General features: G+C 44.6%; 1 protein-coding gene across 1 annotated transcript; it reads left to right on the top strand.

The window, feature by feature from the left end:
• The first annotated feature begins 19,113 nt into the window (after positions 1 to 19,113).
• SMAP2 (small ArfGAP2) lies at positions 19,114 to 71,584 on the top strand. Its single transcript, XM_068268932.1, has 10 exons — positions 19,114 to 19,288; positions 44,323 to 44,456; positions 44,548 to 44,633; positions 47,498 to 47,576; positions 49,703 to 49,786; positions 55,967 to 56,048; positions 56,602 to 56,702; positions 58,856 to 59,021; positions 62,766 to 63,082; positions 63,551 to 71,584. The coding sequence occupies exons 1-10, from the start codon at positions 19,186 to 19,188 to the stop codon at positions 63,665 to 63,667; spliced, it is 1,269 nt and encodes a 422-aa protein (XP_068125033.1). The 5' UTR covers positions 19,114 to 19,185; the 3' UTR covers positions 63,668 to 71,584.
• Positions 71,585 to 72,062: the final 478 nt, after the last annotated feature.

The following is a 72,062-nucleotide window of genomic DNA, read 5'->3' as shown; positions in this document are numbered from 1 at the left end:
GAGTGTCAGCCATCCGCCGCAATAGACGAATATCTACGTGCCTGTGCAGGAACTGAAGTTTTGCAGGATGTAGATATACTGTCTAGATCCACATAAGTTGTTAAAGTGTTCCTGAAGTAAAACAAATGGTTAAAATTAGATAGTTCCCTCTGTAGTGGGAAGCCTCTGTGTAGTCTAGAGGTCCACTGTTCCAGCACTGGGTCTCTCTAAACCTATTACATAGTTACATAGTTATTTTGGTTGAAAGAAGACATACCGTACGTCCATCGAGTTCAACCAGTATAAAGTACACCACCAGCCTGCTCCCTCACATATCCCTGTTGATCCAGAGGAAGGCAAAAAAACCCTTACAAGGCATGGTCCAATTAGCCCCTAAAGGGAAAAATTCCTTCCCGACTCCAGATGGCAATCAGATAAAATCCCTGGATCAACATCATTAGGCATTACCTAGTAATTGTAGCCATGGATGTCTTTCAACGCAAGGAAAGCATCTAAGCCCCCTTTAAATGCAGGTATAGAGTTTGCCATAACGACTTCCTGTGGCAATGCATTCCACATCTTAATCACTCTAACTGTAAAGAACCCTTTCCTAAATAAATGGCTAAAACGTTTTTCCTCCATGCGCAGATCATTTCCTCTAGTCCTTTGAGAAGGCCTAGGGACAAAAAGCTCATCCGCCAAGCTATTATATTGCCCTCTGATGTATTTATACATGTTAATTAGATCCCCTCTAAGGCGTCTTTTCTCTAGACTAAATAAACCCAGTTTATCTAACCTTTCTTGGTAAGTGAGACCTTCCATCCCACGTATCAATTTTGTTGCTCGTCTCTGCACCTGCTCTAAAACTGCAATATCTTTTTTGTAATGTGGTGCCCAGAACTGAATTCCATATTCCAGATGTGGCCTTACTAGAGAGTTAAACAGGGGCAATATTATGCTAGCATTTCGAGTTTTTATTTCCCTTTTAATGCATCCCAAAATTTTGTTAGCTTTAGCTGCAGCTGCTTGGCATTGAGTACGATTATTTAACTTGTTGTCAATGAGTACTCCTAAGTCCTTCTCCAAGTTTGATGTCCCCAACTGTATCCCATTTATTTTGTATGGTGCTAGACCATTAGTACGTCCAAAATGCATGACTTTACATTTGTCAACATTGAATTTCATCTGCCATGTATGTGCCCATATAGCCATCCTATCCAGATCCTGTTGCAATATGACTCTATCTTCCTGAGAGTTGATGATTCTGCACAATTAAGTATCATCTGCAAAAATAGCAACATTGCTCACTACTGCATCTACTAGGTCATTAATAAATAAATTAAAGAGCACTGGACCCAGAACAGACCCCTGTGGGACCCCACTGCTAACAGTCTCCCATTTTGAGTACGATCCATTGACCACAACTCTTTGTTTTCTGTCCATTAGCCAGTTCCCTATCTATGAACACAGACTCTTCCCCAGTCCTTGCATCCTCAACTTTTGCACCAGACTTTTGTGGGGAACAGTGTCGAAGGCCTTTGCAAAGTCCAAGTATATCACATCTACAACATTCCCAATATCCATATTAGCATTCACTACCTCATAAAAGCTGAGCATGTTAGTCAAACAGGACCTGTCTTTAGTAAACCCATGTTAATGCTGAGAAATAAGATTATTTTCTACTATGAAGTCATGTATAGTATCTCTAAGTAACCCCTCAAATAGTTTGCATACAACTGATGTTAAGCTTACAGGTCTATAATTTCCTGGATCTGATTTTTTGCCCTTCTTAAAGGGGAACTGAAGAGAGAGGTATATGGAGGCTGTCATGTTTATTTCCTTTTAGACAATACCAGTTGCCTGGCAGCCCTGCTGATCCTCTGCCTCTAATACTATTAGCCATAGCCCCTGAACAAGCATGCAGCAGATCAGGTGTTTCAGTGGTTCAGACTTATAAGTCTGATCTGACAAGACTAGCTGCATGCTTGTTTCTGGTTTTAATCAGATACTACTGCAGAGAAATAGACCAGCGGGGCTGCCAGGCAACTGGTATTGATTAAAAGGAAATAAACAGGACAGCCTCCATATACCTCTCTCTTCAGTTCCCCTTTAAATAATGGGAAAACGTGGGCTGTACGCCAATCAACTGGGACTCTGCCAGTTGCAAGAGAGTGACAAAAGATAAGATAAAGGGGTTTATCTATAACTGAACTTAATTCCCTTAGGACCCGAGGATGCATGCCATCCGGGCCAGGTGCCTTGTCTATTTTTAATTTATTTAGTCTTGCCTTCACTTCTTCCTGTGTTAAGTATTTAATATTACAGTTAGAAGATTGAGACCCTTCCGCCTCTGTAGTTTGCAACAGTGTTGTTTCTTTTGTGAAGACAGAAGCAAAGAAAGCATTTAATAACTCTGCCTTACCTTGGTCATCCACCATTGAGTTCCCACCCTCATCCTTTAGGAGTCCTATATAGTCAACCTTTCTTTTTTAGAGTTCATGTACTTGTAAAACTTTTTTGGGCTAGATTTGATAGCCTTAGCGATTTGTTTTTCAGCTTCAATCTTTGCCTGCCTAATTTCTTTTTTACTATTTTTATTGCACTCCTTATAATTGCTTAGTGCAGCCTCGGTCCCCTCCTGTTTTAAGACCTTATAGGCATTTTTTTTCCTCTTCATTTTATCTTTAACCTTTCTATTCATCCATAGAGGCCTTTTTTTATTCCTAGACATTTTGTTTCCATATGGGATATACATACTACAATATTGTATTCAACTGCCCCCCTCCAAACCCTGCATTTGCGACCCCCTGCCACGTGTCTCCTCCATCATGCTCACATGGCAGAGAGTGTTCTGCACTTGCGAAGCTACTCTGCATGTGCAGAATGCCCCTGGCTATGGGAGCGTTATCGAGGAGGCAGTGCAATGCATGCGCAATAGCCGGTGACTTGCCGAACCATCCAGTTTATGGAGGGAGACATCAGGGGGGACCAGGAGGACTTCAGGGAGCTGGAAGAAGCCCTAGGTAAGTAACTGGCCAATTTAAATTTTGCTTCAGAGTCCATTTAAAGCGGACCTAAACTCAGACCTTCCTCTCTGCTCTAATAGATAAGCAACATCATAATAACCTAAAGGAGAGGCTCACAGTGGTCAGATGCATAATGCACGCATTATAATGAGTGTAAACTAAAATGAAGACTGGACATATATTCTAACACAAAGCCTGCATGCCACGAGTTAGAATAACATGATCAGTTACAATGCAGTACTGTGAACAGGCACATGGAATTGTATGGGCAGTGAGTTGATATGCAGAATTACGGTATTCTGCAACAAAACTGAGCACTGTGAACTAGGCCTTAGAGCCTGTTTCCACCACACGCAGATTGGATGCAGAAAACTGACTCCAACGAATGTCTATGGGAAATCTGCACCAGAAAAATTGTGTTTAGTTGAAACAGGCCCATAGGCATTCACTGGAGTCAGTTTTTCTGCATTCAAACTGCGTGTAGTGGAAACAGGCCCTTAAAGAAAAACATTTCTTTGTTACAACTTTAAGATCTCCTACACCTGCAGCGTTTACTTCCTGGAATTCCTGGGACCACAGAGAAGGATAACCTCCAGTGTTTACATATTAGTACAGAACAATGGCACATCACAGCACAGCTGATAGCTCTGATTTAAGGCGGCCATACATCTGTAGATTAGGCAGCTGATCGACCATCCAATTCGATAATTATTGTTAAATCAGAGGAAAAATCGGTGCCGCCAAAAGCATGTCCAATCGATGATGCAACAAATATCAGGCCGAAATTGGTCACATTTATCAATTGGACATGCTGGAAAATTTCAGGATGACATGCTCTGCCAGGTGTGTGGTGGTTTCTGATTCGCGCCCCATGTGGTTGCCAGCACATTGCAGGCGGGGCGCGTGTGTGACATCAAACACGCGCCCCACATGCAGTATGTTGGCAACCACATGGGGGGGGTGAACACGGAAGAGGAGTCCAGACACAGGTAACGTATAAATGCATGGGCACCGGGGGGTACATGTACATTAGGGGGACATCGACCGGGGGCAGAAAGGAATTGGTCTGTGGTTTATGGCGGCCAACAGATCACTCTCTGATCAGAGAGAGATCTGTCTATTGATCATTTGGCCTCCAGAATCACTGGATGTATGGGTAACTTAATGGTGCCCATACACGATACAATAAAAACGTTCGATTTTCCCGTTTATTCGATCTAAATGATCGAATTGAATGAAAGTTGAAATTTTTTTTTTTTCGATCAAGAAATTCGAACGATTATCCCGTTTTTTCGGGAAAAATGATCGGACATGCTGGAAAAATCTTTATATTCGATCTAACAGAATAATCAAACTAAATTATCTAATTGAAAAATTGTACCATGTATGGCCACCTTTAGACTTGTTGATTTCTTGCAGATAGGGGGAATTAGACAGACTGTTCTCTGTAAACATACAAAAGGTGAATTTCTCTGCAACTATATGTGTTTTCCTTGTCTGCTGTGCAAGAGTTTAGGTCTGCTTTAAGGCGTACATTAACCACTTGCCGACCGCCCACAGCCCATGGGCGGCGGCAAAGTGGATAGCTAAAGGACCGCAATACGCCTTAGGGCGTTGCGTCCTATTTACATGCCGGGGGAGCGATCGCGTCATTGATGACGCGCGCTTCCCCCGGCAACTGGCTCCGCCCACCTGCCGTAACATCCCGCCGGCCATACGGAAGCCACCCTAGTCTGCACCCAAACACAGTGATCTGCCCCCCCCGCCCCCTTATCGCCCACAGCACCCCTCAGACCCCCCCCTGCCCACCCCCCAGACCACTGTTTGCACCCAATCACCCCCCTAATAACCCATCAATCACTCCCTGTCACTATCTGTCAACGCTATTTTTTTTAACCCCCCCCCCCCGCCCCCTGCCCCCTCCTGATCACCCCCCCCACCCCTCAGATTCTCCCCAGACTACCCCCCAGACCCTCCACCCCCTGTGTACTGTATGCATCTGTCCCCCCTGATCACCTGTCAATCACCCATCAATCACCCATCAATCACCCCCTGTCACTGCCACTGCCACCCAACAATCAGCCCCTAACCTGCCCCTTGCGGGCAATCTGATCACCCACCCACACCAATAGATCGCCCGCAGATCCGACATCAGATCACCTCCCAAATCCATTGTTTACATCTATTCTCTCCTCTAAACACCCACTAATTACCCATCAATCACCCCCTTTCACCACCTGTCACTTTTACCTATCAGATCAGACCCTAATCTGCCCCTTGCGGGCACCCAATCACCCGCCAACACGCTCAGATTGCCCTCTGACCCCCCTTATCAATTCACCAGTGCATTAATTACATCTGTTCTTCCCTGTAATAACCCACTGATCACCTGTCAATCACCTGCCAATCACCTATCACCCATCAATCACCCCCTGTCACTGCCACCCATCAATCAGCCCCTAACCTGCCCCTTGCGGGCAATCTGATCACCCACCCACACCAATAGATCGCCCGCAGATCCGACATCAGATCACCTCCCAAATCCATTGTTTACATCTATTCTCTCCTCTAAACACCCACTAATTACCCATCAATCACCCCCTATCACCACCTGTCACTGTTACCTATCAGATCAGACCCTAATCTGCCCCTTGCGGGCACCCAATCACCCGCCCACACGCTCAGATTGCCCTCAGCCCCCCCCCCCCCCCCTTATCAATTCGCCAGTGCATTAATTACATCTGTTCTTCCCTGTAATAACCCACTGATCACCTGTCAATCACTTGCCAATCACCTATCACCCATCAATCACCCCCTGTCACTGCCACCCATCAATCAGCCCCTGTCACTGCCACCCATCAATCACCCCGTCACTGCCACCCATCAATCAGTCCCTAACCTGCCCCTTGCGGGCAATCTGATCACCCACCCACACCATCCGATCGCCTGCAGACCCGCAGTCAGATCACCTCCCAAGTGCATTGCATCTGTTCTCTCCTCTAAACACCCACTAATTACCCATCAATCACCCCCTGTCACTGCTACCCATCAGATTAGACCCCCATCTGCCCCTAGGGCACCCAATCACCCGCCCACACCCTCAGACCCCAGCCCTGATCACCTCGCCAGTGCATTACTTGCATCTATTCCCCCCACTAAACACACCTTGAGACACCCATCAATCACCTCCTGTCACTACCTGTCACCCCCTAGCACACCTACCCATCAGATCAGGCCCTAATTTGCCCCGTGTGGGCTCCTGATCACTCGGCCAAACCCTCAGATCCCCCTCAGACCCCCTTCCGATCACCTCCCCAGTGCATTGAGTGCATCTATTTTCCCCTCTAATCACCCCCTGAGACACCCATCAATCACCTCCTGTCACCCCCCTAGCACTCCTATCCATCAGATCAGGCCCAATACAACCTGTCATCTAAAAGGCCACCCTGCTTATGACCGGTTCCACAAAATTCGGCCCCTCATAGACCACTTGTCATCAAAATTTGCAGATGCTTATACCCCTGAACAGTCATTTTGAGACATTTGGTTTCCAGACTACTCACGGTTTTGGGCCCCTAAAATGCCAGGGCGGTATAGGAACCCCACAAGTGACCCCATTTTAGAAAAAAAGACACCCCAAGGTATTATGTTAGGTGTATGACGAGTTCATAGAAGATTTTATTTTCTGTCAAAAGTTAGCGGAAATTGATTTTTATTGGTTTTTTTTCACAAAGTGTCATTTTTCACTAACTTGTGACAAAAAATAAAATCTTCTATGACCTCGCCATACAATTAACGGAATACCTTGGGGTGTCTTCTTTCTAAAATGGGGTCACTTGTGGGGTTCCTATACTGCCCTGGCATTTTAGGGGCCCTAAACCGTGAAGAGTAGTCTAGAAAACAAATGCCTCAAAATGACCTGTGAATAGGACGTTGGGCCCCTTAGCGCACCTAGGCTGCAAAAAAAGTGTCACACATGTGGTATCGCCGTACTCAGGAGAAGTTGTATAATGTGTTTTGGGGTGTATTTTTACACATACCCATGCTGGGTGGGAGAAATCTCTCTGTAAATGGACAATTGTGTGTAAAAAAAATCAAACAATTGTCATGTACAGAGATATTTCTACCACCCAGCATGGGTATGTGTAAAAATACACCACAAAACACATTATACTACTTCTCCTGAGTACGGCGGTACCACATGTGTGGCACTTTTTTACACCCTAAGTGCGCTAAGGGGCCCAAAGTCCAATGAGTACCTTTAGGATTTCACAGGTCATTTTGCGACATTTGGTTTCAAGACTACTCCTCACGGTTTAGGGCCCCTAAAATGCCAGGGCAGTATAGGAACCCCACAAATGACCCCATTCTAGAAAGAAGACACCCAAAGGTATTCCGTTAGGAGTATGGTGAGTTCATAGAAGATTTTATTTTTTGTCACAAGTTAGCGGAATATGACACTTTGTGAAGAAAAACAATTCAAATCAATTTCCGCTAACTTGTGGCAAAAAATAAAATCTTCTATGAACTCACCATACTCCTAACGGAATACCTTGGGGTGTCTTCTTTGTAAAATGGGGTCATTAGTACGGTTTCTATACTGCCCTGGCATTTTAGGGGCCCTAAACCGTGAGGAGTAGTCTTGAAACAAAAATGACCTGTGAAATCCTAAAGGTACTCATTGGACTTTGGGCCCCTTAGCGCAGTTAGGGTGCAAAAAAGTGCCACACATGTGGTATCGCCGTACTCAGGAGAAGTAGTATAATGTGTTTTGGGGTGTATTTTTACACATACCCATGCTGAGTGGGAGAAATATCTCTGTAAATGGACAATTGTGTGTAAAAAAAATTAAAAAATTGTCATTTACAGAGATATTTCTCCCACCCAGCATGGGTATGTGTAAAAATACACCCTAAAACACATTACACTACTTCTCCTGAGTACGGCAATACCACATGTGTGGCACTTTTTTGCAGCCTAACTGCGCTAAGGGGCCCAAAGTCCAATGAGCACCTTTAGGCTTTACAGGGGTGCTTACAATTTAGCACCCCCCAAAATGCCAGGACAGTAAACACACCCCACAAATGACCCCATTTTGGAAAGTAGACCCTTCAAGGTATTCAGAGAGGGGCATGGTGAGTCCATGGCAGATTTCATTTTTTTTTGTCGCAAGTCAGAAGAAATGGAAACTTTTTTTTTTTTTTGTCACAAAGTGTCATTTTCCGCTAATTTGTGACAAAAAATAAAATCTTCTATGAACTCACCATGCCTCTCAGTGAATACTTTGGGATGTCTTCTTTCCAAAATGGGGTCATTTGGGGGGTATTTATACTATCCTGGAATTTTAACACCTCATGAAACCTGTCAGGTGGGCAGAAAAGTCAGAGATGCTTGAAAATGGGAAAATTCACTTTTGGCACCATAGTTTGTAAACGCTATAACTTTTACCCAATCCAATAAATATACACTGAATGTTTTTTTTTTTTATCAAAGACATGTAGCAGAATAACTTTCGCGCTCAAATGTATAGGAAATTTTACTTTATTTGAAAAATGTCAGCACATTTGACAAAATTCATGTCTTTTTTGATGAATATAATAAAAAGTAAAACTCGCAGCAGCAATCAAATAGCACCAAAAGAAAGCTGTATTAGTGAGAAGAAAAGGAGGTAAAATTCATTTAGGTGGTAGGTTGTATGACCGAGCAATAAACCGTGAAAGCTGCAGTGGTCTGAATGGAGAAAAAGGCTCTGGTCCTTAAGGGGTAGAAAGACTGTGGTCCTCAAGTGGTTAACAGAACAATTTTTATGAATCATTCTAAAATACGATCCATTTGTTGAATTGGAATCAATTGATTAGAAACTATTCTTTGTGGCCAACAACAGGATTTCTTTTTTTTTTCTATTTCTACATGGGAAATATTGTAGTTGTCACAAGAAGAACCAATCATACCTCATGAGCTGTGAATTAGTATATTTATACAAATATTATTTCTTAGAGCCAGGGCAAATAATTACTGATGGCAAATATTCTATATTAATTTGCACTACCTCGGAAGGCAGAGCCACGCCCCCGAAGTGACGATGATTCGTGGTCTTTGGGACAGCTTAGAGGGAGGAGGCAACGCAGGTAACTATAACTTTATTTTACTGGAAGGATGCTGGCTTTTAACTTGTGTGCTGGAGATCCACTATAATGGTTTTGGGCAGATACACATTTTATGTTAATTTTAGGCACTTTGGACTTGCACTTTACTTGTAAGTATAATGAAAAAAATGCCATTTGGCTTTACTTTCCCATATATTGCAATAATCCAGCACATAGTGATTGCTTGAAATACCAAATAAAATATGGCATGAGGTAATAACTTTTGTGAATTGCCACACCGTTGTTTGATCATTTACCATACTATAACCGCATGTGTGAAAATCTTAATGAATAATTTACTGAACAGGTCTTAGTGAACTGAAGTCTATGCAGCAGGGGTGCTCGGATACCCCTGATCGGATATCTGGATCCGAACGTTCTGATATCCGCGTACATGCAGATATCCGAACGCATTATCTGGGCAGATTCGGATATCCGGATAGAAAAACCGGAAGTGGCCTATAAATAGCTTCCAAAACGTTTTTGAGGTAAATGATGCATGTAGCATCATGTTTTTTTAAAGGGAAACACTAATTTATTATGTGGGGAGTTAAAAATAAAAAATGGCTGCAAATTAACATCAGGACTAGGTTCCAGACAGCGGTCGTGCAGCCCACATTGTGTCCAAAGTCCAACCGCACATCTGGGACATGACAGTTTTCAGCTCAGACACCTCCAAAAAAATTACACAGCAATTGTGTTTAGATAGTTCACCAAGGCACCGTCCTAGTGTGTTGGTACCACGGCTCAGTAAAACATTAGGAGAGGTTCCAGGAAGCGGTCGTACTGCCACAGTTGGGGCCTCCCCACAACTCGGACAGCACAGACGCCTCCAACAAAATTACACAGCAATTGTGTTTACATAGCTCACCATGGCATCTAGCAGGGGCGTAACTAGATCCCACCGGGCCCCCCTGCAAAAATTCTGAGTGAGCACCATCCCCCCCCCCCCCCCCCCCGGGCCCGCTGGGGGCCGTTTTGGGGGCCTGGAGGGGTCGCAGCATGAGGGGAAAGCTATGCTGCAGTTTGGCGGGGAGGGGGGACGGTCCCCCCCCTCCCTCACCTCGGGCTCTCCCCTCTGCGCTCCCCTCCAGCTTCAATAACTGTCCGTGAGCAGCAGCGGGCAGAGGCGGCAGATACATACCTTTTGTGCGCTCCAGCGTGGAAGTTTCTCCCTCTAGTCTCTGACACGACCCCTCATGCTGCGACCCCTCCAGCCCCCCAAAACGGCCCCCGCGGGGCAGAGGCCTATTGTTACGCCAGTGGCACCTAGTGTACCACGGCTGTAAAACATTTTTGAACCAGGCTTATGACTCAAGACGGAGCCTGGAGGTTGTGGTGGTAAATGGTGGTAACGCAGGCATAGTGATTTCCAGCCACTTCATTTCCCCCTCTTGCCAACAACAGGGGCCAGGAATTCACCAACCACCCAAGCCCGGTTTATTTTGAGAAACGTCAGTCTGTCCACAGACTGGGTGGACAGACGAGAGCGCTTCTCGGTGACCACGCCACCGGCCGCACTGAAGCACCTTTCGAACAGCACGCTGGACGGGGGGCAAGCAAGGTCGTCCAGGGCGTACTGCGCCAGCTCACTCCAAATATCCAGGTGCTTGACCCAGTAATCCAAGGGGTCCACAGGGGTGTCGCTGTCAAGCCCGCTGTAGGACCCCATGTAGTCTGCCACCATCCGGGTCAGGCGCTGGTTCTGGCTTTGATAGCCACATGCTGCTGCAGGCACCTCCTCAGTCGGCAGCTGTACCGGCGTGGCGTACAGCCCCTTTGTGAGAGACAGCAGGTTTGATGGGAGCCTGCTGCTGATGGACGCAGGCACTTGCTGCTGTGCTGGCTGGACTGTGACAGCAGGGGGGTGGGAAGTCTGGGGGAAGGCTTCCTCCAAGCGCCAAACCAGAAACCGCTGCAAGTCTATCATTCGGCGCACAGGGTCTCCTCCTGCAGGCAGGAACTGATGCAGCTTCCCCTTCAGCCATAGGTCCAGCATCAGGGTGATCCACATGTTCTCCCGAACACGCATCTGCTTGACCCTTGGGTCACTGCGCAGGCACTGCAGCATGTGCGCTGCCATGGGGAAGAGTGCTGCCATCTCTGCTGACACATACTCTGAATCATCACCCCCAGTGCTGTCCTCCTCCTCTGATTCCTGAGCCTCCCCCTGCTCTCTCCACCCCCGCACCACTGCAGCTGCACTCGGCCGTGCCCCCTCATCCTTAAGGTCAGGGACCTCCAACTCCTCCAACTCTAAGTCCTCAACCTCCTCCTCCTGACGCACAGAGGTGGACTGTGAAGGTTGCTGCTGCTGCTCCTGCTGGATCAAGGCTGCCTCTCCCACTTCCAGCAGAGCATCGAGGGCCATGTCCAGCATGCACACCATGGTCACCCACTCACACAGTGACGCACGGTCCCGGCTGACCATGTTGGTGGCCTCCAGGAAGGGTGCCAGAACCAAGCACACCAGCTGCATTTTTTCCCACTCTGCATTCAGGATGATGTCTGGGAGGTGGGTGGTACCGGTCCAGAACACGGTGGCGTCCGCGGTGGCTCTGGCCAGGTATCGGTTGACAGCCTGCCTCTGTTCAACCAGATGCTCTAACATGGCCAGGGTGGAGTTCCATTGTGTTGCAACATCAATAATGAGCTGGTGCCGTGGGAGGTTCAGCTCTAGCTGCACGGCTCCCAGGGCCGTTGAGGCACCGCCCGAGCGGCGGAAATAACCCACCATTTTCCGAGCCGCTTTCAAAAGTGGGTCCATCCCCTGTTAGGTGCTCAGAAATGTCTGCACCACCAGGTTCAGGACATAGGCCAGACAGGGGATGTGGGTAAGGTCTCCCCGGTGGATGGCAGCAACTAGGTTGGCCCCATTGTCGGACACCACCTCTCTGACTCTGAGGCCTCTGGGGGTCAGCCAACTCCTCTCCTGCTCTTGGAGTTTGTCCAGGATGTGGTCTGCCGTCAGTCTGTGCTTCCCCAGGCTGACCATCTCCAGCAGCGCTTGGCAGTGGTGGGTCTTCACACTGCTGCTGAGGCGGGGGCGTTTGGCGGCGGCGGGTTTGCCGGAGGGTGGAACCGGACCAGAGGAACCTGCTGCACTTCCCCTGACCCTGCTGCGGGGTGGCACCACCCACTGGATTGCTGCGGTGTCCGATGCTGCTGTCCCCTCCTCACCCCCTTCCACCAAACTGACCCAGTGCGCGGTGAATGAAAGGTACCGACCTGTCCCGAACCGGCTTGACCATGAGTTTATGGTCACATGGACCCGCTCACCCACTGCATGATCCAGCCCACGCTCCACGTTGGCCATCACGAAGCGGTGCAGTGCTGGGATGGCCGTGCGTGAGAAGTAGTGCTGGCTGGGTATTGGACAATCCGGCGCTGCGCTCTGCAGGAGCGCACGCATGTCACTCCCCTCCTGAACAAAGTAGTACGGGAGGAGCTGGGAGGACATGGCCCATGCAAGCAGGCCATTCAGCTGCCGGCGGATGCGGGAGGCTGAGCCCTGACCACAAAGGACTCGCTCAAAGGGGGTCTGTTGGCGTTTTTTGGTTGCACGGGATGAGGAGGAGGGAGCAGAAAAGACCACTGAGGAGGACTGGCTACCTGAACAGACCTCAGTGTCGGCAGGAGTGGCACAGGGGATTCTGGTGGTGCTTTTGGTCGGAACACTGCCAGCTTCCTTCAGCCTCTTGAACTTGTGAAGATGTTTGTTGGCCAGGTGCTTGATGAAGCTGGAGGTGCTGTAGTTGGAGGGGTTGCAACCTCTGCTCATCTTCACCTGGCACACGTTACATCTGACAAACTTGCTGTCCAATGAGGGCATAGTGAAAAACTGCCAGATTGGGGATAAAAATTTTCCCTTACGCCCTGTATGGGCTGCTACTGCCTTTTTTTCCCCTGCGGTGGTTGGGGCCTTGGGTTAAGTGGTGCGGCTGGTGATAGCGGCAGAAGAAGAAGCAGTAGGCTGTGGGTCCCACATTCGACGCCCACTGCTGCTCCTGCCAATGTCAGCGATGATGATCCTCCGTGCCAGACCCATGGACGCATCCTCCTCCTCAGACTCAAAGCTAACAACATCCCCCTCCTGTGGTTGGTAGTCACGGTCCTTCATCTCGTCATCATAATTATCATCAGCATCATATTCCCCCTCCTCAAGCAATTGCTGGGATGTTGATGACCCCCCCAAACTCCTCTTCTGCTGACACCTCAGGCAAGGAATCCCCCCAACAATCACCATCACCATCTTTGAATCCTCTGCAAACCCCAGTGTGCCCAGAATGTCCTTCTCAAAGTCAATGGTAACAGCCCTGATTGCGCTCGCGGTGTCTGGACTACAGAGTGCGCTGACTGAGGGTAGGCTTCCCGCTGGGGTCATACATGATGACCGACGACTCCCCATGCACTGCTGGGCGGCTGCTGCTGCTCCTGCGAACAGGAGTGGTGGTGGGGGTGGAGGTGTCTGTTGTAGAGCTAGTGGTGGCCTGCTCATCCACCATCAGCTGCGTCACAGGCTCGGCGTCTTTCTCCTCCAATTTGCGGCGCCGATATTGCTGAAAAATGGCCGCTACACGTGACTCCCCCTATCAGCTGGGCGCCCAGTGCATCCACAGCCAGTGGCTAGCGGCGGAATGGACACTGGTGCGGCAGAACTGCTGGCGGTGACGGTGCCAGCAATGTTCCCTCTCTTCTTGCCCTTGATGCCCTTCCCCTGGGTGCCAGTGCCAGCAGACATAGGGCAAGTTTGTGTGATGATGATGTCACCAGATGGATGTGGGGTACTTGCACTTTATTGAAATCGGTGTTGGACTTTTATGAATCAGCACGGGGGGTGACAGACAACTGAGTAGAAGAGGAAAACAGTGTGCACACTAACAGACGGTCTATCTGTCACCCACACTGACAATCAGCAGCGCAGCAGAAATGCAGTGATCTGTACCTAACACAGACACAGTACGAGTCTCTAACAACTAGCACTGCAGTAATAACTACACAATAACACAGTAATCCCTATGCCCTAAACTATACTGTAGTTAAAGAGGAACTCCAGTGAAAATAATGTAATAAAAAAAGTGCTTCATTTTTACAATAATTATGTATACATGATTTAGTCAGTGTTTGCTCATTGTAAAATCTTTCCTCTCCCAGATTCACATTCTGACATGTTTTACATGGTGACATTGTTACTGTGGGCAGATTATGTAGCTGGTCTGGCTTTAACAGACAGCTGTAAGCAGCTATTTCCTGTCTGAACATTGTTACATTGTGGCAGTTTGCCCAGAGTACCGTACGGTACCAGAGCCTCTTGTGGGAGGGGTTTCAGCACAAAATCAGTCATACAGCGCCCCCTGATGGTCTGTTTGTGAAAATCATTATTTTTCTCATGTAAAAGTGGGTATCAGCTACTGATTGGGATAAAGTTCAATTCTTGGTCGGAGTTTCTCTTTAAATATAGCACAGGCCTGGCCTGTGTGCACAAACAGCACAGACACCTAATTAGCATAGCTGCTGCAGGCTGCAGCAGAGACTGTCACAGACACACACACTAACTAAAATCACAATACAACAAACTAGCTAAACAACTATAAAAGAGTGGTAAAGTACAGGTGTTAATGTGCAAAAACGCTGGGTTTAACACAGTAGAAAGCTCTTGCTTTAGCCAAACAGCACTGGAGTGTCTCTCAGTGTGCAGTAACAAAGCAAAGACGAGTTCCCTCAACATGGCCGCCTCTTTATATAGAGGGGGGCTGGCCAGAGTTTCCCTCTGTGATTGGTTGCTAGGGCTTCTGCTGGGAGCCCTCTGATTGGCTCCGGGTATGCCACCAAATATCCGTGGATTGCTATCCGCATTTTCATAGAAATCCGGAATACGGAACCCGATTCGGATAGCTGAAAAAACCCCTAGCTTTATTTGATGATTTTTCATTCTAATAACTTTTATTTCTGGACAATTCTTCATAGAGTTGAAACAGGTGATCTCTCAATTTATATAGTGCAGAAATCAGAGGCTGTTAAAGGGAACCCGAGGTGAGAGTGATATGGAGGCTGCCATATTTATTTCCTTTTAAATAATACCAGTTGCCTGGCAGTCCTCCCGATCCTGTGTCTCTAATACTTTTAGCCATAGACCTTGAGCAAGCCTGATCATGCTCTGACTGGTTTTTCTGCATTAGCCATGTGCTTGTTCCAGGGTTTTAACTCACACTACTTATTCCAGAAGATCAACAGGGCTGCCAGGCAACTGGCATGGTTTACAAGGAAATAAATATAGCAGCCTTCATATCCCTCTCACCTCAGGGGTCCAATTATAAGGAAAATGGCCAAATACGTTCCTCATTTGACCACTGGAGGGCAGTATGTTTTAACATCCATACAAACTTACCCAGAAACTAAATACACCAACTAAATTTGTAACACTTCAATCTCAAGAGTGAGGCAAAGGGCATTTCGTGTATGGAATAGCTCAGAAAATGCTGCATGCTGTGCATTTATGATTTTCCCTGGCGAATACTGAAAAGCATTAAAGACTCCATAAAACGCTCTGGTAGGCCCCAGCCTTAATGCTAATGGCCATGCTGCGTTTTCAAAAAAGATACAACCTACACTACTTTTTCACACAACACATCAGATTCTTCATTGAAAATCCCTGGCTACTGTAAAAAAAACAGCCCGCGTTCAATCTTAAAGGAGTTATCCGGGCTTTCAAAAGAAAATAAAGGCTACTTACCGGGAGCTTCCTCCAGCCCCAAGCTCCCAGGACCTCCCTCGCCGCACCTCTGCGCGCAGCCGTTCGCCGGAGCTCCGTCCCGGTCCCCGGCGATGACGTCAGAGCGACCTCCAGGTCGCTCTGTACTGCGCCTGCGTGAGCGGCGCTGTCAATCACCGCCACGTGGGCCGGAGCGGACTGAGCAGGCGCAGAACTACAGGTCGCTCTGACGTCATCGCCAGGGACCAGGACGGAGCTCCGGAAAACGGCTGCGCGCAGAGGTGCGGCGAGTGAGGTCCTGGGAGCTTGGGGCTGGGGGAAGCTCCCGGTAAGTAGCCTTTATTTTCTTTTGAAAGCCCGGATAACTCCTTTAAGGTGGCCACTAACGATACAATTTGCTGAACGATCGATTATGAACGATTCTTTGTGTGAACAATCGTAAATGATCATTTGGGACCACTAATGGACAAAAATCTCCTAACCAATCCGGTCAGATTTATGGGATCAAACCGAAATTCGGATCTATTTCATTAATCTGATTGGATTAGTTAGGAGATTTGTATCCATTAGTGGTCCTAAACAATCATTTACAATTGTTCATACAAAGAATCGTTCGTAATCAATCGTTCAGCAAATTGTATCATTAGAGGCCACCTATAGATAAACGCATACATTGTGCAAAAAATGAATGGCTTGCAAATGTTCATGAGACATCCCGCAGATTCACTAAATGTCAGTAAAGTTGCCAGGTGACAGGATGACACATTTTCGGCAAGAAAAGCCCGGTGATTTGCTATGTGGTCGGTTTCTCGATAAACGAATGCAGGCATTTCCATCCATTGCTTTTGTGTCACCACCTGTCCGTTAGTCCGCAGTACTGCCCGCTGTTCCTGCTAGTCCCAAAACCGATCGGATACCACAAAAGACATGGATCTCCCTATTGATTGTAAAAAAAATCAATGTGAATCCTACCTAGCAACATGGAGAATTCTCATTGGTCCAATGAGAATTTGCCTGTTGCAGCAGGATTTCCATTGGTCTTTTGCATTGGACAGTTCTGCAGTTCTGAGTGTTCTGCATGCAGCGAGAAGCCTAATGGGAATAGACACCATCCAAGTCTGTGCATGTTGCGTTGCCTTTGACAGTGTGAATGCATCCTATTAATGATATAGGATGCGTTCACTGCCTGATTTTGCAATCTGATTGTGGCACAGTTTTTTCCAGAGAGAATCGTCAATCTGTGCAGGAAAATGGCATAGCAATCGCATCTCTGTGTGATTTTCTTCATAATCTGACAAATCCCATTTTTCCACGGCGTAAATTGCTAAATTCACAGCAATTGTGCCGTACACCCCACGGATGGCAGTGGATCGCACCAGCACAATTACATTTCCTACTGGAAAAGAGCCCATAGAGACTGTGACTATACTGTTAAGCCGCATCTACACGCGTAGATGCGGCCGCGATGTTCCTTATCAATTGAGCCGCTAATGCGGCTCGATTGATAAGATCCGACAGGACGGATCTCCTCACCGCCGATTCCCTGCTGGCTCCCCGCAAGGGGACAATGGCAGGTAATTGAGCGGAAGATAAGTGGCGCCGGCGGGGATGAGCGGGGAATCGAATCCGGCGCACGAGCGGCGACGCGCCGGGTACGCGCGGGGACGCGGAAGAGGCGATCCGGCGGCTAATCGAGCCGCCGGATCGCTACAACATCTCCCCGTGTAGACGGGGCTTAACTGCTGACAGGAAGATACTGCAATCTCACAATTGCTTCTGACAGTAAGAGATTGTGACCTCACTGTTACTGCTGACAGGTAGAGACTGTGACTATACTGTAAATTTAATATTGATTAAAAAGAAGACATCTGAAGACATCGAATTCAACCAAGAATAATACAAATAAAAAAAAATAGTAAATTACTGTCCTAGACCCACACATGTCCCAGTTGATCCAGAGGAAGACAAAAAAAACCCTTAAAGGCTTGTACCAATTAAGGGAAAAAATTCAGAGTATGTTTTGTGGCTCCACTGTGTGAGTTGGGCGCTGGGTGGTGCAGGTAGTACAAACTTACCCGGCACCCATTTTCGCATGACCCCTCCCCTCCTGAAGCTACCCATACACTACGGCAATTTCCTGTCGATATACAACAGATTCGATCACTGTGATCGAATCTGCTGTGAAATTGATAACGCAAATGTTGACTGACAAAATAAACTTTAGATAAAATCATCCAGTAGTAACATACCTCATGATAATTCATCAAGTAATCAAATGCCACTAGATAAAAATTATTAAGTAGACACACACCTCCAGATAAAATAATTAAGAAGCCAGGTGCCTTACAGTACCCAAATAAATAGCCAGGTGCGTCAAAATAATCACTCCTCCTGATTTTGCATGTCGTTACCGCCGTGCACCTGATCAACCATAGTAGCCTAAGATTTTCCATCTTGCTCAAATGACGCATTCGTCATTCGTGCATGCTTCTTGCAGTAAAGATTTTCATCAAAATCAATACAATTATTTATTCAGGTGGTCGATTAGGCCACAAAATCGCTAGACGTATAGTTACTAAGTGTACACACAATGCAATGCAAATGTTCATCTGATCGAGGGTCCATTCGATTATTTCTGACGGGTCGGATCTGATTTCCTATCATTTTTCTGATCAGTGGCGTAGCTAAGGAGTTGTGGGTCCCAATGCAAGTTTTACAATGGGCCCCCCAAGCACTCTATACATAACAATTGATATGGCACACCAACACCTGTCAATGGCAACTACAGTGTCTGAGGTGCAAGAAGGGGATGGGAAACAGTTTGTTAATGAATACCACTATTCAAAGTATCCATAGAAGTGATCATTTTGAGCACAGGACCAATAGAAAGCTAAGTTGAGGGAGGGCCCTTCGGTCGCAACCTCTGCAGACTGCAACCCCTATTGCTACGCCCGTTTCTGATCGATTTTGTATAGAAGTGATCGGAAAATCAATCAGAATAACGATCAGAAATTAGTTTGGACCTGTCGGAAAGAATCGATTCGGCAGCCAATCTGGAGGAAAATTACATGGTAGTATGTACCAGTGCAACATAGAACAGCTCTGCCTCGCTGTTCGCACAGTAGTAGCGCATGATCCAGGTTGCTAAGTGACGTCAGTGTTCCATTCACAAATTTGCGTCGCGCAACGTTTCAGCAGCAGATGGGCGTGGAGAGTGACGTAGCCATCGGCAGGATAGCGGTAGGTGGAGAGTGGAGACCCGGAAACAGGAAGTGAGAGCTGCAGCTCGTAGAAGACATCTTACTGTCTGTCTCCCGGGAAGATGACCGGGAAGTCGGTGCGGGACGTGGAGCGGTATCAGGCCGTGCTGTCTGAGCTGCTGCTGCGGGAGGAGAACAAGTTCTGCGCGGACTGCCAAGCCAAAGGTAATGCGGAGATGTGGCCGCTGCTGCGGCGGGATGTAGGGCGCTTCCTGACGTCCTCCGCAGCCGGGCTGGCTGTCAGTGTGGAGCCTGTGTGATGTGTGCGGGGTGCTCTCTGTGTATCTGAGGGGACGTTCACATCCATTGCTGTGACTGCACAACGCTGATGTTGCCAGCTGACTGTTGGAGACTTGGATAGCTATTATATATAGTCAATTATTAATTGCACTTTCCCTACAAATATTGAATCACTTTAGATTTTGTATTAGCATTTTTATAAGATACATAGTCCCTCCCCTTTACCAGATACAGGGGCTTTTTGAAAAGCAGCTTCACATAACTCTATACATTGATATTTAAGACTTGCATTTTCCCTGGTTGTCAAAAACAAGCCTCATAAGGAAAAGTTGAATATTAATCTGCCTAGAGAAACTAGATTCACTTTTGTTTGACGCTCATTGAACTTTTTATTACAATTTTTAGGGTTATGATTTGAAAGCAGTCATGCTGAGCAGATTGTTCTGCTTTATAGAGAGAGGAGGAGAAGGAAGTGCATTGCTGGGAAAATAACAGTACAGTTTAGGGAAGTTAGATCCAACTTTGTGAATCGCTGAAGGGAAGGCCAGCTATGTTGGGGAAACGTTGTCATGTTATATTTTACCCAAGACTATCAATAACAGTTGTACTGAGAGATGAAATCTTGTATGTAGGGATGAGCTGAGAATTAGGTCATTGTAGGCAGTCCTGGATTTTGTACACACTGATCAGATTTGGAAAGTAGTGATTGACTGAAAATTGATTAATCAGTCAAGCTGATGGGTATTAATGCTGTCTGATTATTCGTATGCAAAGATGTGGTTCGGCCCAAGAAAGTTTACCTGTTAAGTATTTTTCCCCCTAACTGTAAAATGTGTTTTTTTTTTTTTTTCGTTTTTTTTTTTTTTTTTTGGTGGGGGGGGGGGGATAGTTAGTTCATCACTTTATACTGAATGCAGTATTTTTGCACACAAAATGGCAAAGCGGTGTATTCCTCTTTCAAAGGAATCTATTCCGATGACACACTGCAGAAAGATTCCAACAGGGAATCTACTGGAAAATGCGTTAGTTACTGATTGTGCGCACACCATTTTTTTGTTTGTGAATTCAGCTTTCTGCAGAAATACAGCATATTTATTGAACACATAGCAAAAATAATACTGCTGTTGGTAAAACTGATAAGTATTTCTTTGTGAATTCCAAATGACCTTTTCACATTTTTAATATTACTGACCATTTGGTAAGACCATCTGTAACGTTTGGAAGATTGGAACCACTGTAGAGCCCAAAAAAACCTGCTGTGTATAATTTAATTTAGGGCTGGAACCCACTACAGCGATTTTAGTTTGTTTTTTTTTTGAGCGTTTAGGGAGCGTGAGAAATCGCTAGCGATTTCCCTAAACGTTCTGCCAATGTAAATTGATGGTGCAAATTCCGCAGAAGCGATTGCGATTAGCAAAATCGTAAACACAGGACATGCAGTATTTTGTTAGCGTTTGCGCTTCAATGTAAAGTATATATTCGTTGGCGCAATCACTCATCAAAACTTGCACGGAGCGATTTTGCTAGCGTTTTGAAGTTAATGTGCACTGTAATAAAATTAATAGAAAGGACCAATCAGACTTTAAAACGCTAATTGCTACACAACCGCTGGCAAATTGATACACTTTTTAAAAACGCTCCCTAAAACGCTCAATGAATCGCTTACAGACTGCTCATACGAAACGCTAGCTATTGTGGGTTCCAGGCCTCAACCAGTTGCCTAGCGGTTTTGCTGATCTTTGTCAGTTGTGTCTGAACTACACAACTGAAACAGGCATTCAGCTAATATTGGCATAAAAGCTTGATTTGCATGCAGGGGCGTAACTAGACTAAATAGGGCCCCCCTGCAAAAATATCATGGGGCCCCCCTTGGTTCCTGAACCCCATGAGGGTCACATGATTGGGAGCTGGCGAATGGCAGTAGAGTTTTGCTCTGAAGCAGCGTGTAGAAGCAGGAAAAAATTAATAATCCTCCCACTACACACTACTCTGCATGGCAGGAGGAGGTGGCAGGGATGTTTTTTGTGAGTAAACTGGAGTTAAACTGAAAGAACAGACAAACCAAGTAAATTTCTCTTGTATGATAGTAGTAAAAATATTAAGTCTTGTAAAAGTAATACTTTTTTTTTTTAATGGCTAACTGATTAAAAAAAATGACAATGTATGATAAGTCTGGGATTGGTCCGTTATAAGTTGAAGATTAACAGGCTTAGTTACGTCATGCTGTATGTAGAGAAGATCAGTTTTCTGAAGAGAATTTGTCCTGTAGGAGTATTTATGGAAAAGCTTGGTAAGGTGACTGATGTGTACTCTGACTAGCCAACATTTGACCTTGTCTCATTTCTACTTTCTGCTTTAACCTAGAAAGGGAGGAGACCTAATAAGCCAATCAAGCATTTACAAATTGCTTGTATTATCCAATTAGTAATGCAATTCTCTATAAACTATCCTCAAGTTCATTTCTGTACCTGTCTTAGTCTGCCGCTTTCCCCAAAAAATATCTATTTTATCTTTGGATGGCGTACAAAAGGGCTAGAACCACTTTGATGTTAATGTAGTCTGTCATGCTGTGCAGAGGAAGGGGTATAAGTGACAGGTCATACATGAAAGTGCTCATACTTAAAGGGGCACTATGGCAAAAAATTGTAAAATGTAAAATTATGTGCAAACGTATACAGATAAGTAAAAAAAATTTCCCAGAGTGAATGAACCATAAATTACTTTTCTCCTATGTTGCTGTCACTAAGGTAGTAGAAGTCTGACATAAGTAATAGGTTTTGGACTAGCATACAAAAGAGAGAAAAGAGTACCTCCATAAGCAGCACCAGCCTAATAGTAATTCAAACAGTATAAATCTTTATTATTTTCAAAAATTCATAAGATCAATTAAAAAATGTCACGATATGTGACCACCAGGGTCTTTCGACCACATAATATATCATACAATACAATAGTGTAATAATACAACATCTGGCATCTGACTATAAGACTATAAAAGCAACGTGAAAAATCACCTAATTGGTTGTATTGTGTTTAAGATAAATTGATTGGGGAGTGCACACCCATACAAATAATGGATAAGACATGGGCCAACAAATAGTGTGGTCCAGATATAGAAACGATATGAGGATATGTACTATAGATTATATCAGGGCTGTGGAGTCGGAGTCGTGGAGTCGGGCAATTTTGGGTGCCTGGAGTCGGGAAAAAATGCTCCGACTCAGACTCCTAATGAATTTTTAACTGTAATTAAAATAGAAAATATGATAAAATGTTCTATTTCTCAGATAATAGTCATTAAAAATAATGTGTGTATATATACAGTAATAGCTGTGCTTAGTCCACAAAAATGAAATAAACCAGTCAAAATTAGTTACTTGTGCTGCTTCAATAAAGCAGTCCCCGTATTTTTAAGGTCAGATATACATATCTGATTGTGACTGTATATATGATGTGTACACAGGAATCTCTTATATATACTATATAACATCTATGCTGTAAGAATAAAGCCTGATGTGTAGCTATGTCACTAATAGAAATGGTCAACAAGATGGAAATAATTCTGCTTTGATGCTGATTTATGCAAATGTATGCACTCCCTTTGCTGATGAAATAAAATAATTTGATATGTTATTAAAATTTGGTTTGGTGACTACAAATTAAAGGGTAACTGAGACGGATGAAAAGTAAAGTTTTATACATACCTGGGGCTTCCTCCAGCCCCCTTCAGGCTAATCAGTCCCTCACTGTCCTCCACCACCCGGATCTTCTGCTATGAGTCCTGGTAATTCAGCCAGTCAGCGCTGTCCCGCCGCATGCCGCTCCCACAGCCAGGAACATTCTGCACCTGCGCAATAGTGCTGCACAGGTGTAGTATGCTCCTGGCGGCGGAGTGTGTGCATGCGCACTACGCCCGACTGGCTCAAGTACCTGGACTCATAGCAGAAGATCCAGGTGGTGGAGGAGGACATCGAGGGACTGATTATCCTGAAGGCGGCTGGAGGAAGCCCCAGGTATGTATAAAACTTTAATTTCATCTGTCTCAGGTTTACTTTGTTACACAGTAGTACTATACTCTACATATGCACTCCCCACAGAGCTGCAGGGAATCCACTGAGAATGCTGTCCACATTGAACACAGAGGTGTTGTCTGTTTACAGTCTCCTCATTCCCCTGCAGAGTACCTGCACATCATTCTTACATGTACCCACACTTACATTGCCTAGGGCCTGATAGATGTTCTTTGTTTCGGTTTGTACCTTTTACAAGTACTCTTACCAAGGACTAGTTTTAGTCTAAAGGGAATAAATATAGTAGTCTACATATCCTTTTCACTTCAGTTGTCTTGTAAAATTCCTAAGCCTTGGCAGTTAAGAGACGAATTTCATGTTACATACTTTTAATCAACAAAATTGTAATATGCAAATTAGAGGAGTCGGAGTCGGTGGAATCCTAAACTGAGGAGTCGGTGGATTTTTGGACCGACTCCACAGCCCTGGATTATATACGTGTGCACACACAATCAATAAGCGCAAAGCAATGTAGAAGTGAGGTAGGTGGAACTTACATAGCAATAGCAGCGAAACGGCAATCCAAACAGCCAGATGATGGAAGAGAGACGCATTGGGAGACAGCCAGGCTTTGCAGGAACGAATAGCAGTATTTCCTGCTGCTGTGAGCGACTCTGGGGCCCGGCGGCCGGAGCTGAATAGGAGGTGGGTAGGGGGAGGAGCCAGAGCCGAGGTGCCGGCTTAATTTGTCACACTGCCGCCACGATTCCTGAACTCTTAAATGCATTTCTCACATTGGCCGCAGTGAGATGGCCACTTCTAGTTTTGCCTGTCCAGAACCCGAATTGGCCAGGCTTCGGGTTCTGGCCGTAAAATACACATAAATTAACACCAAGTGTGTCATTGCTTGACACATGGTGGCGTTACCCGGCAGCAGAGAACTGCAAATTTTTTCACCACCAGTTTGTGCCAAAATCAATTCCGGGTACAACTCAACGTGAGTTGTACCCGGAATTGATTTTGGCACAAACTGGTGGTGAAATAATTTGCAGTTCTCTGCTGCCGGGTAACGCCACCATGTGTCAAGCAATGACACACTTGGTGTTAATTTATGTATATTTTACGGCCAGAACCCGAAGCCTGGCCAATTCGGGTTCTGGACAGGTACTTGTCGAAATAAATAATTCTAATTCTCTTTCCTATTTTAGCTGCCACTTCTAAAATTACATTTTATTAGCTATTTCACATTTGTATGTTACCAACCCCTTGTCTCAAAATATACATACTTTTAATAGAAGATGGTATTAAGTCAGTATTTTAATGTAAATATAGTTTACGGTGTCTGAAACGGAGCAGGCTTTGTCCACACTGGCCTGCTGGGAGGACATTTGCTGGGAAATGATGCTGCCAGTGATTCACTGTTTCTAGAAAAAAAAACTGATCATCTGTGTCCTTCAGGAATTGTTTCTGCAAAGGAAATCTGACTACCGGGACTCTGTTTGCTGGAGCAGATGTATTTCTCCTTCATCAGGAATAAAAACAGCCATGTGTGCTTGTGCTGCACTGCTGAAAGGGGCTGTTGGTTGTTTTTAGGTGCGTGCGATGGTGTCCCACTGATGTTATCTGATGTTATCTAGTGCACATTCCTTTGCACCCGGGGCACTCTGCGGTTGGGCTGTTGTTGTACATGCCTCCTACATCTGGGTCACACTGCTGCCAATAGACTGTTATTGCACTCGCCTCCACATCTGCGTCGCACGGCGGATGGACTGTTATTGCACATGCCCCTTACGTCTGTGTCACACTGCTGCTGAAGGTCCGTTATTGCACTCTCCTCGTACATCTGGGTCGCACTGCTGATGGACTGTTACCACACATGCCCCTTACATCTGTGTCACTGCGGATGGACTGTTATTGCACATGCCCCTTACATCTGTGTCACACTGCTGATGGACTGCTATTGCACATGCCCCTTACATCTGTGTCACACTGCTGATGGACTGTTAATTGCACATGCCCCTTACATCTGTGTCGCACTGCGGATGGACTGTTATTGCACATGCCCCTTACATCTGTGTCACACTGCTGATGGACTGTTATTTGCACATGCCCCTTACATCTGTGTCGCACTGTGGATGGACTGTTACTGCACATGCCCCTTACATCTGTGTCACACTGCTGATGGTCTGTTGCACATGCCCCTTACATCTGTGTCGCACTGCGGATGGACTGTTATTGCACATGCCTCTTACATCTGTGTCACGCTGCTGATGGACTGTTATTGCACATGCCCCTTACATCGGTGTCACACTGCTGATGGACTGTTATTGCACATGCCCCTTACATCTGTGTCACACCACTGATGGACTGTTATTGCACATGCCTCTTACATCTGTGTCACACTGCTGATAGACTGTTATTGCACTCGCCTCTTACATCTGTGTCAACTGCTGATAGACTGTTATTGCACTCGCCTCTTACATCTGTGTCACACTGCTGATAGTCAGTTATCGCACTCGCCTGCACAAGTTTTGCTTACCATCCATGCCCCATATGCTACCCCTCCCCCCTCGTACCACCTACTCCAGAGCTCAGCTCCTGAAATGGGAACATATCACAGCCGCACACCCGGAGGACGGGCTCTTGTACAACTCTGTTGGGAGCCACGTCCAGGAAATCACTGCTTCTGCGCCCTGGCCTCCCTTTAGCCAGCGCCGCAGGGGCTGTCGTTCAGGCGTCCGGGCGAGGCTGAAGAGGAGGGGCCTGCGGTCAGCCATCCCTGCGGTCCTCCTCGCTAACGTCCGCTCCCTCCCCAACAAGCTAGATGAGCTGAGACTCCTCAGCGACAAGAGGGAACTCGGTAACAACACCCCAGTCTTTTGCTTTACTGAAACGTGGCTCCACGACGACATCCCTGAGAGTGCCCTCCAGCTCCCAGGTTTCAGCCTCATCCGAGCAGATCGGGACAGCACCCTCTCTGGGAAGAAGAAAGGGGGTGGCATCTGCTTCTACGTCAGCTCCGCCTGGTGCTCAAACACCTCTGTACTGGCCAAGAAATGCACACCAGAACTTGAACTCCTCCTCATCAATTGCAGGCCAACCTACTCGCCCAGGGAGTTCTCCTCCTACGTCCTCGTGGGTGTGTATATCCCTCCTGATGCAGAGGTAAATGCTGCCCTGCGTGATCTCAGTGATACCATCATGCAGTGGGAGACGGCCCTCCCGGACTCGCTGTTCATTATCTTGGGGGATTTTAACAAGGCAAACCTCCGCAAAGAGCTGCCCCGCTTCCATCAGCACATCACCTGCCCCACCAGGAGTGCCAACACCCTCGACCATTGCTACACGGCCCTGAAGGATGCATACAAAGCGACACCGTGGGCAGCCCTAGGCTCATCTGACCACTGCATCATCCACCTGGTACCTACTTATAAAAGGCGCCTGGAAACCTCAAAACCTGTCACTAAGTCCTCCAAAGTGTGGTCAAGTGAGGCTAAACTTCAACTTCAGGCCTGCCTTGACTGCACAGACTGGAAGGCGCTGGAATCGCCTAACCTGGACGAGTGGGCAGACAATGTATCCTCGTACATTAGCTTCTGTGAGGACTCCTGTATCCCAACAAAAACCTTCAAACTGTATCCAAATGATAAACCGTGGTTCTCAAAAAGACTACGACAACTACGTCGTAGCAAAGAAGCCGCACATAAGTCCGGCAACCAGGTGGAATACAAGAAGGCAAGAAACGACCTAAACAGAGAACTGAGGTCCGCTAAGAGGGGCTACGCGGAAAAGCTGGAACAGAACCTCTCCTCAAACGACTCACGAGCCGTGTGGAAGGGACTGAAGGCTGCCACCAACTACAAGCCCCCCCCCTCAGCACGCCACACCGAGCTCTGAGCTTGCCGAGAGTCTCAGTGACTTCTACTGCAGATTCGAGAGTCAGCCAGCACCTGCAGGACTCCCACAGCCACCTGCACAATCTGCCACGGTAGCCCTAGGCCCTTACTCACCCCCACCATCAGTGAGGGAGGAGGATGTACTGAAACACTTGCTAAGGCTAAATGCTAGGAAAGCCTCAGGTCCGGACGGTGTGTCGCCAGCCTGCCTGAAAACCTGTGCTCGCCAGCTCGCTCCCACCCTCTCTTCCATCTTCACGAGGTCCCTCCAGGAAGGCAAAGTTCCTGCGTGCTTTAAGAGGTCTGCCATTATCCCGGTCCCCAAAAAGCAGGGCATCCTCGACCTCAACAACTTCAGGCCCGTGGCACTTACATCCGTGATCATGAAAGCTTTTGAAAGCATGGTGCTACCTCTCCTTAAGCACTCTACTGAGGGACTGCTGGACCCGCACCAGTTCGCGTACAGAGCGAACAGGTCCACAAATGACGCCATCAACATCTGCTTGGAGCACGTCTATGATCACCTGGATAGACCGGACTCCTACGCCAGGATCCTCCTACTGGACTTCAGCTCAGCATTCAATACTATCAGCCCTAAAATACTTCAGGACAATCTCGCTGCGCTAGGAGTCCACCCCACCCTACGCCTGTGGATCACGGACTTCCTCACCAACAGGTCCCAGGTCGTTAGGTTAGGCACCATCTCCTCACAACCTAGGATCACCAACACAGGGGCCCCACAAGGCTGTGTCCTGTCGCCGTTCCTGTTCTCTCTGTATACGAACAATTGCAAATCCACTTCGGACTCGGTAAAAGTAATCAAATTTGCCGATGACACGACCATTGTGGGTCTCATCACCAAAAACGATGAGAAGGCGTACCGCCACCAGGTCGAAAGCATATGCAGCTGGTGCAGAGAGAACGGTTTGGTCCTAAACACAGCAAAAACGGTGGAGATGATTGTTGATTTCAGGAGGAGCGCTTCTACCCCGCCTCCAATCCACATGGATGGCATGGAAGTGGAAAGAGTCCCCAGTGTCCGCCTACTGGGCACAACTATCTCCAATGACCTGAGGTGGAACACCAACACGACCTCAACACAGAGGAAAGCCCAACAGAGACTTTTCTTTCTCCGCCAACTGAAAAAGTTCGGTATGGCCCAAAAACTGCTGACAAATTTCTACTCAGCCACGATCGAATCCGTCCTATGCTCTTCCATCCTGGTCTGGTACACCAGCTCCTCCGCCAGCGACAAGCTCAAACTGCAGAGGGTCATCAAATCTGCAGAGAGGATCATCGGAAGATCCCTTCCCACTCTGGACCTCCTCTACCACTCCAGGCTGAACACCAGAGCATTAAAGATCGCCAACGACCCCTCACACCCAGGCTACCGCTTCTTTAATCAGCTCCCCTCGAGCCGGAAGCTCCGGTTCCGATCCATCTACACCAGGACCTCAAGACATAAGAACAGTTTCTTTCCCTCTGCTGTCAACCTCCTGAACTCTCGCCATGGAAATGCCTATCCCCACCCCAAAATACCAAGACGCACTGAGGCACTTTGCACATAGCTCAAGCGTACTTTTTTTGGTTGTTTTTTTATTGTATTGTAACTTATGCCATTGTCTCCCTCTGCATACATGTTCTTTAATGCTCTGTTTTTCTGTATAATGTTCTGTTACTACTGCATGTCCTCTATCTGTAACTACTGTGTACCGTGTATCAGTACCCTGTAAGTGCCAAGCCCAATTCCGGGCACGACCCAGTCGTGCTTGGCGAAATAAAGTTTCTGATTCTGATTCTGATTCTGATCAGTCGCTGTGTTTACACTATACACAACATTTGTGTTGCTGAAGCAAGAAGCCTGTATTCACTAGCCCCATTTTGAATGAATTAACCTTTACACAGACAGCATGCTGTTCCAGCCTCAGAAGAGGAAGACTGTTTCTTTCTAGAAAAACTTGAAGAATCACAGAATTTAGCACTGAAGAAGTTTAAGATTTGAAATGTATCCCTTATAGATTGTTTGTAATTAACAAAAAAATAGCACCTATAAGCATTTAAACAGAACCCAAGGCAAGGCAAAGCAAAGAAAAAAAAAAATTGCCTAAGCAGGGGCGCCTCAGGCCATGTTGTCACTCCAGGCAAGGAAACCTGTGGCGCCCCTCCCCCTCTCCATTAAAATATTTGCAATGCGGCAGCCACTATACCACTGTGTCCAATTGTAAAAATGTACTGCTTGGTTGTATTTTTGGTACATTTTTGCGATGGATTGATGATTGATCGATGTGGTGGTTGATAATCGCCATATTCGATCATTTTGAAAGAATCTGTCTGTAAAAATGAATGCCTGTATTGACAGCTATAGGCTAGGGTTACTATTAACAAGATTGGGTGATTCAATTGTGAAGGTAAGATTGGGGGGGGGCAAAGTAGAGAGCAACAAGGAATATTTATAATTACTTTTCTCCTGGCGGACTCAGTGCTGTCTCGCTCAGTATGCAGTAGCAGTGTTAGGGAGTCTTGCCCAAGGTCTCCTACTGAATAGGTGCTGGCTTACTGAGTAGAAAGAAGCTGAGATTTGAACCCAGGTTGCCTGTGCGAGAGGCAGAGCCCTTAACAATTACACTATCCAGAGAGAGGAAGAAAAGACAGCCAGCACTAGGGGAAGGGGGGAAACAAAGATGAATGAGGGAGAGAGGAGGAGTGGACAGAGACTGTGAGAATAGCCTGACATAGAGCAGAGAACTTATCTGTATTGCAGCCACATAAAACAGAGGCGACTTGCCTGTAATGTGACTCCTGTCCTGCCTGTCTCTCTCACAAGTCAGAAAGCAGCCCTCCTGGAGTCTAGGGACTGTCGAAAACTTTTCATCCTGTGCAATACCTTATCTAGCTGACCACATGCAGTCTTTACAATGATGAGAAAGCAGTCAGTTTTTTTTTCTAAGGACACTGTAGGAGGCAAGCCTCTCTTCCTCATCATGCTGTGTACATTTACCAGCTTGCCATCAAATTGTACATTTATTTCCCTCAACCAGCCTAGTGCTTCACATTGCCTTATATATTGTACCAGCAGCCTGGGGGAAAATCTCCATCCTTCCTCCTGGCTAGTCCGTTCTGGAATGCACACAAAGACACCATCCTCCCAGTGGTTTGTGACACCTGGTGCAGTAACTCATGGTGTCACCCCCCCCCCCCCCCCCATTTCCTAAGTAAGACTGCATCACATGGTACCTGTGTGCTGGCATACAAATGGTTTCTGCTTCCTAAAAATGACCTTGGACTACATAAGAGATATTAGATAAAGTATGGTCAATGAGTGACATGATTATGTACACTGTAATGTGCTGCAAAAGACGTCAGTGCTATATAAATACATAATAATAATAATTAATAATAATATGGTAGAGTATTAGACTATGACTATGGCAGGATTATATTGTGAGCTCCTCTGAGGACAGTCAGTGACATGACTATGTACTCTGTAAAGTGCTGCAGGTCATGAAGGAGACCATATTTCCACTCCGAATATGGGCCCGATACAACAATAACAGTAACATTTCTATAGCCTTTCTCTCCCATAGGACTCAAAGCGCAATACAAGAGGGGCGGGAAACGCTGCCCATCTCACCTATGGTTTTGCAGTTCAGATTGCATTTTGGTGCGAATCTGGATTGCATGCTGCAGCTTTTTGCAGCACACAGCCGAATCCCTATAGCCTTTTTTAGCGATTCAGGCTGCGGCTGCACAGCAGAACAGAAACCGCAACAGAATCAGAAACGGCTATGGCTCCTAGTGGAAACTGGCCCTTAGCAAAAGATGAAGGAGGCTGGGAACACAAAGAGGAAAGAAAGGAAAGAAAGCGAATGAGAAATAGAAAAGGAGGGAGAATGTAAGCAAGGAAGAGAGGGATGGAGAAAGGCCGGTACACATCATGCAATGCATGAATAGTTGATAGCAGATCAATTGGAAGGTGGAAAGCTGTACATTGCCTGCCATTTAACTAGGGAGCAGGAAGAGTGACAGAGGACTCACAACAGAGAAGGAAGGGGGCAGGGGACAAGTAGAAAGTGAGACAAGATAAAGGAAAGCATGTATTTTTGTTGTAAATGCTGTGCAGAGAATAGTCACTCCATTACAAGAGCACTTCCTCCAGCCTGTAAAAGCTTTCAGCCAGCCTGATATGGGAGAGGGGGTAGGCTGGCATATGTGCAGTCTGTTTGTGTGCTGAGAGAGGCGCTGTGACAGCATGGCAGGGGGACTGGATGCTTACACAGGCTTCATATCCAATCCATATATCCTGCTCTCTCCCTTCTCCACCCCCTCCAGTGGTGCATGGCTCACTCAGATCTCAGCTTCCCCCTGGTTCTATCAATCAGGGTTTTGACAGGAGCAGAGAACGCAAGCACAGGCTAGGTTCAGTTCATAGCAACGCAGACGCTCCATAGCCTCAGTCACATGCTTTGGCAGCACAGCCCAATACAGCCCAGTCTACAGGGGGGGGGTGTAAACAAAGATCGGCTCCATGAGCCAGCAGCTGCAGATCCAGCTAAAGAGGGGAGGCTGTTCCTCTCCCAGCCTCAGTGAATGAATGTTTAAAGCTAAAATAGCACGTTTTTGGGTGTTAAAATTCAGCTCTGTTGAAGTGGCATCTGCTGTCACCCCTCTAATGGCAACATGGGAACACCCTGGTGGGGGTCGCACTCCACGCACCCGGTTACAATGCTAGTGCATCCTCCTCTTCTTTTCAAGTCATAAGGAGGGGCGGGCAGAAAAGGAGTCACACAGACGCACTCTAGATCAGGGGTCTCAAACCCGCGTCCCGCAGGCCATTTGCGGCCCTTGATACAATATTTTGTGGCGCGCACCGGCCAAAGCTTCCTTATAGTTCGCTTCAGTGCTCCCAAGTAATCCGCCGCATCCCCGCCGCTAAACGAGGGCTGCAGAGTCCCCAAATCGCCCAGGGGGGGGCAGTCCACCGGCATTTCCTGGAAGGGGCAGAGCTTTCAGCTCCGCCCCTCCCCTCCTGACGTCAATCGCGGCGCATCACTGCCTCTGCCCACCCCTCTCACTCTTCCTTCACAGAGAGGGACGGGGAGAGGCGCCGCGATTGACGTCAGGAGGGGCAGTGCTGAAGCTGAAAGCTCTGCCCCTTCCAGGAAATGCCGACGGATTGCCCCCGGGCGATTTGGGGGCTCTGCAGCCCTCGTTTTGCGGCGGGGACACGGCGGATTACTTGTGATGGGAGCCCTGAAGCGAACTATTAGGTAAAATAGAGCTGCTGATTGACTTTTTTTGTGAAATCCCTTGTGGTCCAGCCTCATCCTGACTTTGCCTCCTGCGGCCCCCAGGTAAATTGAGTTTGAGACCCCTGCTTTAGATCCTGAGATAACACTAACATTAGTGGATGCCATACAAAGTGTTGTAGACAAAAGGTTTGTAGATTCCTTATTTGAGGCTGAGCAGTAGAGGCTTTCATTAGAACTTTTTATCTCCGTTCCCTAAGTATTCAGTCTCTAAGGACAGGAAAAATAAACTTTTTTTTTTTTCCCCTCAAAGCCGCCCTGCAATAAATCTGGCGCTCTAGGCAATTAGCTGGTCCGCTGGTCTCTAGAAGCGCCTCTGCCTAAGAGGTAAGCCTTAGGATCCTCCTGAGGCATCCTACATCCTCCTTCAGACTGCTGCTGCCTGGGATCCTCTGGAATTGTCTGCCTGCCCTTCTATTCATGCACAAGCATGTCAGTGTTGCACCCATGTGAGTACGGCTGCACCTGCACAGAAGCACTGAGGCAGGTGGCTCCTGTTTACTGAACAGGCATGGTGGTACTCGCACAGACACAGGGCCCCGCTCGTGTATGAAGTGGAGTAAAGCCATGGTAACGTAACAGACAAGCTCTTGTCATATATGTTCTAGGGGTCTGTGCAGAGCAACAGTGGGGGCCAGAAGGACATGGAAAGCCTCAACATCTTCCCTCCTAGGTGTAAAAAAAAAAAAAAAAAAAAAGTCTTTGCCTTGGGGAACGTTTACAGATGTAGGCCCCAGTTCCTACCACCGGCATGTTACACTATTAGTGCAAGAGCGCACTAGGAATGGGAGAGATCCCCGTCTGTTGTCACCCGAGGGATCAAGAGGACAAGGAGGAGACTATCCGGATCCCAGGGATGTGAGTATGAAGTGCCGATTCACTGCGCATTCCATAGTAACCTGCCCTGCAGTTGCCCTGATCCAGGCTCAGGATTACTGCTTGAAGCATTTTTTTTTTTAATGTTAAAGGGAACCTAAACCGTTGCATAGAAATAGTTTCACATAACTAGGGCTTCTGACAGCCCCCTGCACCTGTCCTGTGCCCGCACCGGTCCTCAACGACTCTCCGTTCCCCCACCACGGTTTATTTTCGGTTCTGTCCAGTGCGCATCCTGGTATGCGCTAACGGCGGCGAAAGCATTCTGCAGGCGCAGTACGAGGTTTTCTCTTACTGCGCAGTGCCGAAAATATAGTTGGCAGAATCGAAACTAAGCCGAGGCGGGGAAATGGAGGATCGTTGAGCACCGGCGCGGAACAGGAAGGCTGCAGGGGGCTGGTAGAAGCCCCAGGTAAGTGAAACTACTTTTTCTGTACAACGGTTTAGGTTCACTTTAAGGAGGTTGAAATAGGTAAGGATCAATGCTACATTTTTCAGTTGCCCAGAAGGAGGTTAAAGAGGAACTTACTGAAAAAGAAAAATCTCTACCGTGGAGAGATTGGCTAGGGCCTTATGTGTTCCTTTCATGCTGTGTCCCTTGCGTTTCATCACAACAGACTATATAATCACATCATGACGCGATGCAATTAGATTTCTACGGTGCAGTCATATATGGTATCGGTAAGATCCTTTACCATACATTTGCCTTTACAGGTATTTAACAGTATCTAATTTTTCCCAGGAACGTCCTCGGACAGCACCCATGAGACTTGTCTCCTTCCCCACTTCAAATGGACAGGAAGCTAAAAATACCACAGACATTTGCATATTCATTAGGCAGGCATATATAAGTAGGCAACTCACAGTATATCGCCAGTTGTTCTCTGTCCACCACGCAGGACGCTACGGGGGAGCCAGAGCTAACCATGTCTGTGAGGCAGGAGCTGCTGCAGGACTCAGGCAGAGTATCGCGGGTCAGTGACCTGGCGTGCGCCGGAGCTGCGGCCGAACGGTTTTCCCCATTGGATTTCGCGCGCAGGCTGGTCGGACGCACTTCCAGCGGAAGAAGGGGCCGATCATGTAATCGCGCCAGCCGGATGACGTCACTCTGCCACCGCAGGTCTAAGCCTTTCCAGCACCGAGCCGCGTCTGGTATCCCAGAGCCCGGCGGTGAGGGAACGGTTCGGCTGCCCAGGAGGTAAGGAGCAGGAACTACAGGTACAACAGCCGTTGTACGGAGGGTTCATTTTTTGGATGCGCACTCTGCCGTTGTGGGGGGGCGTGGCTTACCTTGGCGTGGCATGAGGGGCGGCTTATTTAAAAGTTCAGTTCCTGTTCAGAATCTGATGTCTGACCATAGAAGCTGCCGCTGGATCCTCCTCCACCAGATCTGTGGAGTCTGACTCAGAAGCCCCTCTGGTTGGTGTCAACAGCTGACTCCCTTTCAGATATGTATGAATTGTTTTATATAAGGGGCTAGTTAGTTACACTCTGTTTTTGTGTGTTTTTTTTTTTTTTTTTTTTTTTTTTTTTTTTATAGCCTAATGCTCCTAAAACGGATAAAGACAAGTCTGATCCGACTGACAAAGCTGATAAGAGTGACAGGGGAAAACACACACAGAAATCTAATCACAAGAAATGTGCTATTTGTGCTGCAAAAATATCCTCCTCTTCGTCCAGATCATTGTGCCAAACATGTATTGACAAGGTTATGAAAAAAAGAGTCGCCCGTGGTGTTTAAAGATTTGATGGGATAGATGCGTTCTGAAATGGCTACAGCCATCAAAGCAATCAAGGAGGCAAACATTCCTGCTGCAGGGACTGCTCCTATTGCTACTACTACTACTAATATTCCTCCATCTCATCCTTCTACATCTGGCAGTGATGTCACTATTACACCTCAGCCACCCCTAGAGCAGGATGCTGCAGTTTCTGTAAATCTACAAAAGAGGAAAAGGGGTGAAGACTCAGGGGAATCAGACTTATCTGAGGGAGAGGTGGATATCCTCTTGAAGAAATTCCTTCTGGAGAAGAGTTAGACAGTGATAACCGCATAAATTTGCTTTTGCAACTGATGCCTTGAAGTTATTTCTTAAAGCTATGCGTGATACCATGGGTATTAAAACGGAGGAAAAGACTCTATCACCCCTTAAACATATGTATGAGAGTTTATCTGATCCTGAAGTTATTTTCATTCCAGTACATAGTTCTTTAAAGAATATGATTAAACAGGAATGGGACAACCCAGAAAAGAGACAATAAATATCCATTTGATCCTAACGACCAGAAATTCTGGGGTCCATCACCTAAATTGGATCCCGCTCTTTCTAAAGTTTCTAGGAAATCTGATCTCCAGTTTGAGGACTTTGGGAATCTGAAGGATCCCATTGATAAAAAAAATGGATAACCTGTTAAGAAGAGCATGGGAGTCTTCATCATTAACATTCAAACCGGCTGTCGCCTCTACAGCCGCAGCCAGGTCTCTAAAACTTTGGTTATCTCATACACAGTCCCAGATAGCATCAGGGGTCCTAGAGAGGAGATACTGAAGGATTTTGATAATTTATTTCATGCTGCTAATTATCTTTCAGATGCGGCAAATGACACAGTTCGTTTGTCTGCCAGAACCACGGCCTTGGTGAACTCTACCAGAAGAGGGATCTGGGTAAAGACATGGCAGGGGGACACTTCCTCAAAATCAAAATTATGCGTAATACCTTGTGAAGGGGAGTTATTGTTTGGCTCTAAGTTAGGTGAAACGCTAGAAAGATCATCAGACAATAAAAAGAACTTTCCTATAAGAAGAAAGAATTTTCATTTCAAACGCTCCTTTCGAGACCCAAAGAAAAGCGAACAGGAGTCCAAGACCTATCCTAAAAGAAGATGGGGCAGGGCAAGCCGCAGCGGCCAAGACCAAATGTGTCCTTTCCTCCATCCCAGGGTTCTAAACAATGACATCAGGCTCCCGGTGGGAGGAAGAGTGGCGCACTTTTACGAAAATTGGGAACGTCACTTCCAGAACAGATGGTTATTAAATATAATCCTCAAAGGTTGCAAGATAGAATTTGCCACAGCTCCTCCACAACAATTCTTTCTGACACAGGCTCCATCAGACCAGCAGCTAAGCATTGCCTTACAAAAGGAAATTGCTGTCCTTCTGGAAAAGAGGGTAATAAGACAAGTCCCAAGATGTCAACAATTTCAGGGTTACTATTCCCCAGTGTTCTTAGTAAAAAAAGCCTCAAGGAGAGTACAGGTTTATCTTAAATCTGAAAGGATTAAACAGGTCGATAAAATATCGAAAATTTCGAATGGACAATATACGCAATGTGGTCAATCTGTTACAGAATCACTGCTACATGGCATCAATGGACCTCAAGGATGCCTATCTCCAACTGCCTTATCCATGTCAATTCCCAGCAATATCTGAGATTCGCCATAAGACTACAGGGAGAGGTAAGGCCATTCCAGTTTTCAGCTTTACCTTTCGGTATCTCTTCTGCACCTTGACTGTTCACTAAAGTATTGTCTGAGGTTTTAGCAGTACTCAGGTTGAAATCAATTCAGATCATGGCATACTTGGATGATCTGCTGATTTGGGGTGAATCCTGTGAGGTCGTTCAGTCACAGATAAATTTCTGTCTTGATTTTTTGCAATCCTTGGACTGGCTTATTAACTAGTCCAAATCCTCTCTAGTTCCGTCTCAGACTGGAATTTTTGGGGTTTACTATATCCTCAATTGACAGTGTTGTTGTGTTTCTTCCTGAAACGATGTGCAATTCTAAAATCTGTTCTTTCTTTCCAGGGCAAGAGATCAATATCATTAAGAAATGCCATGACTTTACTGGGTCTTCTAACCTCGTCATTCCCAGCAGTTCAATGGGGTCAGCTACACTCCAGGACATTACAACTATGGATTTTAAGAAGTTGGAACAGGAGTATAAGAGACTTAGACAGAAGAATTCTAATTCCCCAGTTAATAAAGGACTCACTGAATTGGTGGTTGATTCCAGCACAGTTGGCGACCGGACGTCTTTGGAACTATCCCTCAGAGACAGTCATAACAACAGGCGCAAGCGCTTGGGGAGCCCATCTGGGTACAGTACCAGTCCAGGGGTCTTGGCCCAGAGAGTTGAGACAAAGATCCTCAAACAGGGAACTGACGGCAGTTTGGAAGGCTCTGACACACTTCGAATCCCAGATCAAGGGCACTCATGTCACGATAAGAACGGACAACAACACAGTTGTGGCCTATCTGAACAGACCGGGAGGAACAAGTCATTCTCTATGGTACCTGTCATGCAAAATTCTTCAATGGGCAGAAGGACACCTGAGATCCTTGAAAGCAGTCCATCTAAAAGGAACTCTAAATTGTTTAGCAGATTTTCTGAGCAGGTCACCACTTCATCAGGACGAGTGGTCACTGAACGAAGATGTTTTTCAGGACCTGATAGAACTTTGGAACAGACCTGACATGGACTTGTTTGCTCGAAAGAACAATGCAAAGTGCCAGATGTTTTGTTTACTATGCCCCCAGGACAACCCTTGGTCGGTGGACGCATTCTCGATAACATGGAGTTCAGGTCTGATGTATGCCTTTCCTCCTCTTTCCTTAATTCCTTGGGTTCTAAACAAGTTGCAGAGGGACCAAGCTCGGATGATCATAATAGTACCATACTGGCCAAAAAGACCCTGGTTTACACTACTGAAGAATTTAGCTATCAGTCGATCATGTAATGCTACCGAGTCGTCAAGACGTACTCTCCCAGGGTCCAGCCTATCATCCAGACCTGAAGCTCCTTCAGCTTTCAGCCTGGAGCCTGAGTGGAGATTGTTAAAGCAAAAGGGTTTCTCTAACAAGCTTTCAGAGACACTAATCCAAAGCAGAGAAAAGGTTACCAGGAACATCTATCAAAAAACCTGGAATGTGTATAAGAGCTGGTGTGATCAAAATTCCAGAGACTACTCTTTATCCCTATCAGTCCTAGAATTCCTACAGGAGGGTTATCAAAAAGGCCTCAGCACCAGCACACTTAAGGTTCAGACGGCGGCTATTAGTGTTTTTCTGGAAAAACGATTGGCTGAAGATGAATTCTTCATACGATTCTTTTGTGCTCTTAAAGGACTTCCGAGGCCAAAGAGATGAAAAATACACAATACCTTTTATATATATGGATCCACGGAGGACGTCCAGCGCGTCCTCCTCACCGTAGCGCCGTCATTGCTGCCTTTTCCTATCACCCCCGGCTCGGCCCGACCCCACTGAACGGGTCGCATAGGGTGCCACTACTAAGATGGCCGCCGCCTTGAGCCGCGGCTGCGCAGTACGCTTTGCCCTTAGTGCGACTGCGCAGCCTTCAGCCCGCCTCCCGCAGCGTACGGATTCCGCAATGCTGCCCCAGCGTATGTCGGGCGCGCTCACATCACTGCGAGCAGTGCATGTGAGGACGCGCCCCCTTCACAGTACAGTATACGGAGACACGCTGGGGGAGCGAGCATTGCATTATACTATTGCTAGCGTGGAGAAAGTAAGTTATTAGCCTTGTCAAAGTTTGATTTGTGGGGTCTGATTTTTATTTTACTTCCATAAAAATGCCTAAAATCATGTTTTTATTTTAAAAATGTAAAGGCAAAAATTTGAGAATATTTTTAAAGGGCCCATACCCAATTCACTGTAATCATACTGATAGCTGCCTTTCTATATATACATACACATATGTGTGTATATATATATATATATATATATATATATATATATATATATATATATATATATACACACATATGTGTATGTATATATAGAAAGGCAGCTATCAGTATGATTACAGTGAATTGGGTATGGGCCCTTTAAAAATATTCTCAAATTTTTGCCTTTACATTTTTAAAATAAAAACATGATTTTAGGCATTTTTATGGAAGTAAAATAAAAATCAGACCCCACAAATCAAACTTTGACAAGGCTAATAACTTACTTTCTCCACGCTAGCAATAGTATAATGCAATGCTCGCTCCCCCAGCGTGTCTCCGTATACTATACTGTGAAGGGGGCGCGTCCTCACATGCACTGCTCGCAATGATGTGAGCGCGCCCGACATACGCTGGGGCAGCATTGCGGAATCCGTACGCTGCGGGAGGCGGGCTGAAGGCTGCGCAGTCGCACTAAGGGCAAAGCGTACTGCGCAGCCGCGGCTCAAGGCGGCGGCCATCTTAGTAGTGGCACCCTATGCGACCCGTTCAGTGGGGTCGGGCCGAGCCGGGGGTGATAGGAAAAGGCAGCAATGACGGCGCTACGGTGAGGAGGACGCGCTGGACGTCCTCCGTGGATCCATATATATAAAAGGTATTGTGTATTTTTCATCTCTTTGGCCTCGGAAGTCCTTTAAAAGAATCAGGCCACTGGTACAATCAAAGATGCCATCTTGGGACCTAAACACGGTACTACAGGCCTTGTGTAGCAGCCCCTTTGAACCTACTGGAGGAAATTTCAGATAAATTACTGACCATCAAAACAGCTTTGCTTGTAGCAATTACATCGCCCAGGAGAGTTTGTGAATTACAGGCCCTTTCTACAAGAGAACCATATTGTATCATCTATGAAGATCAAATCACATTGCGGTTGGACACCTCTTCTCCCTAAAGTGGTTTCTAAGTTTCATCGTTCACAGGAAATATTCTTACCTTCTTTCTGTAACAACCCGGCCAATGAAAAAGGAAAAGAAACTTCATTGTCTTGATGTAAGAAGGTCAGTCTTATGCTACTTGGAACGTTCCAAACAATGGAGGAAATCTGATGCCTTGTTTGTTCTTTTCGGAGGAAAATTTAAGGGGAAACAGGCATCAAAGTCGACTATAGCCAGATGGATAAGGCAGACCATTGCTTTGGCGTACTCCCAGCAAGGAAAGTTGTTACCATCATCCATAAAGGCTCATTCAACCAGAGCAGTCTCAGCTTCTTGGGCAGAGAAGGCGGGAGCCTCCATCGAACAGATCTGTAGAGCGGCCACGTGGTCCAGCCAAAATACTTTTGTCAGACATTACAGGCTAGACATTTCAGCTAGTTCAGACCTGTCATTCAGCAGGAAAGTGTTGCAGGCTGTTGTCGTCCCCCCCCCCAATTAACTTATCTTGTTTTTCGTCTCATGGGTGCTGTCCGAGGACGTTCCTGGGAAAGACTATAGTTACTTACGGTAATGTCTTTTCCGGTAGTCCGAAGGACAGCACCCTTGCGACCCACCCTTTCATACACTAATAAATAATTTTTGAAGCAGAACTATGTGTGGTGTGGTCTTTTTTCTATTACTGACAATATACTATGAGTTGCCTACTTATATATGCCTGCCTAATGAATATGCAAATGTCTGTGGTATTTGTAGCTTCCTGTCCATTTGAAGTGGGGAAGGAGACAAGTCTCATGGGTGCTGTCCTTCGGACTACCGGAAAAGACATTACCATAAGTAACTATAGTCTTTAATACATATTCTGAGCTGTCGGGAGTTTTTTGAAGCACAACTCCTGGTGTAAAATAAAAAAACTCTTACCTAATGATATCAAAATATGTTTTAGCACATTCTGTAAGAAGCCACCGGAGACATGTAATAGCGGGTCCATGTAGCTCCACTTACCTTGCTAGAAAAAAAAGGCTTTTGCCTTTTACTCAGATATAGAGAAGTGTGAAAAAGGGTGCGCAGGGACATTATAACTTGAATATAATTAGGTAAAAATTTGTGTTCGATTGTGCACCAGAGGTGCGCTTCAAATGACACTGTCTGTGTTCTCAGAAGCAGAAAATTTTGTCTGGTACCATATTATCTGGAAGAAATGTTGTCAGTATTGAGCTACTACTATTTGAAGGTTCGTTCTTGTTATGCATAGTGTTTTGAGTAAATATGTGTGTTTCCTGAAATATTTATATTAGGTCACACTGTCAAATTGCATACCAACATTTACTTGTTCAGTGCAATGCAGGCAATACAGAATGTTGCATTATTTCTGCTATGTTTTTGTTGCAAATTGCAGTTTATTTAGATATCTCTTCCTTTTATATTTACAGCATTTAAGTTGCATGTGTTCAAAGTGGAACTGCAGTCACTGCTTATTTTTTATATACACTGAGTGGCCAAAAAATTAGACACACTCTCTAATAACGAGTTGGTCCACCTTTATCTATGATCACAGACGATGTTTTTCTTGGCATGGACTATTGGACTCAACAAGATTCTGATACTGTTGCTGAGGAATGTTGGCACATACTGACATAATAGCAGCTCTAAGTTGGGTTAGATTGGATGGTGGCATGTCCAAGCTTTGAAGTGATCTTTCAATTTCACACCATAAATGCTCAATAGGATTGTGGGCAGTGGACTTAGCTGGCCATGGAAGCAGGTTAAACTGATGTTCCTCAAACCAATTAGAGACCGACTGAGCAGGATGGCAAGGGCCCACAACAGGCATCTTTTCCTATTTTCTGTGATACCAAAGGCACTCTTGATGGGTTCCTGCTGCTAAAGCCCTTTTTTTGCAAAGGTTGTCTTATTGGGATTGAATTCAGCTGTAATTTATTGTGTTGCATGCAGACTATGCATGCTACCTTGCCGTTCACCTCTCTCGTTCACCAGCCTTTTTCGACTAGAAAAGTCCTTATCGCTTGAAATTTGAGATTTTTTTTTTCAACTGCCACTCTCTAAACACTCGAGATACTGTTGGGCAGGAAAATCCAGAAACAGTCATCATTTCAGAGGTGATAGCAGGCGCAATCGATCGAATTAGATTAATCGATCAAATGCGACATGTTTGATTGGGATTCGATCGATCGTGTTATCGATTTTTACTAGTTTTCAATGCAAATTGATCACATGATCAATCGAATTCCGATTGGACATGTCGGATTTAATCAATCCAATCGAATTTGATCGTTTGCACCTGAAATTGAATGGTGTAGAGGGGGCTTAACATGGCCTTTAATCAGTGGTTGCTGCACATGGTGGTACAGGTTTTTTTGAATATCAAAGTGCTGAATAGGTATTCTAGGGATGTAGATGGAATCTGTGTCCTACCTTTCCTGTGTGTTTTGTGTTGAGTAACATTTTTACTGTAAAGCCTCACAAATAAGATAATAGAGAAAGTACAGGATGTCCTGGCCAACCTTTGGATGTAGCTAAATTTCCTGCTCGCTAAGCCTGATATAGATGTTATAGAGTTCTATAAGGCTCTAAGCAGTCTGATCTTGTGTTCTTCCTCTGTTGGTTTCCGTTTGGTTGCAGCTGTCAACACCGTGGTCACGCAGTTACTCACTTCCTGCATGTTAAGCAATGTGTAGAGTGCACGATTTGGAACAAGTCAGCAAAGGGAAATGTTTACATAGGACTGCCAAAGGGTAAAGTAAAACTCTAGCCACATATTTTTGATAGAGCACAGGAAGAAGACTAAGAGCCTCTGTCTAGTAGTATTACTGGTAGTTTATTTGGCGTACTGCTACAGACATTTTACCTTACATGTAACCCAGAATTGTAAAAGCTGCTGTTGCTGCCCTCTCTTAAATATGGCTATTGAGCTGGTCTTTTGGCTTCAATAGTATATATTACACACCTGGAAGAAGCAAGCAACCAATATTTTGTTTTATCGTATTTATAAAGCACCAACTTTTTACCCAGCGCTGCACAATCGATAAATGGGTTGACATACAAAGTAGGACATACAAGTAGCTCACAACAAAACAAGGTCATGCAAATGTCAGTAGTTCAGTGTCATTGGTCAAAATGGAGACTGTTCTAGTCCTCGAGGGGTAGCAGACAGTAAGATTGCATAATCAGGCTGGAAACACTAGGGAGGAGGGCCCTGCCAGAGGGTACTTGATCTGTGTTAGTGATTCACAGTGTATTATGAAATTCAACCTTTGCCAAGAAATAAGCAATCCTTTCCACTCAGCTTTAGATATTGTTGAATTAGTTGCACATGTTTATGTAAAATTGTGCACAATTCAAGTGCTTAGCAACTCCTCACTAATGGTTACCAACTCAAAACTGCCTGCCACCAGTCATTTAGTTTGTGCAGATTCCAGGCTAAAAAATAAAGAGATTGGCTTACAGTCAGTTTTGGAAACCGAAAGCTGGTTGCAAATTACAACTGCAAAGGTAATTTTCAATAACGTTCTATTTAAAAAAAAAAAACTGTACTGATGTGGCTTTGTCACAGGTGTACTTGCCTAGATGATCCATAAGCTCTTCAGACACCTCCGGGATCCTAATTGTGTCTAATCTTCCCTTCATCTGTAACCCCCATTCTTGGCTGTGACTGGGACCAAAAGCCTAGTATAGGAGCAGTCTACTCTTCGTGCCCTTGTGTCTCTTGCTCCTGCTTGTTTGTGCACAGCAACTGGGCATGCTCAGCTTAGTAACCATAATAACTATGCATGCCCAGGACAGTCATAGTGGTGGCTGCTGCACACAGCTGTGGGGGAGCAGATACAGAGAGGGCATGTAGATAGACTGTGCATGTGCCCAATGGAGTTCTAAGTGGAGGCTACAGCGGCAAGATAGATGGGAGGCCAGATGTAAACGGCTTTATCTGTAGTTAGCTGTATGTTTTTATGATATGGGAAAAAAACAGATCCCACAGGCAGATCATGCAAACACGGGGAGAACAGATATACTCCATGCAGATGATGTCCTCGTAAGATAAGCATGGCACTCCTGCACTTCAAGGCAAAATACTATCTAGTACACTGCCAGGTTGTCCTAGCCTGCACAGAAAGGAAAGGTCTTTACTGATATTATTCAAGGAAAATACATTTGGCTGGTGATGTCACATGATATTTGTTAAATAAACTACATATTGAAGTATCCTTTCAAACAGCTCTTATTTTTCATTATAGGGCCAAGATGGGCATCCTGGAATATTGGAGTATTTATGTGCATTCGCTGTGCTGGGGTTCACAGAAACCTGGGTGTCCACATATCTCGAGTAAAATCTGTCAACCTGGACCAGTGGACACAGGAACAAATATTGGTATGATGAACAGATGTCATATGCTAATGTACTTTAGTGAAGAAAATTGCTATTTGCCATCCAAATCATCATTTTGGTTTTTCTTTTTCAGTGCATGGAAGAGATGGGAAATGGAAAAGCAAAAAGGCTGTATGAAGCATTCTTACCGGAAAGCTTTATCAGGCCACAGACAGACCAGTATCCTTTCTGTACTCTACTGTACTCTTCACATGTACATACATAGTCCTGTGTGTCTCTTATTATATGAAGAAAGATTGGGGTCCCAATTTTACATGTTAAGTTCACACCAACCATGTTTGCTTATCGTTTTCATTCCTGTGGGAATAACGGATAAAAAAAAGGATGAATTTCTGTATTAGTGCTTGACCTTTGATTGATGTTGCATCTTGAGGTTGTTGCATGCACCTATCTTCTGGCATTTTCTTAGTCACTTTCTTGGGCAACATGGTCATTTAATATTTTGGAAAATGAATGGTGCCCTCAAATATGGTTAGGCGCAACTGGGGGGTGGGGTTAAGGAATAGGCACCAGCAGGGGAGGGTTAGGAGTTGGCCATCGGTAAAAGGAGGATTCTGTGTGAGAGTAGGGTTAGAGTGGCTCATAGTAAAATATTGGTATGGATTACTGATATTTTACTATCAGAATGAAGATGTAGGATATTGGTAATTATGCAGATTATTCTACTAATGGCAATCCCCCTGCGCCTTTTTATACATGTACGCGTCGAACTAAATTGAATGCTACAAAGTGTATTTTTCCCTATTTTCTTGTAAGTGTAGAACGAAGTTGGAAAATGTTTGGAGCTATGTCAAAGATTATTCCTGTCCTTGTTGGAGTAGGACCACCATAAGGGACAGGTGTTGATTCAGTTTTTCTACATTAAGGGAGATTTTGCATCCAATGGCAAAACGAACAAAGATTAAGATTACAGTTTTTAGCAAAGTGGCTAAAGCCTTGTACACATGCTTGACTAAAGTTGGCTGAGTTAGCCGATAATGACCGCTTCAGCCAATAATCAGGCATGTGTACAGAGGCACACAAGCGATCTGCCTGGTGGATCAACTCTCCCCCATGACAGCAGATTCCTTTGCACTCCGCTCCCCCGCCTGCCGCACATCATGCACATACCGCTCCATTGTCCCTCTGCCTCTCCGCATTGCAACAGTACACACAGTCCGCTACACATCTGGCTTGCGTCTGGGCAGCGAGGGCCTGCGATGTCGCCCGAGGGGATCAGGCCGAATACCTAACGTGCGACAAATATCAAAGGTGTGTGTGCACCATAAGAATCTGTTTTCATTACTTTTTGTGAGGACTTTCTCTCATTGCCAGTGGGACAAAAGTGAGGCAAAATCTCTCAGGTGAATAAGATTGCTGAAAAAAAAACTGATTAGGTTCTTGGTCTCCCCTTCTCTTTACCCAAAGCACAATATTTCAAATGTTTTCCCTTTTATACTTTGATAACTGCAGCAAGAAAAGTGTACTAGGTATGACTGGCTAGGCAACCAACTGCTGGAGTCTTTTAAGTGAAATAGGTACTGAGAAGGTTATGGAGCATCTCGTCTTTATTCCCTTTTAAATGAGCTGCTTCCCCAGTTGTTGTTGATATCTTGACTCTAACACTATCTGAATAACTGGCCCAAAAAAGTGTTTTGTTCAAGTATTTTTGCCTAAATGTGATTCCCATTGGCTGCATAATGTATGAATGAAGCCAAAAAGATCAGAGACAGTCAGGAAGTTGTTTTAATGTAAGAATGACATCCCTCATGTGGAACTAGACTAGCTACAGTACTTTTATTCCAGTTCTCTATGCCTATGTATTGATTAATCAAAACCATCATAGGTACTCAACAAAGCCTAAATGTAGGTTTTAGCAGTGCTTCTTGCTGCTAGGAGAAGATGGTAGTGTACAGTTAGTTTTCTCAATACCTTTTTAAAAAAGGAATCTAGAAGCAAAAAAAAAAGTGTGTTCCAGTAGGTAGTGGCTATCTGTTTTTAAAGCCAATGGGATTTTTTTTTTTTTTAAATACATGGACATGTTTAAAAAGAAAACGAGTAGGTACCTTATGGTATTTTTACTGATCCACCGCCCCTGGATCCGTTGATTTTGCTTCCAGTACCGTTGCCCATGTCATCCAAGATGGCTGCCGACCTTTGCTTTCTCTTCCGGGTAAGCAGCTTCTTCTTGTGTTCTCTCAAGCGCTGATAAAGCTGCGCAAGAAACAGGGATTTTGCGGCTCAGTGGGGCGGGGAAAGGGGAGATGGCCAAGCATGATGGAGGAGAGACAGAGCAGTGGAAGTAAGCTCCGCCTCCTCCCAGTAGCGTGGTTTTCGACTGAGCTGGTCAAATTTATATAAAGGAGATTTTGGGTGCCAGGCTGCAACAATTGAAATTAAAAGGGGACAGAGCATCACAGGAGAGTGAAAGGTAAATGATCCTCGATTGAACATATGAAAAAAAAAATGTTTCCCATTCACTTTAAAAGGTGAAATCATGACCAGATAACTGAATATGTTTGATGTTTTAGCAGAAAGCTAGAGACAAGAAGAGTTGTGACTGGGCACACCATCTAAGGCAGGGTGCTTGGTATTGTGGTATAGGCAGACCACCAAAGTATAAGTCCAGAATTCAAGTATACCAGCACTGTGTATACTGGAGACTAAAGCATGATTGTCTATGGCATAGATGAGTAAATAACTGACAAGATAGGTATGTGTTGTTGTTTTGAGCAGAGGAGATGACATCACCTTTTCACTATGGTTTGGGGTGGGGACAGAGGGGATTAGTGATGTATATATTAGTTGTATTTTGAAGTCTGATTGTAACCACATACGCCTTGAGAAAGGGGGACCCTGCGAGGCCCCGAAACAATTGTCGGGGTGCTGGTATACTTGAATTCTTTAGCAGAAAGCTAGCCTGTCCATTGATTTTGTTTCATTTGATGCAAGTACCATATTTTTCGCACTAAGACAAATATGGGGGGGATTGTTTTTATTATTGCCGAGCACAGAACTATCTATCCTTAACATAAAATTTGCAGAGCAGTAGAAACCTTTATCAGAGATAAATATGAAAAGAAGAAATATTTTGATCGGAGTATAGATATCAATGCATTTAGGGTGAGTAGTGATGTAACTTTGAAATTGTGTTATGGTAAATTCTGATTAATACTCTGGTGTGATAGACATAATTAGCACTTTTAGGGCTCATTCACACTAGTCAGTGAGTTAAAATGCATGATTAAAAAGTAATGGGTTTGTGAGTTTCCACACATTTTCATGAGTTTTAACTCCCGGCGAGTTGAAATGCACTGCACAGAAACTCACTGTTTGTAGCGCAAATGATGACATGAAAGTCTGTGGACTTCATGTTCCCATGTAAAACACACTATGTGCAGTGCGTCACAACTCACTGCAACTCGCTCAGTGTGAATGAGCCCTTCCCATTTCTCTCTTCTCGTGCTAAGGTACAGAACTGTAATAAGATTTGGGCACCACCACCGAATATTAAAGTGTAGAACAATGCTTTCAGGTGTTATCAGTTACTGAAATATATACTTACACACACATACACACCACCTCTTCATTTTCTTTTTTAACTCGTTTTTCAGAATCACAGTTGCAATCTCATTCCAATACTTGCTTGGGAGGTAACAGGGCAGCCTGAGCCAAATCTGTGAGAAACCGCTATAATATAATGTAATTCTATAGGATCAGTCTCACTGCAGTGTTTTAGATTTGCAAAAATCTCAAACTTGCTGCATGCAGCGCTCTGGTGGCGATTGCGCTGTGATTCCATTCCAACAGAACGAGAATCAGAACACAAATTGCGGCAAAATCAGTTTTTATCCCAATTTGCGTTTCGAGTGTAAATTAGCCCTAAGACAGTAGTACATATGCACTCCCCGCAGAGCTGTTGTGACTCCACTGAGAATGATGTGCACATTGAATGTAGAGGTGTTGTCTATCACTCATACGCCTGCTTCAGATCGTGCATGAAGAAGGTGTAATAGAGGAAGAATCCCCTCGTTCCTGCACATCACTCTTACATGTATCCACAGTTATAGTGCCTTGAGCCTGATAGATGGTCTTTGTTCCTGTCATCACCCTCTACACGCTCTTTTACCAAGAACTACTTTTGCTTTACTCTACAGCTATATCCTAAGTTTGTTAAAATGCTTTAAAGTTAGTGTCCCAACACGTCTGTGAAGTCCACACCACTTCATTCTGATGTTGCTTGATCCTTCAGCATAAATTGGCATTCATGCACCTGCTCACAGGGCCTGATTTAGGCCAAGGCCACCTAGACCATGGCCTAGGGCACCAAAGGAGCAAGGGCACCAAAGCAGCAGGATAAACTGGTGCAGAATGTGCAAGCTTGAAAATGCTGCAATGCAGGAAGATCAGGCGAGCGCCTGACTGCATTACTCTACTGCTAGCACCCTGTGCAGAAGCCACCTTGCTCTCTGTGCATAGTTGCATTGTGGCCAGCGGCTATGGACTTGGGCAGCATTGGAGACAGAAAGAAAGAGGAAGGTCCTGCACTGGAAACAAGTGAAGATGAGTGACACTGATGGCTGCTGCAGCAGTGTGAAGGCGAGTTGGCTACCTATACTGAAAAGGGGTGGAGGAGGGATTAAGGGAGTCATCTGCCTACCTATACTGGAGAAAAAGGAGGAGGGGTCATCTGGCTACCTATACTGGAGAGGCCATCAGGCTACCTATACTAGAGGGAAAGGGATGAAGTGTCATCTGGCTACCTATATTGGAAGAAAAAGGGGGAGGGGTCATCTAGCTACCTATACCAAAGGGGGAGGGGGGCAGCTGGTGACAGTGGCCTGGGGCGGTAAAGAGTACAAATCTGGCCCTGCCTGCTCATAGAAGGCAGTAATGATGTATTACACATCACCAAGATTAATATTTATGCCAGTGACTTATGGCTGCTGTTTTCAAGAGCACAAGGTTGGATTGCAAACATGCACTATATAATATGTGAACTGCAATGGACACTGCGTGTGTTAGAACATATACGGTAATTTTAAGCCTGCATGCAGCAAGTTAGAGTAACGAGATCCATCGCAATGCAGAGATGTGATCAGGCCCATAGATTTGTATGGGCAGTGAGTTCACATGCAGAATTTTTCTGCAGTGCAACACATATAGTGTGAATGCATCCTAAAGAAAGAAAAATGTCCAATGTTTTAACTATATAACTGGTTCCCTAAACTCTTTTTACCTCTTAACAGAGGGAGAGAGAAAACAAGTGGAAGAAGTCTGAATCTGCTCCTGAAATAAAGTCTGGGCCGGTCATATTTGAGAAGGTTAAGTTGGTAAGTGTGTTATTTGTCTCCTCTGACATGTAATTAATAAACCAGTAATGAGCGAGCATCCGGCACACTAGTCTTAATAGGTGGTCCAGGGTGGAGCACATATAATTATTATGGTCCACTTTTAACCTGCTAATCATTGTTACCATGCTAGGTTTCCTTATCTATTTGACATTTTGTTGTGTATCTTTACCTAAACCACATACATACATACATACATACATACATACATACATACATACATACATACATACATACATACATACATACATACATACATACATGTTGCTGCATTTTGTTAAAGAGCAACTGTTAAGCATAATATGCCCCTCACAAAAAATACATATATATAAGTAGATAAATACTTCCTCTAGTTACATAACAGATGTATTGCACTATCCACGTTTTGGATTTAATTTTTTTCAATTTTCATCACTCTCATTGCAGTAGTCATCTTGTGCCCTCCAGGTTAAAGACTTCCCGATCCCCCACAACCCCCCCCCCCCCCCCCCCTTCTCCGCACTAATTATGAGAACAGCAGGGAGGATGAATGCAGCAGGCACAGAATTCCTTAACCCTCCTGGCGGTCTATTAACCACTTGCCGACTGCCCACTGTAAAGTGGCGTCAGGTCCTGGGACTCTTCCGGCCCGGGGATCGCTTGCAGTGATGCGCGCACATCCGCCGCTATAGAAGCGTATAATACGCTTTGTAATGTATACAAAGCGTAATATACAGGCTGCCTCCTGCCCTGGTGGTCCCAGTGATTGAGGGACCACCAGGACAGGCTGCAGCCACCCTAGTCTGCACCCAAACACACTGATCGGCCCCCCTGCCCTCTGATCACCCACAGCACCCCTCAGACCCCCTGCCCACTCCCTCAGACCCCTGTTTGCACCCAATCACCCCCCCCAATCACCCATCAATCACTCCCTGTCACTATCTGTCAACGCTATTTTTTAGATTAGTCCCTTAACTGCCCCCTGGGGGCTCCTGATCAACCCCCCCCCCCCCTGTGTACTGTATAAATCTATCCTCCCTTATAATCACCTGTCAATCGCCCATCAATCACCCCCTGTCACTGCTACACACCCTCAGATCGCCCACAGACCCGCTGTCAGATCATCTCCCAAGTGCATTGTTTACATCTGTTCTCTCCTCTAATCACCCATCAATCACCCCCTCTCACTGCTACCCATCAGATTAGACCCTAATCTGCCCCTTGCGGGCACCCAATTACCCGCCCACACCCTGAGATAGCCCCCCCTAGACCCCTCTGATCAACTCCCTAGTGTATTATTTACTTCTGTTCTCCCCTCTAATCACCCATCAATCACCACCTGTCACTGCTACCATCATACCCATCAGATCAGACCCTCATCTGCCCCTTGTGGGCACCCAGTGACCGGCCCACACCCTCAGATCGCCCTCAGATACCCCCGATCACCTCCCCAGTGCATTGCTTGCATTTATTCCCCCTCTATTCACACCCTGAGACACCCATCAATCACCTCCTGTCACCCCCTAGCACACCTACCCATCAAATCAGGCCCTAATTTGCCCCGTGTGGGCTCCTGATCACTCAGCCAAACCCTCAGATCCCCCTTCCGATCACCTCCCCAGTGCATTGGTTGCATCTATTCTCCCCTCTAACCACCCACTGAGACACCCATCAATCACCTCCTGTCACCCCCTAGCACTCCTATCCATCAGATCAGGCCCTAATCTGCCCCCCCCATGTGGGCTTCTGATCGCCCGGCCAAACCCTCACCCGCCCCACCGCAGTGACAGAATTTTTTGTTTTCTGATCACTGCTGGTACTACTCCTCATGGTTTAGGGCCCCTAAAATGCCAGGGCAGTATAGGAACCCCACAAATGACCCCATTCTAGAAAGAAGATACCCCAAGGTATTCCGTTAGGAGTATCACCATAGTTCATAGAAGATTTTACTTTTTGTCACGAGTTAGCGGAAATAGTTTTTTATTCTTTTCACAAAGTGTCATTTTGCGCTAACTTGTGACAAAAAATAATCTTCTATGAACTCACCATACTGTCCTGGCATTTTAGGGGCCCTAAACCGTGAGGAGTATTCTTGAAACCAAATGTCTTAAAATGACCTGTGAAATCCTAAAGGTACTCATTGGACTTTGGGCCCCTTAGCGCAGTTAGTGCCACACGTGGTATCGCTTTACTCGGTAAAGTAGTATAATGTGTTTTGGGGTGTATTTTTACACATACCTATGCTGGGTGGGAGAAATATCTCTGTAAATGGACAATTGTGTGTGTAAAAAAAAAAAAAAAAAAAAAAAAAAAAAAAATCAAAACATTTTCCATTTACAGAGATATTTCTCCCACCCAGCATGGGTATGTGTAAAAATACACCCCAAAACACATTACATTATTTCTGAGTATGGCGATACCACGTGTGACACTTTTTTTTGCAGCCTAGGTGCGCTAAGGGGCCCAAAGTCCTATGAGCACCTTTAGGCTTTACGGGGGTGCTTACAATTTAGCCAGGACAGTAAACACACCCCACAAATGACCCCATTTTGGAAAGTAGACAACCCAAAGTATTCAGAGAGGGGCATGGTGAGTCCGTGGCAGATTTCCTTTTTTTTCTGTCACAAGTTAGCAGAAATGGAAACTTTTTTTTTTTTTTTGTCACAAAGTGTCATTTTCCGCTAACTTGTGACAAAAAATAAAATCTTCTATGAACTCACCATGCCTCTCACTGAATACTTTGGGGTGTCTTCTTTCCAAAATGGTGTCATTTGGGGGGTATTTATACTATCCTGGAATTCGAGCACCTCATGAAACATGACAGGTGCTCAGAAAAATGGGAAAATTCACTTTTTGCACCATAGTTTGTAAACGTTATAACTTTTACCCAAACCAATAACTATACACTGAATGGTTTTTGTTTTTTATCAAAGACATGTAGCAAAATAAATTTGGACAAAAATGTATATAGAATTTTTACTTTATTTGAAAAATGTCAGCGCAAAGTAAAAAAACAAAACATTTTTTTGGACACAATTCATGTCTTTTGTTGATGAATATAATAAAAACTAAAAATCACAGCAGCAATCAAATAGCACCAAAAGAAAGCTGTATTAGGGACAAGAAAAGGAGGTAAAAATCATTTAGATAGTAGGTTGTATGACCGAGCAATAAACCGTTAAAAAGCTGCAGTGGTCTGAATGGAAAAAAAAGGCTCTGGTCCTTAAGGGGTTTTATGACTGCAGTCCTTAAAGCGAACCTTAAGTCAACTAAAAAAAATGAGATGAACTCACCTGGGGCTTCCCTCAGCCCCCAGCAGACGATCGGTGCCCTTGCAGCTCCGCTCCGATGTCCCAGGACCCGCCGGCGACGACTTCCGGTTTCGCCGTCACCGGCCGACAGGCATGGGAACGCGAGTGATTGTTCGCGTTCCCAGCCTGTATATCGCCCCCTATGCTGCTATTGTGGCCAGGAGGTCGCAATAGCAGCATAGGGGGCGATATACAGGCTGGGAACGCGAACAATCACTCGCGTTCTCATGCCTGTCGGCCGGTGACGGCCAAACCGGAAGTGCTCGCCGGCGGGTCCTGGGACATCGGAGCGGAGCTGCGAGGGCACCGATCGGTTGCTGGGGGCTGAGGGAAGCCCCAGGTGAGTAAATCTCATTTTTTTTTAGGTGACTTAAGGTTCGCTTTAAGTGGTTAAATACCGCCAGGGGGCAGCGCAGCAGTTTTTTTTTTTTGTTTTTTTTTTAAATCATGTAGCGAGCCTAGGGCTCGCTACATGACAGCAGCTGTGCAGCGGCATCCCCCCACCCTCTTCGATCGCCTCCAGCGATCAAGCCCTTCTGGAAATCCCGTTCTGAACGGGATTTCCATTAGGGCTTCCCCCATCGCCATAGCGGCGGGCGAGATGACGTTGTGACGTCAAAGGGTGTCCCGATCCACCCCTCAGCGCTGCCTGGCACTAATTGGCCAGGCTGCACATGGGGTCTGGGGGGGGCGCGGCGGGTGGTGGCTGCGATCGGAGTGCACACGCAGCTAGCAAAGTGCTAGCTGCGTGTAGCAAAAAAAAAGTATGCAACTCGGCCCAGCAGGGCCTGAGGAATCCTCCTGCGCAGCTTACCCCGAACGTTACCGCCAGGAGGGTTAACGGATCCAAGCACTGCTGTCCCATCTATTCTCTGCACTACCACCGGCGGTAGTGCATAGAGTATAGAAGGGAACTACAGCACCTGGAACAATTATTCAGTGAGTCTGTGTGCACCGCCTTTATCCTTTCCAAATGTTCAGCGCGGGGAAGAGGGGGAATGCGGCGGGCGGCAGAGGGGGCGGACATGCCACTGGAGGAGAGTGCAGAGGACAGTGACAGGAGATGGCCCCTCTCCCTGCACTCTAACAGCGGTTGCGACATCGACCGTGAAGGGGAGACCAGGTGGGCAATTGCAGAGCAGAGAGGCGTGTGACAGGCTTCAGCCAATCAGGCTGATTCAGCATGCCATGTCATTTCTCTTTTGCGTCTGTGTACCAGTATAGATCCTGGGGGCATGGGGAGAGAAAGCCTTATTGGGGAAAAAAGTAAGATTGATTTTAAAGTTTTGAATTGCCTGATTGGCAACCTTTTTACCTTTTAACATCCTGCAAAAGAGAAATAATTTTGTATTTAATGCCTAACAGTTACTCTTTAAAAACAATTGTCTTCCCATGGGCTGTAGCACAAGGAAAATTCATCTCTAGGTTCTTACAGGTACTTTTATTTTGATGGTTACTACAAAAAAAATAGGTATACCTGACAAGTCATGTCTTTTTAGATCAATGCATACTTGGATATGTTTATACCGATCAGTTATTTGGCTTCCCGCTAACATTGGCCCTAGACTATGATGGGCATGTCTCTATAGTTGGGACTAGATTGTTAGCCTTTCTGAGGGACAGTAAGTGACATGAATATGTACTCTGTAAAAGCACTGCGGAAGATTTTAGCACTATCATGTCAATACGATCGGCAGCATGTTGGGGCCACAATCTTCAGCAGAATTGATCACTGCGAAACACCAAAGGTTTTAGCCCCAACAAGAAATGTCTGTGTATGAGCACCTTTTAGACAGTCTGATACTAGCTATATTGCCTGTATGCAGCATGTTGCTTCATGGGAGGTAATGCCTCTAATATCTTAATGAATAAGGGATTCAAGAAACTTAGAAAAGGAAAAAGGCTATGAAACCATCTAAAATAAGGCCTATAGCCATGGAGATCTCCACTAGAGTGCAATTGGGTGAGTTATAACCAATCCTTACCCACCATTTTTCTGTCGGTAGGGAGGTGGACAGAGAGCTGCTGTGACAAGTGGGCTGCTTTCTAGAGGAACGCGTTCCGATCCTAAAAGTTTGCCCAAACCTACTCTTATCAAAAGTAAGCTGTACAAAGTTGTGCTTTTCCGAGCAAAAGGTGAAAATAGGAGGAGGATTATAAAGCATGCTGACCAGTGTGGCTCACTGTCCAAAGGTTGAGAGAGAAGTGATCATCACAGTCCCTCAGGTATGAGTCAGAAATTTAGGTCTGACTTGTGTACAAGTCAACTCCTATACTTTTTGTTTAGTGAGTCAGGCCCAGTGCACACCAAAACAGCTAGCAGATCCACAAAACGCTAGTGGTTTTTGGAGCTGATTTCAGAGCGATTCTAGGCATGTTTAGAGAGGTTTTCTAAACATGGCGGTTTTGGGTGCGTTTTTGTGTAGCAGATTACACATATTGTTACAGTAAAAGCTGTTACTGAACAGCTTCTGTAACAAAAACGCCTGGAAAACCGCTCTGATGTAGCGTTTTTCAGAGCGGTTTGCGTTTTCCTATACTTTGAGGCAGAAACGCTTCTGCAAACCGCAAACGTGCAGCAGGAGGCACGTTTGCGGTTTGCTACAAACCTCAAACCGCTGGTGTGCACCAGCCCATTGAAATACATTAGCCAAGCGTTTTTACAGGCGGATGCGGCCGGCAGATCGCATCCAAAACCGCTCGGTGTGCACTGAGCCTAAGACCTAAATTTGTAGACTTGTAGTCACGTATGTACGGTAAATACATTGTGCTGTTTACCAGGAGTTTCAATTTGTCATTTATCCTGTATAAAGGTAATGTAATGCTCAATGTGAAAAAAAAATCTGTAGCATGACTGTTTTGCTGTCTCTAGCCACATAAGAAAGATGAACCTCAGCCTTCGAAATCCACTCCCCAGAAAGCGGCTGAACCTGTCATGGATTTATTAGGCCTAGGTGAGATGGAATTTTCCAGTCCTAATTGATATCTTGAGCTTGTATGTTGAGGCAGAGTGTATCTCTTATGTTTCCACTGTGATATTTACAGAATACATTTAGAATGATACAATAACTGTTAGAAAATGCAATCCTGATTAAGCTCTTTTACACTACATACGATTCAAATATTCTATTTTGATGCAATTTAACATGATTCAGATTTTTGATGCGATTACAAAAATGACCTGCCTGCTGTTTTATGCATCTATTATTTTTAATGCATTTTTTTCTTTGTGTTGCTAACACCCTGTGCAAATCGGAATTGCAATTTGCAGTGTGAAAGAAGTCTGTAAGAAGTTTTTGTATTTTTGTTTTTTTAATGGGGGGGGGGGAGTTGTAATTGCATTGCGACATCCTACATTATGTATGTTAATAATTGGTTGCTTTTCTACAACACTTACCTAGTTACTACTGTAGGTAACTGTAACTAGGTATATTGCATATATAGTTAACAGCCTGAAAGCACAGCTATGGAGCTGAATTTTATTTCAATGTATGTATCTTCTTGTAGATGCGCCTGTAGTTACTGCAATTCCCAATGGGAAGTCCAACACTAGCCTTGAGAAGGAATTGGACCTTTTTGGATCTTTTTCAGGCGCCAAAACCAACCAGGTAAACTAGTTATTACTAAAGTATACCATGTATTTTTTTCCAACTCTTGCCATAGAATTGAATGCTTCCTGTATAATTTCATCTTGTTCACCTGTGGTCACAATCAGTCATGCTTTTGTTTACTTTTTTCTTTTAAATAATGAAACTAACGGTGCCCAAACTTTGGCAGGTGGTGCAGCAGATTTGATCATCGGGTAGGTACTCTGATCTAATACGATCAGACAGGGATCTATTGCTGCCACACATATGCACACAGATTGCTGAAATGTGTGGAGCAGCCTCCGCCTGCCAGGCCTCCCCAAGTCTCCCGCATCTATGTGCACGTGCTAAACCGCCGCTATCGCGCCGCTAAACGGGGGTCCCTTCACCCCCAAATCCCCCCCCCCCTGCACGACTTGGTTGTACATTTGGTCGCTCCTGGAGGCAGGGCTAACCGCCGCAGCCCTGCCTCCAGTAAAGATTGACACACGCATATTCAGTTTACAAATTTGACTGCATAAAAATCTTTAAGGGCTTGTTCACACTATGAGCGTTTGCTGATTTTTATTTATTTTTTCCATCGCTGGCAATTTTACAAATCGGCCTAAAAAGCGCTTGTGTAATGATTTCCTTGGACAGTTTCCACGTGTAAGCGTTTAAATTTTCTTGAAATCACAAATACGCTACATGTACCATTTTCTGAACGCTTTGGCTCAATGGAAGCTATAGGGAAATCGCAAAGCGCTTGAAAAAGCACTTTGCATAGCGATTTCCTGAGCGCTTTTATGAATAAATACATTGTGTTTATTCATTTCCAGGTTAAAGAGTTCACTTCATGACTCCTGTCAGAAAGTGAAAAAAATCATCGCTGAGCAAAAACTATTAGAAAATCGCTTTTCTAAGCGAAAAGCTCTAGGAAATGCACTTTTTAAAAAGCTCAAATCGCTCAGCGCTTGCGATGTATGTGAACAAAGCCTAATAGAACACCCGTGGGTCCTCTCATCTACGCTCCCACTCAGCCCATTCTCCATCCTCTGCAACATAAACACGTGTTTGGATATATGCTTTTGGGCAGTTGTGGAACCCAGCAAATGCCAGGTTTATGGAGGTCCCATAGAATCTGACGGTTTGCGCAGTCAATGAGAAGTATCATTTGTCTTGCTGTGCCTTGCACATCTCCTGCTATATTCTGTTGGTTGCTGAATGACATTCTGCTGTTACTAGAAGTCTGTGAAAATGCTGGATGTTTAGTTTTAGGTGTTGGGCAATCATTAACGGTCACATCCTTGTTTTTTTTCCTGTAAAAGTCAATATTGCAACATTTTTTGTTTTGGGATTACAGTAATTGCCGATTGTGCTTTCACTGCATGGTACATGATGACCGGCTTTACTACAAACTGATATCAGCCATCACTATTTTGCATAGTCTGAGTACTGTATTGGTAGTTAGCAGAGATGGTCGATGAGACGCAAATAATTTTGGCTTGCATTCACATTTCATGTAAATCATGTGCAGCTTAAAATCGAACCCACCAAAATTTCTACCTGTCGATTTCAAGCTGCATACAATTAACATGAAATTAGAATGAAAGTTGAAATTATTTGATATCCTTGATCCAGAATGTATCCAGAAACTTAATTTAAAAATAACCTAGTTTTGCATGTTCAGTGGTCTGAATGGAGTTCATATTTAAAGGGCAGGTTTTATAAGGGGCATCTCTAGGAGAAGAGTATCTACCCTGGCACCCTACATTTCCTTTACAAAATCTGAGTGCTGCCATTTTAATACACGATTAAATAGCAGCTGTAGGTTTTCTTTAGGACACTTTATAAAGGCTAAAGCCTATTTCAGACTGGAAGTTGAATTGCATGCAGTTCATCCTCCTGTCTGCCAGCCACATAGCAGCCTTTGGCTGCAATTTAATACAGCTAAATGGCAGCCTGTGTAACCCCATGTGTGTCAGTATTTGACATGCGGTGTGCTTAGCCGCAGGCAAAAAAAGTGTCATGCTACATGAATTCAGTCTTCAGCCTCTCACATGAAAGGGGCCTTACTGTTAGATAAATGAAAGGTATTTTGCTTGTATTATCTGTATGTGTGCTGTATATACGTGTATGACGATGTTCCATATAAAACAGCTGCTGATCTTTGCTTGGTCTGAATTGTCCCTTAGGTAGCCAGCTCCATGCCGATATCTGGCACCTCAGAATCTGTGCCTGAGAATCTTAACTTGTTTCCGGAGACCAGTGCTAAGCCAGAAGAAGGCACTAAGAAGCAACTTTCCAAGGACTCTATATTGTCTTTGTATGGTCCTCAGACTCCTCAGCTTCCAGCTCAAGGTATGGAACTACAGCAGGACCAACTACATATAAGGCCTGGCACCTACTTGCAGCATTTTGTGCAGCATTTTCGTTGTGAAAAACGCTCTCTCATTCACATGATTGAGAATTTCTGCAAACAGTTTTGCCTTGATTCTCAGTCAAGTGAATGAGTGTGTTTTAACCACTTGAGGACCCACCCTTTACCCCCCCTTAAGGACCAGCGCTGTTTTAGCTGATCTGTGCTGGGTGGGCTGTGCAGCCCCCAGCACAGATCAGGGTGCAGGCAGAGCGACCAGATCTCCCCCCTTTTTTCCTCACTAGGGGGATGATGTGCTGGGGGGGTTTGATCGCTCCTGCCTGCCTGGGTGTTGCGGGGGGGCACCTCAAAGCCCCCCTCCGCGGCGAAATTCCCCCCCCCCCCCCCCCTCCCTCTCCTCCCTCCCTTGTCCGGAGATCTGAGGCTGCACAGGAACGGATCTGTCCTGTGCAGCCTCTAACAGGCTCCTGCCTGTAATGTGACAGCGATCCCCGGCCGCTGATTGGCCGGGGATCGCTGATCTGGTACAACGTTGCTACTGTTAGCAGCGTTGTACGAATGTAAACAAGCGGATTATTTCCGCTTGTGTTTACATTTAGCCTGCGATCGGCGGCCCGCAGGCTATTCACGGAGTCCCCCGCCGTGAATTGACAGGAAGCACAGCCGCTCGCGCGAGCGGCTGCTTCCTGATTAATTGGCCTGCAGCCGGCGACGCAGTTCGGTCCTGCAGCTGCCACTTTGCAGACGCGCGGTATGAGTGCGCGGTCGGCAAGTGGTTAAAATGTAAGCATTGTGCAAAACCCTGGCAAAAATGCTGCAAGTGGGTCCCAGGCAAAAATACTGCAAGTGGGTCCCAGACCTTCTGCTGATTGGCATTTATTTACACATGAAAGGAAAAGTAAGTTCACTAACACATCAATTCCTAAATGAATTGTCTTAAGGCCCCATTCACACTAGAGCGCTTTTCAGTTGATTTCAGCATCGCTAGAAATCACTAGCGTTTTGAAAAGCGCTTGGTCAATGTTAAGTATGTGTGGCTGTTCTGTGTTTTGTGGTTTTTCAGCGATTAGTTGAAACGGAAACTCGTAACCTGAACCATTTCTGAGCGATTTTGAGCGATTTACGCTTCAATGTTAAAGATAGGAGCGCTTCATAATCGCCCAAAAGCGCTGGGCTGTTCACAATAATCAGCGTTTTTCCAACGCTTTTACTCAGTTAATATAGCAGATTAGCCACAAGACAGAGCAGATTACCCATAAAACACCTCTGTTTCCTGGCTAGCAGCCAACTCCTGGCTAGCGGCCATCTCCTGTAAAACGCTACCCCATACAGCGAAACGCTCAAAATACTATTGAGAAAAACGCCAGAAAACGCTTCAGAATTTGCGTTTGCGTTTAGCGATTTGTAGTGTGAACATAGCCTTAGGGTTTGTTTTTTTTTTTTCTTCTCCTTCCCAGTTCTGATAAGAAATTCATTGGTTCTCCATAGCAACAATCATTTAACTACCTAACGACCGCGTCATGACTGCGCCGGCAGCCCCAGGACCGCCTAACGTCCATTGGCGTCAAGTCCTGGGGCCGGCTACTGCAGGAGATTGCACGCGATCGCCGCTCGGAGACTGTTAGACGGTGAAACCACAGTCTATAAACCTTGTACAGCGCTGCAATCTGCAGCAGCGCTGTACTGGGGACAGCCGTGTGACACAGGAGTGAGTCAAATATAAAATAAACATCTGGGGGGCGATCAGACCCCTCAAACAGAAAGCTCTGTTGGTGGGGAGAAAAGGGGGGGGGGAGGAATCACTTGTGTGCTGAGTTGTGCGGCCCTGCAGCTTGGCCTTAGAGCTGCAGTGGCCCTTTTAGTAAAACATGGTCTGGTCTTTAGGGAGGTTTAGCACTGTGGTCCTCAAGTGGTTAAGAATATATTTGTAGACAATATAAGGGCTATTTCGCATATTGTTATGCATATGGGGACCTGGCAGACCACTGGCAGGTGGAGTAAAGAACAGTCTTGTCTGATGAATAACATTTTCTTTGGTTAACAAATTCTCTAGAGCTTAATCTAACACTGCATCTTCAGGATGTGTTGGGGAAAACATGCCAAATCCATAGATTTGTTTTTTTGTTTTTTGCGCGGGTTTCCTTCTACATCCCAAAGATATACAAATAGGTTAAATGGTTCCACCCAAAATTTGGCATTAGACTATAATAGGAACATAAAGCACTTGCTATATACTAGGGATTAGATTGTTAGCTCCTCCGAGGGATAGTTAGTGATATGAATATATACACTCTGTAAAAGCACTGTGAAAGATGTCCATGCTATATAAATGTATAATAATAAAAACCTCATTCTTCCAAAAGTAAATCCATGTCTAAGCAGAAAAATTGACTGTAGAAAATGAAACCAGAGAAACACACAAAAAATTTAAAAAATATATATATAATTGACATTTATGCAGTGTAAACATTAACCACTTCAGACTTTAGTGTTTTTTCACCTTATGCATCATTTCAGCACTCCTTCCATTCATTTGTCAATAACTTTATCGCTACTTATCACAACTAATGATCTATATCTTGTTGTTTTTTTTGCCACCAATTAGGCTTTCTTCAGGTGGTACATTTTGCTAAGAATTTTTTTTCCTAAATGTATTTTAACGGGAATATTATGAAAAAAATGGAAAAAATTTATCAGAATTCGGCCATTATAGACTTCAAATACATGCTACCATAATAAAAACCCATGTATTTTATTTGCACATTTGTCTCAGTTATTACACCATTTAAATTATGTCCCTATCACAATGTATGGCACCAATATTTTATTTGGAAATAAAGGTGCATTTTTTTTTTCAGTTTTGTGTTCATCACTTTTTACAAGCCCATAAATTAAAACATATTAGTAATATACCCTCTTGAGACATGCATATTAAAGTTCAGACCCTAAGGTAACTTTATTATTTTTTTTTATTGTATTTCATTTTTTTTATGAAGTGTTTTTTTTGTGTTTGTTTTTTTAATTTGTGTTTTGGGAAGAGTGTGGTGAGTAAGAAGTTTAATTTAAAATCATGTGTAGGTCTGTTTTGTAAAATGTATGGAAGTGTAATTTTACTATTTGGCCACAAGATGATCTTGCGCATTTCTTTCTGTTGCATACAATTAGTACGCTAAATGGGAAGTTCCCATTTATTGATCTCTGGGCTAACGGGTGGCGATGAGTATTCCCATAACCCCCCCTCGGGTGAACGCGCGATTGGTTTTTCATGGGCGTAGGTGAGCATGCATTTTTGGACATAGGAGCTATGTCCTAAAAGCTAAAGTGGACTTGCATGAGCTTCTTTTTACTTAACCTCCCTGTCGGTAAGCTCGGACTAGCCACCATGGAGGTTCTGAATCACTCTGAGATCGCAGTCAGTGATCTCACTACAGAGTTACAGAGCCACCCAGAGGACGGAGGGAAAATTGCAGCGCTGGAGCCCAGGGAGGTGAGTGAGTGCTGGGGTTGCTGCTGGCTTTCTGGCAGCATGCAATTCTGGGTGAACTTGATAGATGTCTCTTTTTTTTAACCTAAAAACTTATGATTTTTTTTCCCCCTGGTTTTAAGGTCTGAAACTTTCAGAAATCCAGAAATAATACCACCAGGGAGGTTAATGTTTGACATTGTTTACCATGTGAGTTTGGCATACATTTTCTGTATCTTAAATATTGATTTATTTTTTTCAGGGGGGCTCTTCATGGCACCAGCACAAATGGCATACCCAAGTTCTTACACGGCCTTTCCTGGGGTTCCCTCTCCTGGAGGTGTTATGGGTGGCATGATGGCATCACCACTGGGCATAATGACTCAGCCAGCTCACCCAGGCATGGTTGCTCCAATGGCACTTCCAGCCGGATATGTGGGTGGAATGCAGGCAACTGTCATGGGAGTACCAAATGGAATGATGTCTCAGCATGCAGGTTGTGTGACTGGTATTGGTGCAGTAGCCCAGCCAATGTATGGCATGCAACCAGGACAGCAACTTCAGTGGAATGTCGCTCAGGTGAGTCACATTGTAAAAAGGGCTTGAATTTATTTGGTATTGAATGAGCGATTTTCTGTTATTTATAATTTAAAAATGACAAAGTACCTTTTTATTTTTGTTAACTGGCTTGGATTAAGCATCATGGCTTGCCCAGTTTAGACCCCGATTGTCACATTGGAGCAACATGCTGGCAGAACTTGTGGTTTGGAATTTTCATAGTCGTATGTCTAGAGTTTCATAGTGACAGGAGCACTCTGCATAGTAGTAGTTGTGACGTAGTGCACTTGCACACAGCGCTCTCTGCCACAGGAACGCAATCAAGGATGTGCGTCGCCAGGCAGTGCCTTGCAGTCCGCACTGACTCTCCCAACCAGTAAGTGCGGGGGTCAGTACACTTTGCACTTAGGTATCCTTTAAAACTTGTGATGTCTATTTAATGTCTGTGCTTTACACCCACCTTAGATGAATGTTTTCTTTATTTTGAAGGTGTCCCAGCAGATGGCAGGAATGACCTTTTTTGGTGTTGGAGGCATGGCAGGATATGGACAGCCTACAGCTCAGCAGGGACCCAACCAGAGCCTCAGCTCCCCCATGTGGAAATAAAACAGGCAAATTCACACCCTTTGTGGACTTCTCCACTTCCCCCTGGCCCTGCAGGTGCCACTTCTTACTCAACTTGGACTCACCTTACTCCTTTGAAAGCTTTCATCTCTCTTTTTCTTGACCATATAGTCTAACAGGGATTCACACAATATTATCCCCCCCCCCCTCCCCTACTTTTGCCAGCATACTGCAGTATCTATCGGGCAGCTCTGAGTGTTCATGAAGATAGCCTCATGCCTTCCCTAAATCTGAGCCACATACTGTTCAAAGACATTTGAACCTTCAGAAAAAGGACTCAATGTAATGAACCGTCAATGAGCTGGCAAGTGTTTCCAGCATATGTCAGGGATGCGTGCTGCTGCCAGCTGAATACAAACATCAGCATTCAAAGACCTGCATTACTGTTCTGCACCAGCAAACCATACGGATCTGCAGGCCCTCTGCCTCCTGCCCCTCTAACATAACTGGAATTAGTCATCATCCATGTGTATTCTCACCATTAGGAGTGAAGGCAACTATTCTACTACCACAGCTGCTCCATATGGGACAAAATGCATATAAGTGCTATTTAGGCAAGGCTTTAACATAGGAAAGGAAAGCTTGCTTTGTTCTTTGTGTTACAGTTGTACTTCTGAGAAGTATTCTATGAAGAGGAGTAGTCTGAAAGTGACATATGTTTTAATCACTTTGAATGTTTGTGTCCATTTTGTAATATTTATTTTTTTCATTTTCTTTTGGTCTATGTACTTGGATAAAAGATTACCTTAAAGGTGTAGTCATTTTGAAGCTGTGGCCACAATAACCAATATATATCCAATATTATTCTCTTAAATCATAGTTACAGACCACTTCTGTTTGCTCTGCTTTCATAGAATACTCCAATATATGTGTTCTGGATTAGGGGGGTGGAAAGGAGAAACGAAAGTGTTGCCCATGGTAACCAATCAGAATCTACCTTTTCTCGCAGAGGAATATGATTGCTGGCACCTGATTAGCTGCTCCACTCTTCCTGTATTTCCCTTCTATAGCATACCCTCTTACATTCCATGAAATATCTTTCACTATCTTGCTGCTGAGTGCAATGGAAGTAATTTTTGTTTTCTTTCTACGTTAGTGTTAAAAATTCCCGTTCCATGTTTTGTAAGTGCAATGTACCTTTTAAGAGAGATTTAACTTATTGTAAAGAGAGGTTTAGAATAAAGGGTCTGTATCAGAATAAAAATAATTCATATATATAAATATATAACTTGTATGTTTAGACAAACTGCTATGCTTTTATTGGTGCATGTGCAGATTATTTTTATCAGTTTATATGGGGAAATTAACATGCAGATAGGATTTGGCACTGTAATTCTCCCTATATTTCTAAATGATTACTGTTTAAGTAATGCCTTATCTAAAGTAGTTGTTTGTTTTATTTTTGTATATACCTTAGATTGTTACTTATTTAAGGGGCTTATGGTGCTTATCCCCCAATCTGCAAGGAATTGTCCACCCACATTAGAGAGAGTATTTTTTTTTTCCTTTAAATCTCCCACCAAACCTTTTCCATAGAGTATATCCTGAGGCTATGTGGCAAAAAGGCTGTGGAGCATACTATTCTAGTAACTCCACATTCTCTCATTACTAACTTTGGATGTTGTCTGCAGTCCTTTGATCTATCCTTGGAAAACATTTTAGAGAGAATTTGGAGCGGATGAAGAGCACTGCTACAGTCACTACTTGCGTGACATAGTCCTTGAGTAAAATGAATGTATATACAGCTTAGTAGTATGTATTCCTTAAACTAAATACCCTGCGATACATGCTTGTCTGCCGTCCAGTTTGCAATGCCATACGCCATTGCCATGAAGGATTATAGTATTTCACCTTACTCCAACCCCAAACAAACCAGGAGTGGCAACCTTGATTAAGGCCTAAGTTATTATTTTTCAGTGTGCTTTAAAGCCTTGGCTAAGCTAGTTTGTTTAGTTTTTAATGCATTTAGATGGTTTAGTTTTTGGACACAAACAAGCTCCGGTGCTCCAATTTACTGGTGCTGATCTCACATTGCTCATGTACAGTTAGTTACGCCCTCTGCCGGTTTGGTCCATCTGTTAGAGCCATGTCCTGTTCAGTCATGTGACCACTACAGTGATGTAACGTAAGTAGCAATGGGGAGGGTGTGACTGCTTTCAGTGCATACCCATGCCTCCCTGTTAACTGACTGATGTGTCGCTTAAAGGAAAACTGAAGTGAGAATATGGAGGCTGCCATATTTATTTCTGTTTTAAGCTGTACCAGTTGCCTGGCAGCCATGCGTATCTATTTGGCTGCAGTAGTGTCTAAATAACACCAGAAACAAGCATGAGACTAATCTTTTCAGATCTAACAATGTCCGAAACCCTTGATCTGTTGCATGCATGTTCAGGGACTATGACTAAAAGTATAAGATGCAGAGGATCAACTGGACAGCCAAGCAACTGGTATTGCTTAAATGGAAATAAATATAGCAGCCTCCATATAGTTTTCACTTCAGGTGTCCTTTAAGGTTAATAAGCTCTGACCAACTGGGGTGGAGGGAATTATTGTAAGTAGTGACCTGGATGTTGACAGGAATTCAACACCAGTAAACTGCTACATCAGGTATTTTTCATTTTCATAATTTAGCATAAACTAAAACGTAAGAAAAGCTGTTTACATGCATCAATAATTTTAATGTAAACCTCTAAATTGCATTGATAAAAAGCTGGCTAAACAGTAACTTTAAAATTACCCTCTGGTCAGTAATGCAGATACTGGTAATTTGTTTTCATGACTTTGACTCTTAACACTTTTCACACAGCAGTGGCAGAGCTATAGGTTTCAATTAAAGATAAATACTACCTCTGCTCCTACCTCCGTCTTCCTGGAAACGCCACTGAAAGAACCAGCCAGGGTGCCCTGTACAGAGAACTGCTACTTAGTGTACTGTGCCTGTCTTCTTTCTTCTCTAATGTGCCCAGCACAAAATTCTGCCTCACAGAAAGTCTGATCTGCTTGTACTTGGCTCCTGGGGCTGCTTGCATTTAATTTGACACAAATGGCACTGGAAGTTTGTTTAAGCAGATCAGGGTTTCACTGAGGAAGATTATAGCACAGGACACTTCAGAGAAGAAATAGTAAGAAGTTGTCTGTAGATATACAGCTTCTTTGGCTGGCTACATTTCGCACATCTCTTTGGCAAAAATGACGATGAGCTGGCAGCTGTAATTCTACCATCCATTTGAAGGCAATTCCCTGTCATCCTTGTGTGATGTAGGTACCAAATCTGCAGAAAATTGCCTCTTGCCGCTAATTGGGCGCTGAAATGTAACTTCATAGCCACGTATTGCGGCTATTCTATGCGGCAAAGGAGGTAAAATTGGGTGTCCGCCGCCATGGGCCCAAATTTCCCTATCATGCCACAAACTGCGGCTTTTACCCTAGGCGCCTATGGCAGTACCCTTTTTTTCCTGCTTCGAGTCTAGGATACGAAAAGAAGAAGATTAAATTTCACATAAATGAAACATGCCTATCCTAAGAGGCCCATTTGATATGTCAAGGCAGTTAAGAACACTATTGGAAATTGTCTTCAGCCTGCATGTATTTAAAGACTTTAAGCATCAAATTTTAGTGATTATTAGTGCAGCTTTGATCTCCATAACTTTTATAATGCAACTTTCCTAAAACAAATGTGACCACATTCTCCTTTGTAAGGAAAACTTGATGATTGTTGTAGCCTTGCAAGTAGTCACATGATCATCTGAGCACCCACTAGAAGCATCGAGAGGGTAAGGGGCAGCACCTTTTACTCCTGGAAGCAGAAGCTAATTGGATTTTTTTTTCAGAAACTACCTGTACAGAATAAGAATCTACAAATATTTAAGCAATAGCACCGAAAGTATGTAGTAGGTATAATTTTATTTGGTGGAAAACTTTCTTTAATTTAGTAAAGGAAATTACAGGTTTTGATTACGCCATCAACAAAATGTGATTAAACTTGCATAAGCCCACCAATTAAGAAAAATGTTTCCCAGGTCAAGTTTTTTTATGTTGAGATATTTCAGAGTGCTGTGACACTTGCTTATATACACTAGGGGGTAGCCAACATCCTTGTGCTTCATAGGCTTACTGCCCTGTGAAAAGAATCTAGGCTGACTTGTACAGAAGCCCTTGTTATGCTTGTTAACCACTGAATCTCTTGCTTTCATCCATTCTTTGCTTCATAGAATAGTGTTCTGCTCTGAAATCCATCTATTGGAATCCAGAAACTCAAGCGCTGAGGTGTTTGTACTAAGGTAAGTACAGCTGGCTCTGAGAACATATGGGTAACAAGTGTCAGAGCAACACACTGGGACAATTTGTAGCTTGCTAATATAAAAAAGGATGCCTTTGTACTTGCTGCCTGGCTATGGAGCTGTGTTACCTGAAAGGACTTCTGAGGTGAATAAAGCATTGTAGCTTTACTTAACTGGGCTTCTTCCAGCCACTAGAAGTCATTTGGTTCCCTCGTCACTGCTCTGGTCCTCTCCAGTGTCCTGCTGCAAGCCACTAAGGTTCGCTGACCCCCCATGGGGCTTGAAAAAGCAGAAAAACATGTCAGTTAACTGGCTGCAATGCTTTTTTTGTTTTTTGGCTTCTGTGGCACATTTATTCCTTAAGCATGCAGCCAGAGTTGGTGTACTTGTTTTTGGTCAGTGATTCAGAAAGCATAAAAGGTAGAGTAACAATCTGGTAAGTATTTTTTTCCATAAAAGTCAGCAATGGCTTACATCCAGGCCTCATATTGAGGAGTGCCTCAGCATGCGCTACACCATGATCTAGATTTACACGCAACAGTAGCTTTAGCAAGTCAACCTTTTGGGAAATGTTTTGCTTACAGCTGTCAGCCAAGCCTTAAAGCGACACTGAAGCGAAAAAAAAATGTGATATAGTGAATTGGTTGTGTACTATGAATAACTACTAGAAGATTAGCAGCAAATAAAATATTCTCATACTTTTATTTTCAGGTATATAGTGCTTTTTCTAACATTGCATCATTCTATAATATGTGCAGATTACACAACACTCAGCATTCAAAATGAGTCTTTCGGAGCAGTCTGTGAAGTGATGACCTCTCCTCTAGCAGAGAAAAAGTAAACAGTTCACTTACAGTTGAGATAATAAAAGTCAGATAATAGCCCTCTCCATGACTAACTTAGTCGGAGAGCTGAATGGCTTGTTTGCATAGAGATAACTGGAGTTTCTCAACTCTTCCTGTACTGGAAACCATTAGACTGATGTATCTGATCTTAATGTTTTATTTCTTAGCTGTACTACACATACAAATCATAATATCATAATTTTTTTTCGCTTCAGTGTCACTTTAAAAGACAACGATATGCTTATTTAAACAGAGGAAAATGGCCTGCATTGGTAGGCTGACAATATTTAGATACACAAATGCAAACACAGGTTGAACAACATGCAATAAGGGCCTTTTTCCCCTAGCCTGCGATTTGCTTCTGATCGCAAATCGCAAGGTACATTAAACTAATGGAAACTGCAGCAGCAATTTCCATTAGTGCGATCCGATTGCGATGCGATTTTGGTCAAAGCGCAATCGTCGTCCTGCCGCGTTTTGTATGCGATTGAGCTGTACTATGAGTATAGTAGCTCAATCGCATGGTGGAAATTGAAACACGATTGCGATCGGAATCTGGAAAAGAGCCCTAAGGCAACAGCTGTGGAATCTGAATTGTTTTGAGCATTAACTATAAGCCAGCATGATGCAGACAAAGGCTGTCTCATGGTTACATTTATGCTAGGCAGTGGGTATAACTAAATTTGTGTGCTTATTGTAGGCCTGTTGTTCAAGTAAATATGTATTTATCCTTTATGAATTTTCTATTGTAGGGTTGGGGAAAAAAATCTGGTTGCTGTGGGATTATTACTTTTTTTTTTTTCTTTCAGTAACTCTTTTTCCACATGGAGCCAGTTGTCATTTTATTTTCTGCATTCCCAGTGTTCATCTGCCTCCGCCATCAGCTTGTATCCACAGTCACACATTGGTCATACATTGCTTACATAACAGCAGAGCTTGGTTGTTAGTTCTCCAGTAGGATGGATGATTAATGACCACCTCTGCATCATCAAGGGGCATCTGTATACGGTCTAATCTTACAGCTCAGACTATCACAAATTATCATTTTGGCTGAGGAGAATCTAACCTGTACACTTTTCTTTAAACTAGAGCAGTTGGGTTGCCGATGGCTTGACAGATTCCCAGGAGTAGCAGGGTTTGTTGGCATGTTTTGCCTTTAGTTGATTAATGTTCTTGTTGTGTTTTATATTAGCTAATCAGCTGAACCAAATTCCCTCAATAAAAGGACTCCATTTACCGTATGTGCTGGGAAATAAAGATTATGAATGTGAAATATTTGCACTTTCTGTAGCTTTAACATTTTTGTTTTTGTGTGCTAACTTTTTTTTTTTTTTTTTTTTTTTTTTACACTTTTGTTGGAGAGGCCTTCAAGAGAAAGCTCGTCTGTCCAGATGAGAGAGTATAAGTTAAAGTATACCTGAAATGAAATGAATTTAACAAATCAGCTAAGTCACCCTACCACTTGAGATGGTTAATGAGTTGCTAATTCTTCTGAATGGATGCAGATTTTATGCTCTTGGATGTAAACACAAACTTTTAAATAACAAGCATGAAGCGTATAAAAATGTTTCATGAGTCAGAATGTAATTCAACAAAATGTCTTATGAAACATGCAAATCAACCATTGGTACAAAATTATGGAAGAATCCTTGTTCAAAGACACTGGTATTTGCTGAGTGGTGATTGAACATTGGAGCCAGTATTAGTATATGGTACCTGTATCTACCTGTAGAAATAAAAGAAAGGAGCATTGCAAGAGAAGGGTGAGGGAAGCAGGTTAACATAGAGCTATAGAATGAATAGGAACTTATAGCTAGAATAACTTTTCAAACATGTCTTCAAAAGACCTCACCTCTTGCATTTCAAGAGTATCCTTTACCCAGGGACCTCAGCCTTGTGTCCCTGTGTATCTTTAATCACTTGTTGGATCAGATTGGTCCATTTCCATGTTGCATAAAGTTTGCTTAAATTTAGAATTTAGGATCAGCAGACCCAAAAGTTGGTTAAGGAATTACCTATGAACATGCCTTGATTGGCCTTGCTCTAGTACTGGTCTGGCCACACTGAAGGTCTGTACACACCCACACTAGACTAAACTAAGCTGAGGCAGCCACTAAAGCCTGCTTTTGCCAAGAGTTTTTATGGAGGCCCTGACACATTGGTGAGAAATCCAGCATGCCGAATCATCTTGCCCAAATGTTGACAGACTAATACTTTTGGGCACGCTCCGCCACCTCTGTGTGCCACACATTGGCCGACCACTGTAGTGAGGGAAGATATCTCTAGCCTTCAGACTATTGATGTCTGTACAGCCTCATCCACAATGTCACCTGACGGATCATACCCCAATCCCTGCCAGGTGATATTAGTCTGAAGGCTTAATGGGAAGGAAAATCTGCACACATCCAGGCTGTGTTATAGTCTACCAGAGCAGCTAAACAGGAGCAGGGAGGACAAGTATGAGATGGGCTGTGTGGACATTGGGGGCAGTCTAATTCACTTCAGTTTTGGTATGCTTTAAACCATTTCATCAGGAGAATGAAGTTATAAACACATCTAATGCAAACTTTCTTACGTATGTAAAAGTGTGTATGCTTTTTCTGTGTGTGTTTTCAACTGTTTAAATTGTCTGCCTTTTTTTTTTTCTCTAAAAGATTGTAATACGATGGTTTGTGTTTTAACTCTTGTTTATATGAAGGTGGAATTCATATCCAGAGGCAGCTACACATCAGTGTAAATGTACATTCCAGAATAAAGGCCGTCATTAAACATTACCTGATGGTTTTTCTTTTTTGTTGCTGTTGTGACAAGCCAGGTTTATAAGTTAAAATAGGAAAAATATGAATCAATACATTGCAAAGTGAGGAATTAAAAAAAAAAAAAATAGAGAGCTACAGAAATTATATTTGCCATGTAATTTGTTCATATTTTATCCACAATGAGCCTGCATGTAATCATCTTTACTACTGGCAGACATGAAAAAAAATAAACCGCACAAACTGCCATTATCTATAAACACACCCACTAACAATTTGATAGGCTAAAAGGTTGTGTTTTGTTTTTTATAGATCTACATATACACAGACTGAGATAATGGTTGCTAGGCAGTTGGAAACAGCTGTTATTCCCCACAATGCAACAATGCTCCCACAGTGTGCTGTCAGGACCTAGGTTCAATCCTTGGTCACAGTTCCTCTTTTAAATTCTGATAGAAAACTTGTCCCATACATTGGTAGGTTTAATGGCATTTTG

Source organism: Hyperolius riggenbachi, chromosome 2, assembly GCF_040937935.1.
Source record: "Hyperolius riggenbachi isolate aHypRig1 chromosome 2, aHypRig1.pri, whole genome shotgun sequence".
Lineage (NCBI taxonomy): Eukaryota > Metazoa > Chordata > Amphibia > Anura > Hyperoliidae > Hyperolius > Hyperolius riggenbachi.
The sequence above is the reverse complement of the archived record's forward strand: the minus strand, read 5'-3'. Positions and strand labels throughout refer to the sequence as shown.

Excerpts from the sequence above, each read along its gene's own strand:
- SMAP2 (XM_068268932.1), top strand. The coding sequence starts at position 19,186 with ATGACCGGGAAGTCGGTGCGGGACGTGGAGCGGTATCAGGCCGTGCTG. Across the intron at positions 56,049-56,601 it reads CATGGATTTATTAGGCCTAG|ATGCGCCTGTAGTTACTGCA; the intron begins GTGAGATGGAAT and ends ATCTTCTTGTAG. Across the intron at positions 63,083-63,550 it reads TTCAGTGGAATGTCGCTCAG|GTGTCCCAGCAGATGGCAGG; the intron begins GTGAGTCACATT and ends TTTATTTTGAAG.